At 39.9% G+C, this 72089-nt stretch overlaps 3 protein-coding genes across 5 annotated transcripts; 2 read left to right on the forward strand and 1 right to left on the reverse strand.

Moving 5' to 3' along the window:
- Nucleotides 1–17608: 17608 nt before the first annotated feature.
- LOC128607105 (NACHT, LRR and PYD domains-containing protein 3-like) lies at nt 17609–44003 on the reverse strand. Of its 3 annotated transcripts, XM_053623759.1 has the most exons (22): nt 43673–44003; nt 37596–37721; nt 36833–36943; nt 34642–34752; nt 33590–33700; nt 32552–32609; nt 31863–32061; nt 29832–31593; nt 29467–29640; nt 29086–29253; nt 28038–28208; nt 27246–27419; nt 26111–26284; nt 25757–25942; nt 25403–25576; nt 24000–24167; nt 23432–23605; nt 21076–21252; nt 20417–20587; nt 19136–19306; nt 18749–18910; nt 17609–18298 (listed from the first exon to the last, which is right to left on the reverse strand). In XM_053623759.1, exons 2-22 carry the CDS (start codon nt 37664–37666, stop codon nt 18217–18219), a joined length of 4749 nt encoding a protein of 1582 aa, XP_053479734.1. In that variant the 5' UTR covers nt 37667–37721; nt 43673–44003; the 3' UTR covers nt 17609–18216. The 3 variants fall into 3 exon arrangements, with proteins under 3 accessions (XP_053479734.1, XP_053479735.1, XP_053479737.1); XM_053623760.1 differs by lacking the exon at nt 19136–19306 and having other exon boundaries at nt 43673–44002; XM_053623762.1 differs by lacking the exons at nt 17609–18298; nt 18749–18910; nt 19136–19306; nt 20417–20587; nt 21076–21252 and adding an exon at nt 21381–22919.
- A 2040-nt stretch (nt 44004–46043) lies between these two features.
- LOC128607109 (NACHT, LRR and PYD domains-containing protein 3) lies at nt 46044–56403 on the forward strand. The gene is made up of 10 exons (XM_053623771.1): nt 46044–47764; nt 48655–48741; nt 49248–49352; nt 50262–50366; nt 50453–50510; nt 51558–51630; nt 51781–53575; nt 54908–55081; nt 55681–55851; nt 56242–56403. The coding sequence occupies exons 2-10, from the start codon at nt 48701–48703 to the stop codon at nt 56246–56248; spliced, it is 2529 nt and encodes an 842-aa protein (XP_053479746.1). The 5' UTR covers nt 46044–47764; nt 48655–48700; the 3' UTR covers nt 56249–56403.
- Nucleotides 56404–61890: 5487 nt separating this feature from the next.
- LOC128607115 (cAMP-regulated phosphoprotein 19) lies at nt 61891–67356 on the forward strand. Its single transcript, XM_053623774.1, has 3 exons — nt 61891–62041; nt 63470–63592; nt 65845–67356. Exons 1-3 carry the CDS (start codon nt 61988–61990, stop codon nt 66019–66021), a joined length of 354 nt encoding a protein of 117 aa, XP_053479749.1. The 5' UTR covers nt 61891–61987; the 3' UTR covers nt 66022–67356.
- Nucleotides 67357–72089: the final 4733 nt, after the last annotated feature.

The following is a 72089-nucleotide window of genomic DNA, read 5'->3' on the forward strand; positions in this document are numbered from 1 at the left end:
CAGTTACAGCATTGACTATATTGTGTAGCATGAGAAGGTCACACAATATAGATAAAGGTAATAAAGGTACAGTGAGGGAAAAAAGTATTTGATCCCCTGCTGATTTTGTACGTTTGCCCACTGACAAAGAAATGATCAGTCTATAATTTTAATGGTAGTTGTATTTGAACAGTGAGAGACAGAATAACAACAAAAAAATCCAGAAAAACGCATGTCAAAAATTTTATAAATTAATTTGCATTTTAATGAGGGAAAAAAGTATTTGACCCCCTCTCAATCAGAAAGATTTCTGGCTCCCAGGTGTCTTTTATACAGGTAACGAGCTGAGATTAGGAGCACACTCTTAAAGGGAGTGCTCCTAATATCAGTTTGTTACCTGTATAAAAGACACCTGTCCACAGAAGCAATCAATCAGTCATATTCCAAACTCTCCACCATGGCCAAGACCAAAGAGGTCTCCAAGGATGTCAGGGACAAGACTGTAGACCTACACAAGTCTGGAATGGGCTACAAGACCATTGCCAAGCAGCTTGGTGAGAAGGGGACAACAGTTGGTGCGATTATTCGCAAATGGAAGAAGCACAAAAGAACTGTCAATCTCCCTCGGCCTGGGGCTCCATGCAAGATCTCACCTCGTGGAGTTGCATTGATCATGAGAACAGTGAGGAATCAGCCCAGAACTACACGGGAGGATCTTGTCAATGATCTCAAGGCAGCTGGGACGATAGTCACCAAGAAAACAATTGGTAACACACTACGCCGTGAAGGACTGAAATCCTGCAGCGCGCGCAAGGTCCGCTGCTCAAGAAAACACATATACATGCCCGTCTGAAGTTTGCCAATGAACATCTGAATGATTCTGAGGACAACTGGGTGAAAGCGTTGAGGTCAGATGAGACCAAAATGGAGCTCTTTGGCATCAACTCAACTCGCCGTGTTTGGAGGAGGAGGAATGCTGCCTATGACCCCTGGAACACCATCCCCACCGTCAAACATGGAGGTGGAAACATTATGCTTTGGGGGTTTTTTTCTGCTAAGGGGGCAGGACAACTTCACCGCATCAAAGGGACGATGGACGTGGCCATGTACCGTCAAATCTTGGGTGAAAACCTCCTTCCCTCAGCCAGGGCATTGAAAATGGGTCATGGATGGATATTCCAGCATGACAATGACCCAAAACACACGGCCAAGGCAACAAAGGAGTGGCTCAAGAAGAAGCACATTAAGGTCCTGGAGTGACCTAGGCAGTCTCCAGACCTTAATCCCATAGAAAATCTGTTGAGAGAGCTGAAGGTTCGAGTTGCCAAACGTCAGCCTCGAAACCTTAATGATTTGGAGAAGATCTGCAAAGAGGAGTGGGACAAAATCCCTCCTGAGATGTGTGCAAGCCTGGTGGCCAACTACAAGAAACGTCTGACCTCTGTGATTGCCAACAAGGGTTTTTAAACCAAGTACTAAGTCATGTTTTGCAGAGGGGTCAAATACTTATTTCCCTCATTAAAATGCAAATCAATTTATAACATTTTTGATGTGCGTTTTTCTGGATTTTTTTTGTTGTTATTCTGTCTCTCACTGTTCAAATAAATCTACCATTAAAGTTATAGACTGATCATTTCTTTGTCAGTGGGTAAACATACAAAATCAGCAGGGGATCAAATACTTTTTTCCCTCACTGTATAAAGGTATAAGAAGGTCACACATGAAATAAAGCTTCCCCTGCCTGCCCCACGGGCTGTGAACATTAGACAAGCAACATCCACATTTTCAATGCCCTGGTCACTTCGTACCCTGAAAGTGTAAAAAGATTGGTGCATGAAACTGCCTGTTTGACTTTTTTTGTCTTGAATTAATGTCATTTGTTAAAATAGTAAGAAATATAGCTGCATCAAACAGCTTTTTATATTTAGAATTTGATTATCATAAATGTACCTTAGGGGAAAGCCAAAAGTTTCCACTGCTTCTTGAAAAAAAGCCAGCGTAGTTGAAGCAAGGTTGTTAGATGCAGCGCCCAGGTACATTATCTATGAAAGTACATGGAGACACATGATAAGCTCAATAGTTCTCTAAAAGATGGTGAATCTACTTGACAAAGGGTAACCCTTACCTTCTGTGAAAAGCCATCTACACCTCCAAAAATAACTATGTTGTAGCTGAAATGACACAGTTTTGTGAACACATCGCTTAAATTAAAGCTAACATGAATTCACTATCGACTTATTTTTTATTACTTACCGAATCAGCTTATGATTGGTGTCAATGTGCATAATTGACCGAGTAAGCCGAGCTGTGTCAAACGAGATATGACTCCCACGGTGTCGACCCGGTGCATTGAAGCTCTTACTCGGTCAAACTGCACCCGTTGTCCTTGTGTCTTAAGCGCTGCTCTCATCATTCTATAACCACAGTGAGGCATACTTTGCTTCAGAGCGGTTACAGAAGCATCCAACTCCTCATCCGTCAGTCTGCTCGAACTGAGAGATTACATTAAAATAGAGCTCGAACTGAGAGATTACATTCCGCCATTCGTCTGTATAAGGTTCGTCTACTTATCCCTAACAGGTTGGCAATAGTGGAAACAGACAAATTCAGATCCAGCAGGTTTGCGATGTGATCAGGTGAGACTTCGAGACGTGGGCGCCCCATTGGCCTTTGTTCCTGTTGAATGATCACCATGCGGGTCTCCCTCCTGGGCACATTTTGCATAATTACAGTAAGTAGTTCTACTATTCCTGCTAAAATGTTCGGTGGAATGTTCACTGCCTCAGAAATTGAACTAAAAAAAACGACTCCTGTGAGCAAATAAATTCCATGTAATCCATGTCTAAAGGAATATGTCCAACAGCATGGTTCAGGCGAGAGCGGAATCGCTCTAAAACATAGTCCAAGAGCAAGTGCTGTGGGGAAAACAAATGGGTTTAATATCCCAGTAACTACTACAGTCCTATCATTGTACAGTAACTATAATTAGCTAGGCAATTACTAAAACCCTATAGTTCAGCTTGGTAGGTTACTCCGCTAAATCGATTCACCTACGTAGGCTCCATGCAGATGACCAAAGCATAAACCAAGCATAGTGACTGACTAGCCAGCTAGTTTGCTAGTGGTAAAAGCTAACATAATTTCACCAAATTTGATATGAATAACAACTTTACTTGCAGAGAAAATAACTGAGAAACTGTATAAAAATATATACTGTCGTATTGATTAACAGTGTAACTGAACATACCGCTTGGTTCATCATCTCTTGTGGCTTGTCTGCACAATCCCACCACTACTCACACAACCACCAACGCTTTGAGCAGGTTCTGAGCAGCGTGTAATAATAGTATCGGCAATCCATTGCTCTTCCTGTGAGAACCGGATGTGAAGACTTCAATTTTAAGACCCAAACTTTAAGACCTGAATTTTTGCAGCCTGAATTTGTGAGGTTGAAAAATAATGTGTGGAAATATTACCTGACGAATAATGAAGATGCTATTTTTAACAACTGAATATTTTGGAACCGTATTTTAGGAAGGTGAATGTGTGTGCATTGAATTTTGAATGCTGGAATTTTGTTTTCAATCAAAAAATACAAACCCAATGAATAGCAGAGGAAACTAATTCAAGCACTGATACTGCTGTGTTTTTTTTTTCGATTTGTGTCAAATTGCTGGGCAGAAAAATTCAAGTATTGTTATTGCGATAAGTTTTTATTCAGTTTGTGTAATTCAACATGCCAGGACATTTGGCATGATTATACTTCCAGACTTTCCCGCCGTTTGCGTGCGCGCGCCCGGTGTTTATTCACCTCAGACTTTAGCATCGTTAGCATCTTCCACAGATCCTGATCTCCCCCGCTGCTGTAGCGATTTTAATCAGATTTAATATTGAGAAATAGTGATAAAGTCAGTAAATTCGAGCTGTAGTAAGAAAAAACAGTGATTATTGCTGCAGTTGAACAGGTAAGATACAGTTAAAGTACAGAGAAGTTAGCTAATGTAGGTTTTAACTCTCAGTTTATTTTCTGATCAAATCATTTCTCAGGTTTTTACCTCAATTGTGAAAAGAACTAAGAGTTTATAGTATTTTAATTCATTTTGAATGTATTGTGACAGTGAAGTTTGGAGTTTTTCCCTCAGCTGTAAATATAAATGAAGTAAATAAAAGGTATAATCTGTTAGAATGACTAATACACAGAGTTAAATCACTACATAATGTGTGTAATAAGGTACTTGATGTCAGTATGAGTATATTGAGTACAGTAAAGTTAGCCTGTAGCTGCTAGATGAATAAATGTCTAGCAAAAAAAAAAGCACTTACACCTCTACTCTGCACTTTGCTTCTTCTGGAATTCAATTAATAGATCTCGTATGGTAGCACTTATTGTATTGTTCTCTGCTTGATATCGCTTTGCTTGTATCTTTCTCATTTGCAAGTCACTTTGGATAAAAGCGTCTGCTAAGTGAATAAATGTAAATGTAAATGTAAATGTTAATGCTACTGTATTTAAGCTAGTTAAGATAACTGACTAAACCCTTATGTTCATGTATTTCCCCCTAATATGTATATTTACTACTTTATTCAGGTACAACATTACAATCTCTTTCAGTTCAATACAAATTTATTTCAGTACAAAATTCTATTTTAAAATGAGAAAAGCAAGTAATGCTTCTGAAACTTACCAAATAGCCGCTATTAAAAACAGATCAGTCATTAAATCAGCATATTGCTGGGGTTACATTACATTCTCACAATCCAGCTGTCACTATTTATTTTATTAAACACACACTGTTCACTCCTTCATCTGGTTACATAAACAAACCTCCATATTGAAGACATATTAACCCTTAAACGTATAAATGTTTGGCCAATAGTTATTAAATATTCAGATCTTTAGCGAGCCGGAGTATATATCTAACACGGATGGATCTCTAAACTGCCCCAATAGTATAAAACTGCCCTAATATTTTATTAACATTAACATTTTAACATATTAACACATTAACGTATTTTATTAACATTAATGATAAAATAAAGCACATTTCCTTATATTTTTACATTTTATTTGTCATCAAATGTCTTCAACAACAATAAGAAAACAAAAACACATTTAAATATAAAACATTTTCATTTACACAATGAATGAAACACATTCGTAATAAATGAAACTATCGCACATTAACATTTTTTTGGGGCACTCTTTGTAAATTGATTTCTAATTTGTGGAATTTTATTAGTAGGCTGGTTTTTTCTATGAGAACAATAGTCATAAATGACACTGACTCTCTGGTGGTCATTGCAGCATGGCTGGCCACACCCACAGCAACGCTCCACTGTTTTGGATCAAGTGATGATGGGCAAATCATTTATCTCATTTTATACAAAGGGCTTATTGCTCAAGGGCCCAGCAGTGGCAGCTTGGCAGTGCTGGCATTTTAACTCACAACCTTCCGATCAGTAGTCCAACGTCTTAACCTCTGAGCCACCACTGACCCCATGGTTGTAGTCTAGAATCATCACATTCTTCCCTCATTGACCTCTTTTTAGTCATGTATGCTGGATAAAAATACAACCACCTTGGGGTTTTTTTGGCACATGGGACACCATGGCTTGCTTTTGGCAAAAACCAAACAGGCTTGATCCCAGAGGTCTCCTGTTACAGGCAGGAAATGCAGGCAGAACTTCTGGCTTGTCTTAGCGTACTGTCCCCAGCAAGATAATTTGTTTGCAGAGCAAATCACCCGTGGGTTTTGCACTTGTAAACCAGTTTACAACTTGGCTCTACCAATTTCTTCACTACAAGCTCTGCCAATCCTGTACATCGCCGATCGCCTTCAGGACGAAACAGTTTCATGTCGTATTTATCCGTTTATTTGGGCATGTACTGCCAGAAACTGCAACGTCCTCTGAATGGGATGAGCTGCTCATCAACTGTCACATACGCACCAACATTGTAGTCTTTCCTGCAATTTTCAATGAAGGCTTTCCAGAGTGATCTGAATCACGTCTCACCTGACGTGTGTCACGATCATCAAATCTCATGAATACAATCTGTTCAAACATATTGATGCCGAATGCAGCTTTGAATATTGGCCTCCCCCTGTGACCGCTGGACCAGACAGATCTCAGCGACTCGTGCTCAGAGAGATAGACACCAATGCTGCCCGCAGGTCTCTGCCGAAAAATCTTGGACTTGTACTGCTGAATGTTGAATCACTCTAGAACTGCGGTTTAGAAAGTTTCTGATATTCTGTGGAAAACGATTGTCATCTGGTTTATTTGCAAAGCTGTCAAAAAAACAACCCACGCCGACCTCGTTTATGTAGATGGATAGCCAGTGTTCACCCCGGAGTCCTGAAGGATGCGTGTTGATTATCACCATGGATGGTCATTTTATTAAGGGGGCTTTTGGTAGGTGGTCACACGGGAGTACGCAGCAAAAATGGGTGTTACACGAGATCTTATCCATTATAGCCGTAAACTGGATGGTGTCCATTTTGCCTATTAATAGTGATCAACCAGGATCTGTCTGCGATTTGACACTACGACGATGCTGTCAAATATGGCATAAACGATTAAGTTGATCGTTCAGGGTAGAGGCTGTCTAAAACGTGCTTCTAGCCTAATGTTCCCAGACTTGATAAGCGACACGTGTTGACTGCAGTCTTCGTCCGGCGAGAGATTAAACGCATAAAGGGTATACCCATGCAGAAAATCCTCCCTATCAATAGCTAGAGGGTGATTGTTAAGATGCTTTCCAGAAGCCAGCACTAACTGGTAAAATTCGCGTACTGCAGAGCCACTTCCATATTCAGGCTGCAGAGGTTTAGCGGGGTGCTGTTGGCCGTCCAGATAAACTGCCAAAAATTCTAGATCATAGTTTTTAAAGGCGAACGGATTTTTATTATACGAGCCAGTAAACGCGTCATTATCTACCATAGCCAGAACAACGGATTTTGGTAGAGTTCCTAAGAACAAGTTTTCTTGATTACAAACACGTGAGCCTACAGGACTGAGAAGTTTTTCACACATACCCTGTCGATGGGGTATTTGGCTGGCGTCGAGAGCAATGCTTGTGCGTGCCCCAATTTCACACCTGGTGATACCGACACTTTTTTCACAAACAGTGAAGCTGACACGATGTTTAGTTTATAGGCCAATATTTACCACCAGCGGGGTCCGATACGTCCATGTGACCGGCGGTGTCTTTGTAAAAGAGCCCCGCTGAGAACAGCGTTTCAAGAGCGTCTTTACCATAATTGGCGAGGCACTCTATTATGCATCGATAAGGATATGTGTTGGAACTTGTGAAAATATTGTAGATCTTGCATAGTTAATAAGTCCCACGGGGGCCTAAAATACAGTTTGGCACACACCTTCCCGTAACTGAAGCGCACGTCTCGATTTTGATCGATTTTGACCGCAGTCATGGTTGGTTTTTTACATGAATGTGTGCCATCTACGAGGTTTCATCTGTTTTATGGGGTTCTGTACATCGACCAATTCTTTCTGGTCGATCCACGATGCGAATTTTGAGGGCCATCCGAGCCATCTAACCAAAACCATTGTTTTCCGACCTTGTTTCTTCTTGTCTAAAATTTTTTCCACTTTAAATGCTTTGTTTTTGTTCACAGATATTTTTTGTAATTCCTCTTCATAAAAAACACCATCGATGACATCACCGTCATAATCACACAACCTATAGACGGGACGTTCGCGTGATATGCATTCTGTTATAGTGAAAAACTCGTGCGTGTAGTTTTCTTTATAACCTTTTGTGAACGGACCTCTTACTTTAGAAATTCTAACAATGTCGCCAGCTTCATATTTAAATTTAGGGGCTACGCCGGGGCTGTCTTTAGAGCCATATAGGTTTTTATACACGGCAGATTCATTTTCTTTGGACACAATAGGTCTCATCTTAATGCTCCTGTGATAGCTGGCATTGTATCCATCCGTAATGTCTTGTAGAATATCGATATAGCGTTTGGAGTTTGTAGCAGTTAAATATCTCCACATCCGCCCTTTTAAGGTTCTATTAAACCGCTCGACGATGCACGCTTTTAAATCGGTGGCTGTTGCAAAATGTTGTATGTTGTACTTTTTTGTCATGCTTTGAAAATGTTTATTAAAAAATTCTTTCCCATTGTCTGTCTGTAGTTTACGGGGCACCCTGCCCTCATCCAGTATAGATTGGAATGCTTAAGACACCTCGACGCCAGATTTATTTTTTAAAACCCGAGTCCACGCATATTTACTAAACATGTCTATGCACGTCAACAGAAAATGAACGTTGCTGTTTTCCTTGGCGTATGCAGACATATCGACCAGATCTGCCTGAAACTGCATATCAATACCATAAACAAAAACACGATTTCTTTTGTATTTTAGCGGTGCAGTTCTGTGTAGCGTGTAAGCATCCTCGCCGGCAAGCCAATCCGAAACTTGTTTATCTGTTAAACGAACCCCTGTTTCTTTTTAAATGTTTTTTACCACCAAGACCCCGCATTTGAAGGTGTGTAATAGACTTTTTTCAGGTCTGCTGTCATGTCTCCTGACATGTCCACACTTTAACAATCACAAAAGAATAACACAGATGGTCTTAAACGTCTTGGTATTTATTTCAGTAAAAGATCATAAACGTTATCATACAACATCATTGAGGGAGTGTAGGAATTTTATACACATCACAATGTTTTTGTCAACCACATACGCTATAAATGCGTCGATTATTTCACAGACATCTGTCTGGTCATTTCTCGACAGCAGAATTTCACACACATCATACACATATGTACACATACATAAAATGCCTGCAATTCTAATACGTCTGCCACATTCAGTCACAAGATCTAGTATTTTTGTGATAGAAACCAAAATCGGTTCGCATGCGTTAATACACATATGTACCAAAGCAGTCCAATCACACACCGTACCTCGCACAAGACACATCTGATTCACGAGATTTGTTAGACGTCTCGGGTCAACATCGCATCCGTTTACAGCTACGGATACACCAACACAGTCTGTAAGGCATTTGTACAACAGACTGAACATCTCACACCTAATACGGCTTTTAAGCAGACTCTTTGCTAATCCTGTAGCGCTGCACACATTCCCCATCTCAAACGGTTGGTGTGACCCCCTTCCAGCTGTCCACGGCGTCGTAGACGATCTGCTCGCTGCTGACGTCCACAAGTTTCTCTCTGACCTCGTTAAGCCTTGCACGATGTACACCTCGTCCCGCAGCTCGTGTAGAACGGCATCCACCGATCCTTGAATTCTCTGAGGGTTAACCCTCAAACCAAACCGACTCGATGCTTGAGCGATGTAATGTTTAAGCCCAGGCTTGAGCAGATCACGCGATAGTTCCTCAAAGTATTTGTCAAAGAAATACGCGTCAGGTTCGAAGAGACAAGAGTGTCTAAGCTGACTCGGATGATCCACTTCGCACCCCAAACAGAGATCTTTCAGTTTTTTATTGATAACATGCTCCAGAAGGACCACGACTGTCGCTTTTATAATCTTGAACACGTCAGATCGAATACAGCCGTCTGTGTCATCAACACCGATGTAGGCAGAGGCGCCAGTTAAAGAGCCGCTGATTCCGTACGGAGTTGTGAGGAAACTTAGGTTGTGATATCCTAATTCCTTGCAGAAATTATCCAACCACTTGTCATATGTTTGCGGCGGGGATTCTAGCGTTGTCGTGTTGTCGTCAGGCAGAGCCGGCGCTGTCTCCGGGGTGTTGCTGTAGCAGGCGTATGTAGAATCTTGAGACATCTTCGTAATATGTGTTTCACTGTGACACAGGCCACCCCGTTTTTAATCATCACAGCATGAGGACGGTCTTAAGAGAGGATCTCTGGAGTTGGTAACGCCCTGCTCGGGGTTAAAAGACAGCTCCTTTACAACTTCATCACCCACACGAAGAATTTTTGACAAACTAATACATTGTTGTTGTTTTTTCTTGGAGCAAAAGTTAACTCCTCGATCTTTTCATCAGCACCTCCTATAGATGTGATGCAGAACCGTCTTCAAGAGATATTAGGAGTTCTCGGTGTAGCCATTGTAGCAGTTAGTTGCAGACTGTCTTCTGTGTTTAACCATAATGTCTTAACAAGCTATTTAAAAACCCATTAACGCCCCAACAGACACTCATTATCATAAACAATCTGTAGGATCACACCACGACCCCCCGGTCATAAAAAACTCTTGGTCAGGAAGAAACAAAGGGCCGTAAATTAAGCACTCCTAGAGAAACGCAGGCCTGACAAGGACGAGGCCATAAATTAGCCCTCTAGTTCTACCGCATACAAGTGTTTTCATCTACGATGAAAACACTTGTATGGGTGTGTTTAGAGAGAGAGAGAGAGAGAGAGAGGCGTGTCTGAAAACACGTATGTGTGGGCGGGGTTTAGCGAGAGTGAGGTGTCTCAGTTTAACTTCATTACTGCTTAACACAGCGACTGGAAGACATCTCTGGAAAAAACTTATCTCCTAGTTTAAACATCTTTTAGCCAGCACTTTAACATTTTTACCTCGTAAGGATCATTGTTTAGAAGTCATGTAATATGTGCTATTCTTTTTAAACAGCTCTTTTAACCATTATTACATCCTAAAGGTTTGTGTTTAGAATGTATGTAATACAAACGATTATTTTAAACAGATTCTTTTTTTTTTTTTTTAAAAAAAAGACGCTTTAACTCCTAAACTTTTTATTCAAAGGTAAACCGGGATCCCTAAAAACATAATAAACAATTGTTTTCATTTATTTCACAAAACAAATATTCTACTCATATCTGTACACATTCAAACATCATGCTTTTCTAACAGTGTGTTTACACAAACGAAATAACGCCACACAGTAACACAAACACATCCCATATTAAAACATTATTTCTTTTCAGACGTATTTCACCCCACCAAAAACCAAACTCATTAACATAAACACCTTTTGTTGGGAGGGGGGCTATTCCCCCACACACACCTCTCCACAACACACCCAGACACAAAGGAGCCAGATTGACCAGCTGATACACTCCATAGGGTTACCCCCCTCACCACCCCTACAGACCTGCCAGTCAGGGAAGCACAGAGGGTCATAAATTATCAAACACACTACTTTGATTGACAGTTTGACAGAAAGTGTATGATATAACTACTCGCGCGTGCACGAGCAGGTGAGCGAGCACCTGCTTTTCCCTTGTGGACAATCGTGACATTTCGACACGTGAATTTGTTTATGTTTCTGTTATGTCTCCTCCCCGTTCTGTCATTGGCTATTGTTTCACGTGCGTCTGAATTGCCCTCAGCCGTCAGCTATTACGACGCTGAGTATGTTTGTATAAATACCGCGCGCCTCCCAGCACACGGCGCGGAATATTGAATGAGATATAGTCACTTAGTTTAGAGTCCTTACGATAGATAACCATAGTCATAGTTCATGTCATGTTTCATGGTTCATGTTTAGGTTCATGTTTAGGTTCATGTTTAGGTTCGTTAGTTTTGTTCACGCTGGTTTCTCCGCTACCAGTCCCGTGCTATAGTTCATGTTTCTTGTTTTGTTTCTCGACCCTGTATTTCCGTGACCGCGACCTTGATTCCTGCCTCACCCCTTTATGCCTGTTTGCCGACCGCCTGAACTTTGCATGTTACTGGAGTACGTTTGTGGATCAGGTTTTGGATTTGTCTGCCTGTCTCTCTCTTAAATAAACCTGTTCATACTGCGATTGCATCCTACCTTATGTCCGTTACGTCACGATACGTGACACCATGAGAGGATTTACAGTGGGTATAAAAAGTCTACACACCCCAAAGTTGGGACAGTATGGAGAATGCTAAAACAAACAATGATGAGTGATTTGTAAATGTACTTTGACTTGTATTTAAACAAAAAAAAAAAACTTATAAAAAGAAGGTATTCAGTGTTTTACCTAATCAAATGCATAGTTTTTTAAGATAAAGGTTTATTTTGAAATTGACACATACAACACATTCCAATAAAGTTGGGACAGGGGCACTAGGACTAATAGTGATGTGACAAGTAGAATAAGAAGGTGATGTGAAACAGGTGAGGTAATCATCTAAACATAGTATATAAGGAGCCTCCAAAAAAGGTCTAGTCCTTCAAGAGCAAGGATGGGTCGAGGCTCACCGATCTGCCAACAGATGCATCAGTGAATAATCCGACACTTTGAGAACAACATTCCCCAAAGACACATCGGTACGATTTGGGGCATTAAATTCACAAAGTAAAACATCAAATAATGTGTTTATAAAGTGTTTTCAATATAGTACAGGCCGAACTGAATTTTCAAATGACTCCTTGTTTTTTTGTGTGTGTGTTGGGTTTTTTTTTTGCATTTTCCATACTGTCCCAACTTTTTCGGAATTGGGGTTGTACTTTTGAACATGAGATTGAATGTGATTAGTTCATTCTGAACACAGCCACACCCCCAATTATAAAAGTGAGAAATCCTGCACTGATTTGGCTTCAGCTCTCGGTACAAATCCATCACACATCAGAGAGCTGGATCTGAGTGAGTGTGAACTAGGAGACTCAGGAGTGGAGAAGCTCTGTGATCTACTGAAGAAACACGAGTGTAAACTGGAGACACTGCAGTGAGTAACTCAGTGATGAAACACACTGAATTGAGATCACAATCTTTACAGTTATGCTTCCTGATGCAAAATATAAAAACTGACAAGATCTTCATCTCTATATTACTTTAACAGCTGTGTTTGTGTTTACATTCACTAGGAGTTCATTAATCTACACCATTACCTCCCTCTCTGCAGGTTAAAGAAGTGCAGTATAACAGATAGAGGCTGTGCTTCTCTGACTGCAGCTCTGAGGTCAAACTCCTCACATCTGAAAGAGCTGGATCTGAGAGAGAATCAACTAAATGATTCCGACACAAAGCAGCTCTCTGAGATACTGAAGAGTTCAGGAGGAAAGCTGATGTAAGTAAACGCACACAGTACTGAATGTGTATTTTCTGTAGAAGAATGTCATGTAAGAGTAATGTAATTAGACAAATCAACCGCATGTAACAATAACAATCTTACTGTCGGAAGCACAGAGGATAAACTTTCATAATTCAGAATCCGAACTAAACCAAAACAACAACTCATCACTGCATGCTAATAACTAGCTCTGATTTAATAGAAGTGCACTTTGATCTGATCTGTTACTGTTCTACACAGAAATACCACTGCAGTTTTCTTTTCATTTTAGCTGGACTAACAGGATACACCAGTCCATCATGCTCTTAACTAACTCACTCTCATTCAGAAAGGGATCAATTTGAAAGGGCTTGAAACAGGACATAGCTATGGCAGTGTGACGCGCCTTTAATTCTCATCCTCATTGATTTCATATTTTATATTTTCTACATCCTTCTAAATCCCAAAGATTTTCTAACAGCACCAAAGCAACAAAAAAAGCACTTACACCTCCAAACCATATAAAAAAGGTACGTGTCTGAATTATAGTGAAGTCTGAATTATGAGTGTTACTGTCATGTAATAGATTTGGAGATGGATGCACATGCAGTTAAGAGCTTTATTGAAGAGAGGCAGGAAGACAAATCTAAATCGTAAGGCCAAACCGTGGTCAAAAACAAGTGGCGGGTTCAGGTGAACGGCAAACGGGCATAAACTGGGCTAAAATGAGAATCCGAAAACACGAGGACAAAACAAGATCAAAACCATGAAACGTAGAACACAATGAACAAGGCTTGGAATCGCACTGGCAGCAAAACACAGAAACGGTACTTCAGGTGTAATAAAAAAGCCTCTACTCTCATCCAAAAACAAACTCGAGCGTCTTCAGTTTGCCAGACACTACTGGAACTTCAAATGGGATCGGGTTCTACGGTCAGATGAAACTAAAATAGAGCTTTTTCTAATAAACACCAGAGGTGGTTTTGGAGCACACAGAGAGGTAGCCATATGGAAAAGTACCTCATGTCCACGGTTAAATATGGAGGTGGATCTTTAATGTTTTGGGGCTGTTTTTCCAAAAGAGGACCCAAACGCACAAGTTGTTTTCATCACAGAGGTTCCAGGTTGGGAAGCTGCGTGTCCTTACAGATGTCGAATTTGTCTCGAGAACCTTGGCCTTCAGCTGCTGAGACCATGGTTGCAAGAAAGAGCGCAGGTATCAAGACTTCCGAGAGCATCCCAGAGTGCACTGAAACTCTGTGGTTTTGTGAAACACAACCCCCATGAAGAAGAACAAACAGGTGGTACAGAAGGTGCCACATTTACCCATCATCACTTGATCCAAAACAGTGGAGCGTTGCTGTGGGTGTGGCCAGCCATGCTGCAATGACCACCAGAGAGTCAGTGTCATTTATGACTATTGTTCTCATAGAAAAAACCAGCCTACTAATAAAATTCCACAAATTAGAAATCAATTTACAAAGAGTGCCCAAAAAAATGTTAATGTGCGATAGTTTCATTTATTACGAATGTGTTTCATTCATTGTGTAAATGAAAATGTTTTATATTTAAATGTGTTTTTGTTTTCGTATTGTTGTTGAAGACATTTGATGACAAATAAAATGTAAAAATATAAGGAAATTATTAATGTTAATAAAATACGTTAATCTGTTAATATGTTAAAATGTTAATGTTAATAAAATATTAGGGCAGTTTTATACTATTGGGGCAGTTTAGAGATCCATCCGTGTTAGATATATACTCCGGCTCGCTAAAGATCTGAATATTTAATAACTATTGGCCAAACATTTATGCATTTAAGGGTTAATATGTATTCAATATGGAGGTTTGTTTATGTAACCAGATGAAGGAGTGAACAGTGTGTGTTTAATAAAATAAATAGTGACAGCTGGATTGTGAGAATGTAATGTAACCCCAGCAATATGCTGATTTAATGACTGATCTGTTTTTAATAGCGGCTATTTGGTAAGTTTCAGAAGCATTACTTGCTTTTCTCATTTTAAAATAGAATTTTGTACTGAAATTAGGGCTGCAACGAAGGATTATTTTGATAATCGATTAATTGGACGAATAATTTTTCGATTAATCAATTAATCAGATAAAACGCTAACCTTTTTTTCCAATGAGATTTTGTTTATTGTAATGAAATAAACCCCCAAATCAGGGTGTTTCTGTGTGTACTTTTAAAAAATGCAAAAGGCACATACAGTTTTACTAATATAATCTTTCATTTTTACATTTAAACCTTAAATAAAACATTTGTCTACAGTTTGTCCAGTTTTAAGCAGCAAAACGTTAAATAATATCCAAAATAAAAATAATCCTTTTTTTTTTTTTTTTTTTTTTTAAATATATAGGACAGCATCTGTTACAGTGGCTGCTTGTTGAGGAGCGCATGGGGGATTTCTCCTCTGAACAAATTCACTCGTGGAGAGATGTTTCTTTCTGAAATAAAAAAAACAACAGCAGCAACTGAGTGTGCAAGAAGCAATTTATATGTAAATGAATATTTTCATTGTTTATAATGATAATTGCTGAAGACAAGTTGACATCCATGATTAATATAAGAAATCTAAATAATATATAATTAATACATGTTTTAAACTTTTTTGTTAAATTTCTTTTACAGACATGCTGTACTTCAGATGTGACAAAATAAACCAAAAATATCTCAAATATATAATTCATTCATTAATGTATATAACATAGTAGAGCTGCAGCAGATGGCATTTGAAACACAGATCAAAGGTAACTGTAGCAGACACACAGAGAAACGCAGCAAGCTCACAGGCTTGTTTAAAAGGACAGGAACAATTATACACTCACGCATAAGCATTCGATGGAAACCACTACAGTGACTACAAAATCTTTTACTGCTGCTGTTATCAGCTGCCTTTAGATTTACTGCTTGACTTTGTTCACACCGTTTTAATGGAACCTGTTTCTGTGGTAGCGCGATTTTAATCCATCAATATGCTGCACAACCTGACGCTCCAGACAAAATACATCTAGTGTGACTGTCCCGAAGTTATAAACAAAGCTGTTTACACAACAGCATGGGATTAAACTAGACTACACCATTTCACATCTTCATATAATGTGGATCTTCTCAGGTTTGTTCTTATGTGCTGATGTTCCACCTTCGTGTTTCTGTTTCACGTGCTCGTGCATCACTGTGGTCCTCCCGTGCCGCACGAGCTCAGCTTTGAAGAACATGCACGTTACCGGCTTCTTTGCTGCATTTAATGTAAAATGCTCCCAGGCCTCAGAGGACTTGGGGCGCACACTTTTTTTCTGTATTCTCTGACATTTCACACGTGTTTCCGCCCGTGTTTTCATGAAAGCGATGTCATATGTAAACGCCCCCCTGTGACGTCAGCAGACCAACTGATCGATAGAGACATTCGTTACCGACGATTTTCATAATCGATTATTATCCATTTTATGTATTAGCTGTTGCAGCTCTAACTGAAATAAATTTGTGTTGAACTGAAAGAGATTGTAATTGTTAGACCACGGCCAGCAGATGGCACTGTGGCTCAGCGCCTGACGAGTCACGTGACATTATTTTGTGAAGGGACTTTAATTTGCCCCAGGTGTCCATGTTTTGGGGTGATTAGGTTTTCTATTTACACGCCTTGGTTAGTGAGCACTTCGCTCAGTATTATAGTTTGTATTGTTAGTTTTCATGCCTTGAATGATCTCGTTATATGCCACGATTCCGGTTTCTCGTTTTCTTTGGTTGTGAGTCACGTGGTTAATAAAGACTTTGATCTGCACCTGCATCCGCCTCCAGTCCCGATCCGTTACAGTAATGTTGTACCTGAATAAAGTAGTAAATATCCATATTAGGGGGAAAACATATGAACATAAGGGTTTAGTCAGTTATCTTAACTAGCTTAAATACAGTAGCATTAACATTTATTCATCTAGCAGCTCCAGGCTAACTTTACTGTACTCAATATACTCATACTGACATCAAGTACCTTATTACACACATTATGTAGTGATTTAACTCTGTGTATTAGTCATTCTAACAGATTATACCTTTTATTTACTTCATTTATACTTACAGCTGAGGGGAAAACTCCAAACTTCACTGTCACAATACATTCAAAACCAATTAAAATACTACAAACTCTTAGTTCTTAGGAGGGAGATTTTTTTTTTATTAAAAAATAAAAGCTCAATCTGAATCAATTTGTTTCAATGTCTTTATTGCAGGAAATGTGCAAAGGGCATGTTTCACGTGTTCCACATACTGCACGTGTCATTTTAACAAGTTTACACACATTAAATGTGATTATGAACGTGACCACTTCTTACTTTTAAATGCGTTACACTGTATACACACATCATTAACATACAGACATATTCATGTGTTAAATCTCTAACAATAACTGTATAGTTCACTGTTTTGAGGAGGAAAATAAAGATCTGAATGTACACTCATCTCTCCTTTTTGTATGTTGTGTACTGTATAGAAAGTGTGATCTAGTACTATTTGTTTTTGGAGGTGGGAGTGCTTGTGTAGCCCCTGTTTTGTTGCCTCTGTGTATTACTGGTGTTACTGACTTGCCTCCTATTCTGTTCTGTGATGTTATATAAACTGCCTGAAGGCTGACGTTCTGGGCTTGTGAAGTCAGTGATTGTCCCACTGCTGCCCTGGTTCTGCTGAGTGTAATCATCATCCACACTGCTTCCTACATTACTGTACACACTGCTTCCTACATTACTGTACACGCTGCTTCCTACATTACTGTACACACTGCTTCCTACATTACTGTACACACTGCTTCCTACATTACTGTACTCTGGATGTGAGTAGTTATATCATACACTTTCTGTCAAACTGTCAATCAAAGTAAAGTCACAAATGTGAGTGAAATGGTCGCACTGTAGAGCCCTGAGTTTATCTGCAAAGGTTTTTCCTGTTCGGCGTGATAACAACTACAACCTCTGTAGTGCTATTTAGCCACCTGTTAATGTCATGATTTCCCCTCGCGCAAGCGAAGCTCGCAGCTTCTGGAAACTCGTTTCTGGATTTTGGAATTACAAAATGACGTCATCCGTGCGCTGCTCTATGGTGACTGGCTGTAAGTTTAGGAAATGCTTCATTTGATCTGCAGTGGCGTTTTCTATCAGCGGAGGATGAACTTTAATCGTCAATATCGCAGTCGATCATGTTCATGTAATCGTGGGCCGTCAAAATCGTAATCGAGATCAATATTCGATTAACTGTGCAGCCCTAATCCACGCTGCTTCTTACATTACTGTACACGCTGCTTCCTCTCTGGTGCGTCTAGTACTACTGTGAAGAACCGTTTCACTCATGGATTTATTATATCTGTAAAATCAAAACAGAACAATAGTTTCAGCACTGTACCCTGTATCATTTCTCTTAGCCAGAAGCTATAGTATATCTGTATTTTATTATTAAAATCATATATCTCAATAGTTTAACTACATAAACACAAGAAATATGGCATAAAAGTAGAATAAACATGAAGGATGAGATTAGAAGTGCAGTGGTATTTCTGTGTAGAACAGAATCAGATCAGGTCAAAGTGCACTTCTATTAAATCAGATCCTCAGAAAGCTATTAGCATGCAGTGACGAGTTACTGTTGGGTTTAATTCTGATCCTAAATACTGAAGGTATATTCTGTGTGCTTCTGTCAGTACGATTACCAACATGCTGCTGATTTCCATTTACATTACTCTTACACAACACTCTTACACTTGCATTATATTCTACAGAAACTACACATTCTGTACTGTGTGTTAAGTTTACTGACCGTATCTGTCCTCCTGAACGCTTCAGTAACTCCTCGAGTTGTGTGACTGAATTCCCCAGTTTATTACCTCTCAGATCCAGATCTTTCAGATGTGAGGAGTTTAACTTCAGAGCTGCAGTCAGAGCAGCACAGCCTCTATCTGTTATTCTGCACTGATATAACCTGCAGAGAGAAAAGTTTTTAGTTTCTTTACCTCACAGGATTAAATAATGATGATGTAGGCATGTATGTAACAATGAGATGCAGAAATATAATAGTAAAGTACTTGTCTACATTGTTATTGTGTATTATAAAGATCTGTGTACGGTCTGTGAAAGACAACTCTAAAGTGTAATCCTGCATCATTATAAAGCTTCATTCAGTGTGTTTCATCACTGAGTTACTCACCGCAGTTTCTCCAGTTTACACTCGTGTTTCTTCAGTAGATCACAGAGCTTCTCCACTCCTGAGTCTCCTAGTTCACACAGACTCAGATCCAGCTCTCTGATGTGTGATGGATTTGTACAGAGAGCTGAAAACAAATCAGTGCAGGATTTCTCATTTACACTCCTCCGTAATCTGCAGAAAAGGAAACAGTGTTTATTCCAACATTAGAGAAAGAAAGGATATAGAAATGACTGAAGTAAGAACACGAACACATTTCTAAATCTCTGGTTTCTGTTCTTCTATCTTATATTCTTTCTTCTGGTTTTTACCAGACTCATAGGGCTGGGTGATAACTAAAATAATAATTATAACCATTAGGGGTTTAACAATATACAACATTTAAATACGATACGATTTCAATACAGAAAAAAGCACTGCCTGAATATGTGCCTTAGGCTTCCATTTTTAATTGATGAAAATATTTGAGATTATAAAAGGACAATAATTAAAATTTAATGACTGTGTTTATGTTCTAACTCTTAGAAGCGTAAAACAAAACATTAAATATAATGTAAGAAAATTAAACATATGAAAAAGAGTTTAACCTAATTTAAATTTACAAGATGTTTTCCTTCCCAAAAACAGTGATTAGTGTCTGTCAGGGATTAGTGCTGATTACGTGTCAGTCACTGCAGATCAGACATTATCACTTTAGTAGTGCAGAGTAGTGCTGTCACGATCCTGGAGTTTCCAACTTCGATACAATACCTTAAAAAATATCGATATTCCATACCACGGGGAAAATTCCCACAACATTAAGGGCATAAAATGTTAGATTTTGATTAAAAGATAAATATAACAGGGCTATAACATGACAACGAGGTATATTTTCACATTAATGAAAACTTCCTGAGGTAGTGCACTTGTTCATAAATGTAAATGTATCATATGAAAATGAATAAATAATTTAAAAAGGTAAACAAACTAATAAATAAATAAAGAATAAATAAATAAATAAATAAAAAATAAATAAATAAATAAATGAAATACACTTCCCAGTAGTGAAAGCACCTCAGTGCTATAACTACTGTATCTCTCTCACTACTTGTTCCTAATCCCACATCCTCCTCATCACCAGAGTTCAAATACATCTTTATTTAATCTTTATTACTGATAATAAATCTAATCTAGAGAGCAATTAGACACGTTAGTTAGACATTACTAGCTAGGACTGGTAAGAGCTTTGTTCTGGTTAGTGCTTTTTATTATAAAGCTGTTTCATCACATCACTGAGTTACTCACCGCAGTGTCTCCAGTTTACACTCGTGTTTCTTCAGTAGATCACAGAGCTTCTCCACTCCTGAGTCTCCTAGTTCACACCACCTCAGATCCAGCTCTCTGATGTGTGATGGATTTGTACAGAGAGCTGAAAACAAATCAGTGCAGGATTTCTCATTTACACTGTTCCATAATCTGCAGAAAAGGAAACAGTGTTTATTCCAACATTAGAGAAAGAAAGGATATAGAAATGACTGAAGTAAGAACACGAACACATTTCTAAATCTCTGGTTTCTGTTCTTCTATCTTATATTCTTTCTTCTGGTTTTTACCAGACTCATAGGGCTGGGTGATAACTAAAATAATAATTATAACCATTAGGGGTTTAACAATATACAACATTTACACTGTTCAATAGACTACAGAGGGAGAAAAGAAACGATAATTAGTGCCTTATTAAAAAATTAAATATACATGTATAATGTAATACTTTCTGAACCCACTGTATATACCTAATACACTGTAGTTTTATAATAATATTTATAATCATTTAAATATATTAATACATATTCAGAAAGTCTCTCTAAATGAATTATAAATGACTGAAGAATATTAAACTCCTAAAAGATTATTAGTGTTATAATAAATGTGGACTATTTAAAATGTACAGGTTAATTACTCACTTTAGTTTCTGCAGGTTACATTTAGGATTCTTCAGGAAATCACACAGATTTCTCACTCCAGACTCTCCTGCTTCATTCCAGTTTAGATCCAACTCTCTCAGGTGTGAAGGATTTAAAACCAGAGCAGAAGTCAAATGTGACCAGTCATCTTCTCTAATACTGCCTGCTTTATACAACCTGGAGAGAGAGAGAGAGAGAGAGAGAGAGAGAGAGGGAGAGGGAGAGTGAGACAGATGGAGAGAGAGAGAGAGAGAGAGAGAGAGAGAGAGGGAGAGGGAGAGTGAGACAGATGGAGAGAGAGAGAGAGAGAGAGAGAGAGTGAGAGAGGCAGAGAGAGGGAGAGAAAGAGAGAGAGAGAGATCCTGATCTCTGGTTACTGTCTGTGTAGTGTTTCAGCGGTTCTCCTGTTTTCTCCCACCATCCAAAAATACACAGAAAGGTGGATTAGCTACACTAAATTGCCCCCTAGGTGCTCACCCTGACCAGGATAAAGCACTTGAATGAAGGAATGAGTACACACACTCACAGCCTCACCAAAACTGGGCAGAAGATTGAAAAAAAACACCAGGTGATGGTTTCCCAATCCTCATCTGTCCAGTTTGGGTGAGTCTGTGTCCACTGTAGCCTCAGATGTGGTCTTCTGCTGTTGTAGCCCATCCTCAAGGTTGGATGTGTTGTGTGTTCTGAGATGCTTTTCTGCTCAGCATGTTTGTAGAGAGTGGCTATTTGTTATTTGGTTATACTGGTTACCTTCCTGTCAGTTTGAACCAGTCTGGTCCTTCTCCTCTGACCTCTCTCATCAACACGGCGTTTCCACCCACATACCTGACGCTCACTGGATGTTTTTTGTTTTCTGCACCATTCTGTATAAACCCTAGAGACTGTTGTGTGTGTGTGTGTGTGTGTGTGTGTGTGTGTGTGATCTCCCAGCACTTTCAGAAATACTCAAACCAATGCAACAGTCAAAGTCACAGAGATCACATGTTCCTCCGTTCTGATCTTTGATGTGAACATTAACTGAAGCTCATGATCTGTATCAGTATGATTTCATGCATTGTGCAGCTGCCACATGATTGGCTGGTTGGAAAATTACATGAACGATCAAGTATATAGGCGTTCCTAATAAAGTGGTCAGTGAGTGTATATAAAATAAGGCATGTTTTATATTATTAGTACCTTACTGCAGTCTGTACGAGTTCCACCTGAATTATGGACACGGTCATTTATTTCAAGGCCAGTCCGTGTGGAACATTAGTCTGTACTCATTTTTGTGGCTCTATAGCCGTGTATACTTCCGCTATTTTCTTGCCACAGGCTTTTCTTGACCTGGTAACAGGTGTATTTAATTAAAAATCTTGTACAGTAGCACTACTTGTATTGTTCTCCGCTTGATATATCGCTTTGCTTGTATTTCCTCATTTGTACGTCTCTGTAAAAGCGTCTGCTAAATGAATAAATGTAAATGTAAATAAATGTATTTGTGACATGAGACAGAATTAAAATTAATATATAAACACATATAAATATATAAACACAGCAGGGGCGCACGGTGGCTTAGTGGTTAGCACGTTCGCCCGGCGGGGGATTCCCGCTGGGGCCCTGTGTGTGCGGAGTTTGCATGTTCTCCCCGTGCTGCGGGGGTTTCCTCCGGGTACTCCGGTTTCCTCCCCCAGTCCAAAGACATGCATGGTAGGCTGATTGGCGTGTCCAAAGTGTCCGTAGTGTATGAATGGGTGTGTGAGCGTGTATATGATTGTGCCCTGCAATGGACTGGCACCCTGTCCAGGGTGTACCCCGCCTTGTGCCCCATGCTCCCTGGGATAGACTCCAGGTTCCCCGTGACCCTGAAGAAGGAGTAAGTGGTAGAAGATGGATGGATGGATGGATAAATACAGCAACATCGAATGTACATCGAATCCCATCCAAATAGGGCTATACTCACATCCTACCCTACTCCAAGGCCCCGCCCACACATACAGTATATAGATGTTTTAGAAAATGTATTTTTTCTCTGCACATTGGTCTCCCGTCAACAAAAAAAGGTTCTTCCAAGAAACGTATTTGAAAATGGAGAAAGAAAAACTATGTTAACTCTCATCTTCAGTGAGTAGTTTATGGAGCGAGTGAAAGTGAAGTGTGATCATGTGATCCTGCTGAGAGTGCACAGACAGAACGACACTCGCACATGGACGCTTCAATTCACAGCAGCTCACACTCTCTTAATAATCATATTGCTAATAATGTTTCACACGCTGAGGTTGGCCATTGTGCTCTCTGTTAATGACACACTCCACACACCAGCTAATTACAATAATGCATGGAAATACAGATCTATATGTTTATAGTTGTTCCTTACGTGAGTTTCTGCAGTCTGTAATGTGGATCCTGCAGCAGAGCCGAGAGATGCTTCACTTTGACGTCTTCAGGTGTGTTGTTGTTCAGATCCAGCTCCATGTGCAGTAAGGGGTTTCTTCTGAAAATGTTAGTAAGACACTTGTAGGCTTCCTCTGCATCAGCACTTTTCAACAACCTGTAGAGAAAAATGATATCAGCAGGTTAATAACTGTGTAATGAGAGCAATAAGGAACTGATTGTTATGTGCTTTAGCTGTGCTTCAGTTTGTGTTTTCAGTGTGTATCCTTATCCAGCTATATCTGTTACACAATCAGTGCACACTAATCCTCATTTCTTAATAAAATATTCATTATCAGTCTTTACTCTTACTGTTTATAACTGTTCAAGCACAAAACTCTATCCAGCGCTGTTTCCTGGATAATCAGCAAACCCACTTAACATTACAGTGTGATATAGTGACATCAAATCATTCAAATTAAACCATTCAGCAGAATTAATCATTTTCTAATGCTAAATGCTAAAGTGATAGAAATATAGCTGTTTATGGTTATCTAGATCTTTTTTCTCACCTCAGTGTCTTCAGTGTACAGTGTGGATCCTGTAGTACATCAGTGAGCAGCTTCACTCCTGATGCTCCAGGGTCGTTCCCTCTGAGATCCAGCTCTATCAGGTGTGATGATTTCAGAGCTTCAGCCAGAGCAGCGTATCCTTCCTCTGTTATTCTGCAGTCTGAAAGTCTAAGAGGATAAAAGTACAAATAATTATCTTGATTTTTTTATGTACAAAAGCTCTCTCATTCTGGGCAAAAAATAAATGTGAGTAAATAAAAACAAATGATAATTTTGCTCATTTTTGATGATTAAAATAATTTTCTACACTAGAAAACTGTTCTGATAATTTTCTGATTTAGATTTTTTCCAATGTCTGGAGAAAACATGATGAAAACATTATGATAAAACCATAACAGCACATCATTATAATTCATTTTGTGTCTGAAATCTGAGACTTTTGTTCACTGCCAATCCCAAATACACCCATGTAGTGTGACTCCCAAATACACCCATGTAGTGTGACTCCCAAATACACCCATGTAGTGTGACTCCCAAATACACCCATGTAGTGTGACTCCCAAATACACCCATGTAGTGTGACTCCCAAATACACCCATGTAGTGTGACTCCCAAATACACCCACGTAGTGTGACTCCCAAATACACCCACGTAGTGTGACTCCCAAATACACCCACGTAGTGTGACTCCCAAATACACCCATGTAGTGTGACTCCCAAATACACCCACGTAGTGTGACTCCCAAATACACCCACGTAGTGTGACTCCCAAATACACCCACGTAGTGTGACTCCCAAATACACCCACGTAGTGTGACTCCCAAATACACCCACGTAGTGTGACTCCCAAATACACCCATGTAGTGTGACTCCCAAATACACCCATGTAGTGTGACTCCCAAATACACCCATGTAGTGTGACTCCCAAATACACCCATGTAGTGTGACTCCGGCGCTCCAGTGTCTGTGTACGAACAGATGAAGAGGATTTCTGTGAAGTCACAGATCTGTCTCAGGACATGTAAATAAATTTATGGGTAATTATTTAGTTTAGTTTAGTTTATCAGTTATACATTATTTTTTTAGTAATAGATAATTACTTAAACAATAAGTATCAGTTACATGTCTTCACTTTCAGGAAGAAGGAAACAAGGGAATCCCTGACAAACACTGTGTATGTGCGGGACTTGCAGAGTGCCCCTGTGTGCACAGGAACAGAATAAAAATACACACCTGCACACACTAAACTAACACAAACTCCTCTACACTCGCATCACAAAAAAATGAACATAACTAAAACAAACAAACAACAACAATAAAAGATGTACATAATTTAGATAACTGTAGGAGTGTTACATGTAATTACGTGTCTGGATAACGGATGAAGTGTGTATTAGACGTTACCTCACAGTCTCCAGTTTACAGTCTTTATTCTTCAGTACTGCAGAGAGCAGCTTCACTCCTGAATCCTGAATCCTGTTCTTACTCAGATTCAGCTCCCTCAGGGTGGAGGATTCTGATCTGAGAGCTGTGAGCAGAGCTGAACATCCTTTCTCTGTCAGATTACACTCACTGAGCCTGAAAGCACAATTAATCACACTTAACTGTGGGTTTTTCTTTAGCAGTTCTGTAGCAGAGGGAGGTCTTTTCTCCTCAAACTACTCATCACTACTGAAAAAGACATGGACACTAGATGAATGATTGATAACCTAAAGACAAACCATTCAGCACAGATTTATACATCATTCAATTCCTTACTGAAGTTTTTCAGGTCTGCAGTGTGGATCCTCCAGTAGATCCTTCAGTAAAGCAGAGAGTTGCTCTACTCCTGAGTCTCCTTCTATTTTCCCACTCAGATCCAGATCCGTCTGCAGTATCGGGTTTATACCCAGAACTTCACTCAGATGATCATAAGCTTTCTGTGCATCAGGACTTTTCAGCAACCTGTAGAGAGAGAAAGAACAGAGAAATGCTAACACTAATTATATTTACACCAATGCAGTGGTACTTTTCAGTAATTGTTTGGTCCATGGTGGAAAACTAAACAGTAAAACTTTACTAATTACTCAGAATTAAGGCTGTATTTTACATGTACTGGGGGAAAGCGCTCACCTCAGTGTCAGTTTACATTCTGTATCATTCATCAAACTCCTAATCTCCGTCATTCCCGATGCTCCAGGGTCGTTCCCTCTGAGGTCCAGGTTTATCAGGTGTGATGAGCGGTTTGACTTCAGAGCTTTAGCCAGAGCAGTGTATCCTTTCTCTGTTATATTACAGTCTGAAAGTCTGGAGAAGGAGAATAAAGTTCATCATTCTCGGGTGGGTTTTGGGAAATGTTCATAATGCTTTGTTAACTTGTTCATGAGAATGTTCTTTCATTTAATTTCCAGAAACCCTTCATTACTAATGAAGCACATAAACTTGTTTGTAAATGACATACACCTAACAAGTTTTATTCACGTAGAATTTATCTGGAGCTTGCACGCAGTTCTACCTCAAAAATACAACGGTCAGTAATTTCAGTTCAAATAAATACTCACCGATCCATTTTCCTGAACAGATGTTATTCAGGCAGTTAATTAATGATCCAGGCACATTAATTAGTTCACTGGCCAAATTACGACTTTACCAATTAATCCACATTTCCATCACTCAAATAAAAAGATATATTTTTATTTCTGTCCTAATGCTGTGTGATTGAATATAAACCCACTGTCCATCTCAGTGACGGTCAGCAGTGGTGTGCCCAGGGTTTAGTCTTATTATTTGGTGCACAACAAATGACCACAATAATATATACAATAACTTCATATTTTCTCCAAATACAATATCGTGTTGCAGGTGTTTGGTAAAATATTGAAAATATCTTTAACATTGCCCTCTATGAAACAACTTGCTTTGCAAGATTAACTTTTAATATTAGTAAACATTTTCCTCATAGTTTCCCTCTAACTGTTTTTCTTTTAAAATAATATCATTTCTTCAATCACTTCCAATACAATGTCATTTCTTTTGTAATTTTGGCCTAAATCTCTGATAATGAAGGCTGTTGGGGACACTCGCAAGACAGGTTCACATGTAACATACGTTCTGTGTTAATCTGTTCATTACTGAATACGATTCAGTGTTATTGGGAAACACACCCCTGAATGAGTTCCTGACTAATCTATTCCTACATGCTACAAATATACTTATAGTGAAGTAAAAATGTCAGTCATCTAGTAATGTATACTATTAAATGACTCACACAAGCTTCTGGAGTTTGCAGGATGAACTCTTTAGTAGAGTAGAGATCTTCTCCACTCCTGGATTTCCCAGTGTGTTCTCACTCAGGTCCAGCTCTGTCAGGTGTGAAGGGTTTGCAGTAAGAGCTGATATCAGATCAGTACAGCCTCTCTCTGTAATACCGCTCTTACTCAGCCTGCACATAGAGAACACCGCTGAGATAAACGTCTTCAAATAGAGTACAGATAACCCACCATCATGAACATGGAAAATGGAAAACACTGCTATGTCCAGGGTTGTACACACAGTGCAGTGGACTGTTTATCATCACTGTGTCAATGTGCATTAAACTTCCATCAGAGCCTCAGCAAATCACATCAAATCCAGAACCTTCAGTGCAGCAGAACTGATTCCAGCAGGAGTTTATACACCATGGTAAGAGAACTTTATAGATTTAAATATGAACACAGAGAAAAATATTCATTCCTTCATCTTTAATATGAGATTTATCCTGATCAGGGTGGTGGTGGATGCAGAGTCTATCCCAGGAACACTGGGCATGAGGTGGGAATACACCCTGTACTCCAGTCCATCACAAACATTCACACACTCATTCACACTGAGGGAGAATTTAGCACAGGGAGGTGGGAGGAAACTGGAGAACCTCGAGGAACCCACAGGGAGAGCATGTGAAACCTCACACAGACAGTCCCGAGTTCAGGATCAAACCAGGAACCCTGGAGCTGCGAGGCTTCAACACTACACCACTACCACCACAGAGAAAAAGATTAGGTGCAGAAATCAGACCACACACCTGAGTCTCTCAGGTCTGCAGTGTGGATCCTTCAGTAGAGCAGAGAGCTGCTTCACTCCTGAGTCTCCAGATATTTTCCCACTCAGATCCAGTTCTCTCTGCAGTAAAGGGTTTGGACCCAGAACTTCAGTTAAAGAAGCACAGGCTTCCTCTGCCTCACTTTTCAACAGACTGCAGAGAAAACACACAATACAGTTACACCTACAGGTGTAGGTCGGGGGGTCAGGCTCAAACTGTGCCCGGGCCACATCAGTATTTTTGTGAGACCCTGAAGGACCGTAACTGAAGTCTTTATATATTCTTTTACTTATTTAACATGTTCTGTCAATTACCACAAATAACCTAGACTGTAAAATCATTAGAATAGGATTATTAGGAAAAAATAGAATATGTTATTTGTAAGGAAAAGAAAGGGCTGTTAAAGTGTGCACACTATTAGGTATTAACTTTTATACTGATTGTATAAAATGTTTCTATAAATGCATTCCTTTCTTTATCACATTTTATTGGATAGCAGCTGCTGTGATAAGAAAATGTATTTTACAGTAATGTTACCAATTTAACTGTTCAGATTAGAAAAACAATCATGGTTTTATTTTGTATATTTCTTCATCTCTCAGAAGTGAATTTCAGGTCACATCACTGCCACACAACACACGACTGGTTGTTAGACGCGAGTGTGAATGATATAAAGAGCAGCACACAGGTGTTGATTGTAATCTGTGTTTCAGCTCTGTGACAGGAGTCAGTGCACGCTGTACAATGGCAGTCGCTACACTACAGGTCTGCTGTGAATTCTGAATAGTGTCACAGTGTTGAGCAGTAGTGTGTTACAGGCCGTTTCAGTATTTTATTAGTTTATATGGATCAAATGAAACGAGGCTGCAGGCCAGATTCAGATCCTATTTACCACACACGTACTTGCGTAACATCTAAATTATAAACATATTTAATATTTAATGGTAACACAATCATGAACACATTTTCATGAATATTTTCTTCACAATAATAATGATAATAACGTGTTTGTTATGTATAATTTGCTCACCTCAGTGTCTCCAGTGTACAGTGTGGATCCTGTAGTACATCAGTGAGCAGCTTCACTCCTGATGCTCCAGGGTCGTTCCCTCTGAGATCCAGCTCTATCAGGTGTGATGATTTCAGAGCTTCAGCCAGAGCAGCGTATCCTTCCTCTGTTATACTGCAGTCTGAAAGTCTACACAAAGGACAAAATAAATCCTTGCTTATTATTCCACTTCTGCAGATACATTTTTATAGTTCATGCACTTAGCACCGACCCCCATCATATTCTGTTTTTCCTGCTGTGAGTTTCTTGTTAGTAATGTTGGCAGCTCTGCAACAAGTAAAGCTAGAGATGTTGTATAATGTACAAACATTCTCTCTCTCTCAACAGGAGAGATGAACTGACCTCAGTTTCTCCAGCTTACAGTTTGGACTCTTCAGTCCAGCACAAAGCAGCTTCACTCCTGAGTCCTCCAGAGGATTACTGCTCAGATCCACCTCAGTCAGCTTGGAGGATTCTGAGCTGAGAACTGTGTGTAAAGCCGAGCAGCTTCTCTCCGTCAGGTTACACTCGCTGAGCCTGAAAGGAGAAAATGTCACATCAGAAAATGTATCAGATGTTGGTATCGGTACCAGTATCAGTAACAACGCTGCCCTATTTAGGATGAATAAATTATAAAGAGTAGTTAGGCGTATTGCTGTGAAATCCACTCAGAACAGCTCCTCTCATTCCTAAACACTGAGTCTAATAGAGAAACAGCTTTTACTTACAGAACTCTTGTGGCTTCCCGGACGACTGGTAGCAGTCTCTTAAAGCATTCATCTGACTTTATGAACTTCTTTAGCTCAAACACTTCCAGATCCTCCTCTGATGTCAGCAACACAAAGACCAGAGCAGACCACTGAGCAGGTGAGAGTTCAGCTTCAGAGAGACGTCCTGAGCTCATGTAGCTTTGGATCTCTTTCACTAGTGAATCATCATGTAACTCGTTCAGACAGTAGAACAGATTGACGGATCTCTCTGGAGATGGATTGTGTTCAAACTTGAACTTGATGTACTCAACTATGTCCTTTTGACAGTCAGAGCTGTTTCCTTTGTGTGTCAGCAGACCTCGAATGAGCTCCTGATTAGACTCCACTGAGAGGCCCAGAAGGAAGCGGAGGAAAAGGTCCAAGTGTCCGTTGTCACTCCATAAGGCCTGATCCACTGCACTCTTGAGGAAGTCAGACATTTCTGATATGTTGAAAAGACCAGAAAGATCAGTGGTTTGTTCTTTTGTTGGGTTTTTGTCAAGGAAGCAGAGAAATGCATATAATGCAGCCAAAAACTCCTGGACACTCAGATGCACAAAGCTGAACATCTTCCCCAGGTGGAGTCCAGACTCTGCTCTGAAGATTTGGGTACACACTCCTGAGTACACTGCCACTTCTCTGACATCAATGCCACACTCTCTCAGGTCTTCCTCGTAGAACATCAGGTTTCCTTTCTCCAGCTGTTGGAAAGCCAGTTTTCCCAGTGTCAGGATACTCTCTCTGGTCTGGGGAAGATCAAGGTCACAGTTCTGATGGTACTTTTGGTCCTTGTGTTTGATTTGAAAGATCAGGAAGTATGTGAACATTTGAGTCAGAGTCTTGGGGATCTCTCCAATCTTTGCTTCACCCAACATTCTCTCTAGAACAGTGGCTGAGATCCAGCAGAAGACTGGGATGTGGCACATGATGTAGAGGCTTCTGGAAGACTTCATGTGTGAGATGATTTTATTGGACAGGCTCTGATCACTGATCCTCTTCCTGAAGTACTCCTCTTTCTGAGGATCACTGAACCCTCGTACCTCTGTTACCTGGGCTACACACTCAGGAGGGATCTGATTGGCTGCTGCTGGTCGAGTGGTTATCCAGAGGTGAGCAGAGGGAAGCAGATTCCCCTTGATGAGGTTTGTCAGCAGCACATCCACTGAGACTGACTCTGTCACATCACACAACATCTCATTCTTCTGGAAATTTAGAGGAAGTCGACACTCATCCAGACCATCAAAGATGAACAGGACTTTGTAGGCATCACTGTCTATTACTTCCAAGTCCTTAATGTCAGGGAAAAACTGATGAAGAAGGCTCATCAGACTGAAGGTCCCCTGCTTCACCAAATTCAGCTCTCTAAAGGGAAGTGGAAACATGAAGGTGACGTCCTGATTCGCTTTCCCTTCAGCCCAGTCCAGAATGATCTTCTGCACAGAGACTGTTTTTCCAATTCCAGCTACTCCTTTAGTCAGCACACTTCTGATGGACTTGTCTTTAAAGAGCTCATTACATTTGATGGGTGTCTCCTCTGCTGCTGGTCTCCTGGACGCTGTCTCAATCTGTCTCACCTCATGTTCTTTATTGACGTCTCCACTCCCACCCTCTGTGACGTAGAGCTCTGTGTAGATCTGATTCAGAAGTGTTAATGTCCCATGCTGTGAGATTCCTTCATTAATTCTTTTACATTTATCTAGAAGTCTGGATTTGAGCTTTCGCTGATACACAGAGGCCAGCTCTAACAAACAGGAAAAAAGTGATGGTCATTATTGTAATGTATGGATACTATCCACAGTGTGAAGATCAATATTAGTCACAAACTGGAATTCATTCCTAATAAATACATAAATATGATGTAAAAGAACCAAAACATTAGGATTATCTCTGGGTCATTTATTTGATTAAAAAACTGTATTCATTAGGATAAAAATCAGTATGAAAATATAGACCAGTGGCCCAGTGTGTAATTTAAAGTGATAGAATATCGTAATAATCTAAAGCTCTTACTGATCTGCAGTGTGTGAGCGAGATCTTTCTGCTTCATGTTCTTCAGGATGTGCAGTGTGATCTTCAGCACACCCTCTCTGAAACAGTGCAGATCCTCCTCCTCCTCCTCCTCAGAGCATGCTGGGAAATCAGCACTCAGTAGCTTCTTGAACCTGTTCAGCTCATTCTTCAACAGAGTGATGACTTTGTTCTCCAGCTCCTGATTTAAACAACACAATAACATCAAATTACTAAATAAATCAATAAAATGCTACATAATCTGTTATATGATTTTATACCGCACTGCTGGTGAATTCTGGATTCTGATTGGTCAGAAGGTGTTAACTGGATTCATTTTCTCATTCTAATATGTTTCTATAGTAACAGCTGATTTACAGGGACTTGTACGGAGAACGCTCCACATAAATAGATTTTAAAATATGAGTAATTGTTAATATAGTAAAGATTTCTGTAAGGAGATGTTTATTTAACATTTATGGAAGGAGTCTCCAGTGTCAGCACTTTGTACGTCAGAGGTAAAGCTGTAACTTTAAAACAGACTGAAATGCACTTTTGTCTGATTACACATAATGCTGCTGTAACTGTAAACTGTTTACTATAAACTTCACTATAAATTACTTTAATCTACTTTTTAATTTCTAAAGAAGTGTATATTAATTACACACACACACACACACACACACACACACCTTGAATATGGACTCCATCCGATTTCTGCAGTTGAGTTTTGGTTTCTGTTTTTGGTTTCTGTGGATAAATAAACATTGTAAATTATTATTATTTTTTTAAACCTCAGACACATCCTACAGCTCTGATCCACACAGCTGTGATATCTGAACCCCTGAAACTCCACACACACACACACACACACACACACACACACACACACACACACACACACACTCGGCTCTTATCATGGGAGAACTGGCTTCGGGCACAGGAAAGCCAGCAATGGCACTATAATGTGTGTTTCCAGTTGGGACAATTTGCACCAGGAGATAAAGCACTTGTTTACCTTCTCACCTCTAGCTCCTAATTACTTATGATTACTGACAAGCAGCAAGAGTCCTTCAAGGTCACATGTTGGGTTGGGGAAGTCGGCTATGAGAGGGGATACATATGGTAGATTCACCACCACAATTTCCTCAGACAGTGGTGGTTCCTGTTGCTCTGGCAATGATGGTGGCAGAGAGAGATGAGCTGTCGCTCAGTGCAAAAACAGTGGATCTCACTCAGAACCCATTTGGACACCATCTCTAATCCTCGTACGGAGCAATTTGGACACTAGGTTAGGTTTGGGTGTTGCACTGATCTAATGGAACACAACACTGAGACTCCTCTGACCTCTAACCACACCCCCTTTGTGTGTGTGTCCAGCCGTACTGCTTACAGGAACACAAAAGAAAAGTGGTTCAGAATGAGTTGTGAAAATGCTAGCTATTAGCATTAAATAAATCTGTCCTACAGTGGCTGGAACAGCCCAAGCCTGAGTGTTCAGTCACGCCTTGTACTGACGAGCTTCTGGAACGCCTGGGTACAGCTCGTTTTTATTCTATCCTGGAGTTTACCAAGGGCTATTGGCAGATTCCCTTATTGACAAACTTTTCCTTTTCTACCCAGAAACCACAGGGGTGCTAACTTTTGCACTCACGTGTAGGCATAGCACATACAGTATATTAAACCTACATGACACAAGACTAGAATAAGTGAGAAGAACAGAGGAATACCTTTCCACAGAGGATGTTCCATCTGTAAAGTTGAGAGGAAGCGGCAGTGAGCGGTCACTCTTATAGGACACACAGCTGGATACAGGCGAGAGACGCCTTTCCTTAGTTTCACTAGAACGAAGAAAAAGTTGTTTTAGATATTTTATCTATAAATATAGTGATTTATATCTTAGGATGACATTATGTAAATACAGCTACAGAATTTCATACTCCTTTACATATCCTCATTTGAAAGGAGCCATGTCCAGAGCGCAGTCAGTCATTACACTGCACATCTGGAGCAGAGCAGAATAAACACCTTGCTTGAAGGACTCTCAGGGGCTTGGTATCTTGGCAGTATGGGATTTATATTTTCAACCTTCTGATCAGTAGTCTAGAGTCTTGAGCACTGAGACACCACTGTCCTAACTATGCTAATGTACACTTACTGTTAGAAAGGCTTAATACCCTAACAGTGTGCTGGGCTTTAATGACTAAGTGCTTATTAGAACCGCTGGCTCCTTTAGGCCAAGACACCGCCATTATGAGCTTCTTTAGAGAGGAGAACACATGGGGCTCTCCTGGATGTGGTGCAACTAGCAAACAGACATATTTTTGGGAGAGGTGCTGTCCAAAGTAAATTTACTAAAATGTAGTAAAAGTTTCACAGTCAGTTATGTTGTGTAACTATATCATTAGAGAGAAATTCATCAAATCCATGTTCCAAATCAGATGCCAGAGTGATATAACTGGTCCATTGCTCCTTTATTTAAAGTCTCCAGAGTGCCTAATGGGGTACAGTAGTGTGCCATCAATGTCCCAGTGACTGAACATCATGACGTGATCGAGGTATTTAGTGGCCACGTGGCCTGTTAAACTCTTGGTGCATTTCAAGGTAGATAATTATGTGCTGGAGTGCATTATAATGCATTAAAAGTACATGCTCGACTACTTCTAAAACTTCCTTCATTTAACACCATCTCATATCTCATGTTATGAATAGGAAGAACATGAATAAATATGAATAGGAACAAATGAGAGGCTGTGATTTTAATGGGCAGGATAAGGAATACCTTTCCACAGAGGATGTTCCACCTTTAAAGTTGAGAGGAAGTGGCAGTGAGCGGTCACTCTTAAAGGACAAGCAGCTGGATACAGGAGAATTTGACCTTTCCACAGTTCCCCTAAAGAGTAGAGGAAAAATTGCTTTAACGAGTCTATCTACAAAACACTGTGATGCAGATCTCAGGATGCTTCCTGACGCCCTCAGATTGTATAATTATTAATCAGCTGCTAAAGCAATAATGCTGCTATACAGTGGCAAGAAAAAGTATGTGAACCCTTTGGAGTTTCAAGGTTTTCTGAATAAATTTGTCATAAAATGTGATCTGATCTTCATCTAAGTCAGGGGTATTGACAAATATAATGTGTCTAAAATAATAACACAAAAAAAATTTCTGATCTTTCATGTCTTTATTGAACACACTCATTCAACATTCAAAATGGCAGTGGAAAAAGTACGTGAACCCTTAGAATTAATAACTGGTTGACCCCCCGGCAGCAATAACCTCAACCAGGTGCTTCCTGTAGCTGTGGATCAGACCTGCACATCGTTCAGGAGGAATTTTAGCCCATTCTTCCGGCAGAACTGCTTTAGCTCGGTCATATTCTTTGGATGTCTCATGTGTATGGCTCTCTTCAAGTCATTCCATAGCATCTCTATTGGGTTGAGGTCTGGGCTCTGACTCCGCCCCTCCAGAAGCTGGATTTTGTTTTTCTGAACCCATTCTGTTGTGGACTTGCTCCGGTGTTTTGGGTCGTTGTCCTGTTGCATCACCCAACTTCTACACAGTTTCAGCTGACGCACAGACTTTCTCACATTATCCTGAAGAATTGTCTGATATACTTGGGAGTTCATCTTCCCCTCAGTGATTGCAAGCTGGCCAGGCCCTGATGCAGCAGAGCAGGCCCAAATCATGACGTTTCCTCCACCGTACTTTACGGTCGGGATGATGTTTTCATGATGATATGCCGTGCCCTTTCTACACCAGATGTAGTGCTGTGGGGTTTTTCCAAATAGTTCAATCTTAGTTTCATCAGTCCACAAAACATTTTGCCCATACCGCTGTGGAGTGTCAATGTGCTCTTGTGCAAACTTCAGGCGTGCAGCAATGTTCTTTTCAGTAAGCAGTGGCTTCCTTCGTGGTGTCCTGCCGTAGATACCCTGCTTGTTCAGTGTTTTACGTATTGTAGACTCATGAACAGAGATGTTCGCCAGTTCCAACGATGCCTTCAAATCTTTGGCCGTTATTCGGGGTTGTTTCTTTACCTCATTGATCAGTCTTCGTTGTGCTCTTGGTGCCATTTTGACTGGGCGCCCACTTCTTGGTAGAGCAACAGTCCCAAAGTGTCTCCATTTGTAGAATGTTTGCCTAACTGTAGACTGGTGAATTTCTAAAGTCTTTGAAATCACTTTGTCACCCTTGCCAGCTTTATGTGAATCAACATTTCTTGATCGTAGATCCTCTGAAAGCTCTTTTTGGCGAGGCACGGCTCACATAAGCGTGTGCTTCTTGTGCAGAGCAAACTCCAAAAGTTTGAGGGGTTTTTATCAGACAAAGTAGCTGTAGTCCACACCTCCAAACTCATTTTCATAACGAGACTCCAGGTGTGCTAAAACCTGACTCCAATGAGCTTTTTTGAGGTCATTAACTCAAGGGTTCACATACTTTTTCCACAGGCACTATGAGGTTTTTTTGGTTGTTCTCAATAAAGACATGAGGGATCAGAATTTTGTTGTGTTATTATTTTGGACACATTATATTTGTCAATACCCCTGACTGAGATGAAGTTCAGATGACATTTTATGACAAATTTATTCAGAAAACCATGAAATTCCGAAAGGTTCACATACTTTTTCTTGCCACTGTATATAACTTTTGCCCACTGACATCCTGAGTGCAGTTCTGTAAATCACCTAACAAGAGAATTACTATTATGTTACTATTATTATTATTATTATTATTATTATTACTATTATTACTAGGGAATAATTATGAATAGTGATACTACTAGAACAAATTTTCATAGCAGTTCATAGGAGCTGTGAATTTGATACCAGTAAATTATAGATTTACTAATTAATATTAAATCAAGTAAATTCAGCACTAAATAACATTATATTGAAGCCAACATCAATTCCCCTCTCTGGAGTCATTTCTAAAGATGTTCAGAGAACTGAATGAGAAGAAGAAAGAGGAATACCTTTCCACAGAGGATGTTCCATCTGTAAAGTTGAGAGGAAGCGGCAGTGAGCGGTCACTGTTATAGGACACGCAGCTGGATACAGGAGAAACTGACCTTTTCTTAATTCCACTAAAGAACAGACAGAAAGGTATTTAAGCAGTTAATGTAGTAAATTGTAGGGACCTCGGGATGCTAAACCCCTTCAAACTGTATAAAGACACATCCAAACCTGGCACTTCCCCTCACTGCCACCAGAGGTCTCTGTTTCACCTTTCTCCTCTTTTAAATTGTCATTAATTATTACATTACTCTGACTTTACCACGCAACTCTACTGGTCTTAGTTCTGTTGGTTCTGTTCACAGAGATTTCCAGACCTGTTCTTTCAGTTTAACAGTTTTTTGTTTTTTTAACACACCCCTATACTTCCTACTAGCATACATTTGATCATAACATGTAAAACCCTCGCATTTAACCGTTACCAGTATGTTGCTAGTTCACTACTAGTTTTCAGATTTGGTCCCATTTGTTGACCATTTATTAAGCGTCTCACAGTACTCATTCTTCATTTTTTTCTTAAACATTTTTTAAACACTGCTTTAAAAAAAAATAATAACATTAAATTCTGTACAATATTTCAGTCAGACCCTCCTCGATGCAGAACTTTTAATAAATCCTTTATAAATTTAGGTTAGTGTATGTAGATTTCCTTTTTTTTTTTAAATTTAGAACAATCAAAGGTATCAGTAGATTATATCACATTTTTGCATTCTACATGTTTACCTTTGGATCTTGTGCTGCTCCTCTTGATGACTCATTTCAGATGTTCTGAGTTCCTCACACTCCCCCGACATTATTTCAGAAAGTCTAATGACTGCTGTCTCTTAGTATTAGTTTAGCTGAGTCCTGCTGAGATAACAACAGGGGAATATAAAATTGGCATAAATAAATTATTAATATATATACACTGTATAACCCCAATTTTATTTAATTATTACACACACACACACACACACACACACACACAGTATCTCACAAAAGTGAGTACACCCCTCACATTTTTGTAAATATTTGATTATATCTTTTCATGTGACAACACTGAAGAAATGACACTTTGCTACAATGTAAAGTAGTGAGTGTACAGCTTGTGTAACAGTGTAAATTTGCTGTCCCCTCAAAATAACTCAACACACAGACATTAATGTCTAAACTGCTGGCAACAAAAGTGACTACACCCCTAAGGGAAAATGTCAATGCCATGGTCGACCAAAGAAGTTGAGTGCACGTGCTCAGCATCATATCCAGAGGTTGACTTTGGGAAATAGACGTATGAGTGCTGCCAGCATTGCTGCAAAGGTTGAAGGGGTCGGGGGTCAGCCTGTCAGTGCTCAGACCATACACCGCACACTGCATCAAATTGGTCTGCGTGGCTGTCGTCCCAGAAGGAAGCCTCTTCTAAAGATGATGCACAAGAAAGACCACAAACAGTTTGCTAGAGACAAGAAGACCAAGGACATGGATTACTGGAACCATGTCCTGTGGTCTGATGAGACCAAGATAAACTTATTTGGTTCAGATGGTGTCAAGCGTGTGTGGCGGCAACCAGGTGAGGAGTACAAAGACAAGTTGCCTACAGTCAAGCATAGTGGTGGGAGTGTCATGGTCTGGGGCTGCATGAGTGCTGCCGGCACTGGGGAGCTACAGTTCATTGAGGGAACCATGAGTGCCAACATGTACTGTGACATAGTGAGGTAGAGCATGGCCGCAGGGCAGTATTCCAGCATGATAACGACCCCAAACACACCTCCAAGACGACCACTGCCTTGCTAAAGAAGCTGAGGGTGAAGGTGATGGACTGGCCAAACATGTCTCCAGACCTAAACCCTATTGAGCATCTGTGGGGTATCCTCAAACGGAAGGTGGAGGAGCACAAGGTCTCCAACATCCACCAGCTCCGTGATGTCTTCATGGAGGAGTGGAAGAGGACTCCAGTGGCAACCTGTGAAGCTCTGGTGAACTCCATGCCCAAGAGGGTTAAGGCAGTGCTGGAAAATAATGGTGGCCACACAAAATATTGACACTTTGGGCCCAATTTGGACATTTTCTCTTAGGGGTGTACTCACTTTTGGTGCCAGCAGTTTAGACATTAATGGCTGTGTGTTGAGTTATTTTGAGGGGACAGCACGTTTACACTGTTACACCAGCTGTACACTCACTACTTCACATTGTAGCAAAGTGTCATTTCTTCAGTGTTGTCACATGAAAAGATATAATCAAATATTTACAAAAATGTGAGGGGTGTACTCACTTTTGTGAGATACTGTACCTTTCAGCATTGATGGTGCTTTTCCAGATGTGCAAGATGCCCATTCCATAGGCACTAATGCACCCCATACCATCAGAGATGCAGGCCTTTGAACTGAGCACTGATAAAAAGCCGGATGGTCCCTCTCTTTAGTTTAGAGGACGCGGCCTCCATGGTTTCCAAAAAGAATTTCAAATTTCGATTCGTCTGACCACAGAACAGTTTTCCACTCTGCCTCGGTCCATTTTAAATGAGCTTTGGCCCAGAGAAGACGGCAGCATTTCTGGATCATGTTCACATATGGCTTCTTCTTTGCATGATAGAGCTGTAACCAGCGTTTGTGAATGGCACGGTGAACTGTGTTCACAGACAATGAGTTCTGGAGGTGTTTCAGAGCCCATGCAGTGATTTCCATTACAGAAACATGCCTATTTTTAATGCATTGCCACCTGAGGGCCCGAAGATCATGGGCATGCAATGTCAATTTTCACCCTTGTCCCTTGTGCACAGAGATTTCTCCAGATTCACTGAATCTTTTGATGATATTATGTACATGTCAATAGAAATGAAAGGATTCTCTGGGCTTAAAAAGCATTGATTTATGAAGACAATGAAGTTGTTGCTGATTGCGTTGGTTAGCAATAATCATAATTTCCACATGCTGATCTTTTTTTCCACCCACCGCTGGAAGGCTATTGATCTGAATTTGAAACCAGGCCAGTCATGATCACCTTTTTGGCAAAATTTACATTTTCACTTTTAAGTAAAAAACAACTCATAAACCTGTATTAAACTTCTTAAGGAAATTAAGGCACAGTTCTCCTATTGCTTATACGTGTCATATAACAGATTTCAAATGGAACGTTTCAAATGCAGTTCCCACAAACTGCTCCACAAGAGAGCAAGAACAGAGCTTCAACCGGAGACCCACGAGTCAGTCCAACCGTCGAGCTCCAGCCAGAAGTCAATCTCATCTCCAGAGCTCCAGCATGAGACCTACGAGGTGGTCTGACCTGCTGAACTTCTGTCGGACGTCAACATGGCAACCTCAGCTCCAGAACTCCCGTCCACGAGGTGGCCTCCCAAGTCAAGTTCCTGTCCGAGGTCGACGAGGCAGCCTCCCAAGAGAGTGACCTCCACTGAGGACGTCGTTCTGCCTCCGTGCAGCACGGAGGACATCGCTCCACACACAAGAAAGGCAGACGAGACTGCCTACCAAGTCAAGCCCCCCTCTAAAGCTGACGACACAACTTCCCAAGCCTGGGTCTTGCCTAATGACCCTGCCAAACCAGCCCCAGTCTCATATCTGCTCTTCGAGGAACCTGCTACTTGTTGGACCTGAGGGGCTGTGTGAACATTTTGCCCAGAGGGCAAGGACCTCCCGGGGAGGGAGTGTTTTTTGGCACTTGGCACACTTGAGGGGGTGGCGACTCCATTTACCAGAATGCACCATGAACTACAAACATGGCCAATGACTACAACTCCCAAAGATACACACTGTCATATCACCTTCTCTTGAGAACTAATCCACACCTGTTGCCAATTACAATCTCAATCACACCACACTACTTAAGACACTCTTACACACAAAGCCAATCAGTACGTTTACAACAATAATCCGATATTAATCCGATCAATGAAAGATTTCAGTACAATGTAAGGAAAGAAACAAAATAAGCAGACCATTTACCACTTGGTTACAAGTAGATGAAATACACGTATTTTGGTGACTATATAGTAGGTGTAATACACATATTTTGGTGACTATATAGTAGATGAAAAACATGCATTTTGGTGACTATATAGTAGATGAAAAACATGCATTTTGGTTACTATGTAGTAGGTGTAACACGCATTTTAGTTACTATATAGTAGATGAAATACACGTATTTTGGTTATTATATAGTAGATGAAATACACGCATTTTGGTTACTATATAGTAGATGAAATACACGTATTTTAGTTACTATATAGTAGATGAAATACACGTATTTTGGTTACTATATAGTAGATGAAATACACGTATTTTGGTGACTATATAGTAGATGAAATACACGTATTTTGGTGACTATATAGTAGATGAAATACACGTATTTTGGTGACTATATAGTAGATGAAATACACGTATTTTGGTGACTATATAGTAGATGAAATACACGTATTTTGGTGACTATATAGTAGATGAAATACACGCATTTTGGTGACTATATAGTAGATGAAATACACGTATTTTGGTGACTATATAGTAGATGAAAAACACGTATTTTGGTTACTATATAGTAGATGAAATACACGTATTTTGGTGACTATATAGTAGATGAAATACACGTATTTTGGTGACTATATAGCAGATGAAATACACGTATTTTGGTGACTATATAGCAGATGAAATACACGTATTTTGGTGACTATATAGCAGATGAAATACACGTATTTTGGTGACTATATAGCAGATGAAATACACGTATTTTGGTTACTATATAGCAGATGAAAAACACGCATTTTGGTTACTATATAGTAGATGAAAAACACGCATTTTGGTGACTATATAGTAGATGAAATACACGTATTTTGGTGACTATATAGTAGATGAAATACACGTATTTTGGTGACTATATAGTAGATGAAATACACGTATTTTGGTGACTATATAGTAGATGAAATACACGTATTTTGGTGACTATATAGTAGATGAAATACACGTATTTTGGTGACTATATAGTAGATGAAATACACGTATTTTGGTGACTATATAGTAGATGAAATACACGTATTTTGGTGACTATATAGTAGATGAAATACACGTATTTTGGTGACTATATAGTAGATGAAATACACGTATTTTGGTGACTATATAGTAGATGAAATACACGTATTTTGGTGACTATATAGTAGATGAAATACACGTATTTTGGTGACTATATAGCAGATGAAATACACGTATTTTGGTTACTATATAGCAGATGAAAAACACGCATTTTGGTGACTATATAGCAGATGAAATACACGCATTTTGGTGACTATATAGCAGATGAAATACACGCATTTTGGTGACTATATAGCAGATGAAATACACGCATTTTGGTGACTATATAGTAGATGAAATACACGCATTTTGGTGACTATATAGTAGATGAAATACACGTATTTTGGTGACTATATAGTAGATGAAATACACGTATTTTGGTGACTATATAGTAGATGAAATACACGTATTTTGGTGACTATATAGTAGATGAAATACACGTATTTTGGTGACTATATAGTAGATGAAATACACGTATTTTGGTGACTATATAGTAGATGAAATACACGTATTTTGGTGACTATATAGTAGATGAAATACACGTATTTTGGTGACTATATAGTAGATGAAATACACGTATTTTGGTGACTATATAGTAGATGAAATACACGTATTTTGGTGACTATATAGTAGATGAAATACACGTATTTTGGTGACTATATAGTAGATGAAATACACGTATTTTGGTGACTATATAGTAGATGAAATACACGTATTTTGGTGACTATATAGTAGATGAAATACACGTATTTTGGTGACTATATAGCAGATGAAATACACGTATTTTGGTTATTATATAGTAGATGAAAAACACGCATTTTGGTTACTATATAGTAGGTGTAATACACGTATTTTGGTTATATATAGTAGGTGTAATACACGTATTTTGGTTATATATAGTGGGTAAGCAGGCGGTTTTGTACGCAGCGCACGGCTTGACTGTATTTGTTAAATCTCCGGCTCTCAGCTCCTCACTGAACAGAGCAGACACAGAGAGAGGAGACAGTGCAGCGGGAAAGCAAGACCTCGCGCTTGCAGGATAGTACCGGCCATGTTTAGAAAGTCGCTAAGGTTTTTCCAAAAAGTAGCTAAATTTGTCGCTAGGTGCTTTTTTTTTTTTGTTGCAAAAAAAGTTGCTAAAGGGGTCTGAAGTCGCTAAGTTGGGAACACTGGGCTGCACTGAGGGCGAGATAAAAGGCCGCTAAGCTCCGCCCCTCCCCAGGAAAAAGAAAATACAGGAGAGGGAACACGGGGGTTTTCTATTTATGCACATTCTATTTGAAAAGCAATAAAATACACCGAGAACCTAAATGATGATCTGTCTGTGTTTATCTTTCTTGAAAACAATCTGCGCCCCGAGTTGAGAACCGCTGATTCAGAAGCCTTCAACTTTTCAGTCTAAAATGGCGCCGAGTGCTATATCTAAACAGGAAGTGGCGTCGTGTTTATTTCTGCTTATTGTGTGTGTTAGAGATAAAGAAGAGAGAGTGGAAATATGTCAGGAATTGTTATAATGAATATGAATATTATTCCCTCTTTAATAAATAACAGCTGTAAACTTTACACACTGTGTGTAAGAAACACAGCAGGACACACAGGTCTGTTAACTTCCCTCAGGTTAAGTTACTGCGTCACACCGCGTTATTCAATAAAGATTAAAGTCAGCTGTGGAAGTGAACACAGAAATGTTCTTTATTTAGTAAATAATGCTAAAACTGACATATTACAGCTTTATATTCATGTACTCACTGCGATTCTGTTCCAAAGAGCTTCGTGTTTTTCTCGGTACTTGCTTTCACTTTGACTTTTGAGTCATTTCCGGTGGAGAAAAGGCGGAGTTTCAACTACAACTTCTTACAGTGTAACATCTCTCTCTCTCTCTCTCTCTCTCTCTACAGTGTAACATCTATCTCTCTCTCGCTCGCTCTCTTTTTACAGTGTAACATCTATCTCTCTATCTTTCTCTCTCTCTCTCTTTTTGCAGTGTAAAATCTCTCTCTCACACACCCACACAAACATACACACACACACACACTCCACTTTATATAAACAGAGATGTAACAGGAGCAGGAACTACACACACACACATGCTCAAACACATAAATCATAAAGAGCTGGGTAGAATATGAAAAAAGAGACATTTGTAAGTCCACTGTCCACAAGTACTGTTGGATTGCAGCGACTGTTCTCGAGGGAATGTTCAGTGAAGCAGAAACTGGAGAGGTCCCCAAGACCCTGACTCAAATGTTCACACATTTCCTGATCTTACAGATCAAACGTAGATCCCTAAAGTACAAAAAACCTGAAATGGATCCTGGAGAGATTAAAGACGTTGTACTAAAACTGGGAAAGCTGGCATTCCAGCAGCTAGAGAAAGGAAACCTGATCTTCTACGAGGAGGACATCATTGAGTGTGGAATTGATGTCCAAGAGGCCACGGTGTACTCAGGAGTTTGTACTCAGATCTTTATCGAGGAAGTCATTTCACATCTGGGGAAGGTGTACAGCTTTGTGCATCTGAGTGTTCAGGAGCATCTTGCTGCTGTGTATGCATTTCTCTCATGTATCAACGGAAACCTCTCAAAACAACAAACCCCTAGAATCTTCGACCTCTCCAGCAAGGCAACACTGTTAGACCTTCTAAAGGCAGCAGTAGACAAGGCCTTACAGAATAAGAACGGACATCTGGACCTTTTCCTCCGCTTCCTTACGGGTCTCTCACTGGAGTCCAATTCAGTTCTCTTACAAGACCAACTGACCGAGACAGGACGCAGCTCTCTGAGCAAACATGCTGCTGTCACAAACAAGGAAATAACCACATACATCAAGGAGAAGATTAAGAAGAATCCATCGAAATCCAAATCCATCAATCTGTTCCATTGTCTGAATGAACTGAATGACCAGTCTCTGGTACAGGAAGTCCAAACCTTTTTGAGTAAAACAGCAGATCATCGCCTCCGTGGAGTCAGACTTTCTCCAGTTCAGTGGTCAGCTGTGGTTTTCTTCTTGTTGAACTCAGAAGAGGAGCTGGAAGAGTTCGACCTACAGAAATATGCAGCATCAGATGAGTGTTTAAAGAACCTGTGCCCAGTTGTCACAGCATCCAGAAAAGCTCTGTAAGTTTCTCCTGGCTTTTTATATGATTTTAGTTCATGCATGAATCTGTTCGCACCAGTGACATTGAACCTACTACTTATAACTTATAACTCACTAAAGCCATTCAAACATAGTTCGTGTAAATGGTTCGTCTTTCAGTTTTAGTAGACTGGGCAATGCTTATTGTGTTATAAAACGTAAAATCCCATCATGTTTTTAAAAGCAAATGTTGGCTGAGCAACAGTGTTTTAACAAGATAAGGCGTGATATCATTAGCATATTTATAGAATTTGGGTTTCTTACCAAGGTTAAGGTGCATGCATGTTTTATGACAAATACCATCAAGCAATATATGTCTAATAGAATATTACAATTATTTTAAATTCTAATTTTAGGTGAATTTAAATCTAAATACTTGTGACATGTGTTGCTCAATTGTTTTTTGCCCCAGGTTGTGTGAGTGTAATCTCACAGAGAAAAGCGGTGAGATTCTGGCAAAAGTTCTCAGCTCACAATATTCATGTCTGAGAGAGCTGGACCTGAGTGATAACGTGATGAGTGTGACGTGAGAGCTCTTACAGAAAAAAAATTCACTTGAACTAATGTCTGATGCCTTTCACATGTATTTTCTCATATTTCATGTTATTTTATATCTGTGATTAGATTAGATCTAGCTTCAGGTGTAAGTGGGGTGCAGCTGCCACACAATGTCAAAACCCCCATGTTATGAAAGCCATTGTTGTTTATAACATGATGTCTCACACAAAGTCCCATTCTAGGAAAAAGCCTGCTGCTGGGCTGAAGCCCCAGTTTGGCAAGAGGTTCCATGTTGGTCAAACACGTCTAAGTAGTCAATGATCTGTAATTGGCAAAGTTCTCCTGTCGGATAAAGCCTTATGCTGGGCCTCTAGCTGGGTAGCCATGTTGAGCAGAAGGCCATGGCTAGGCAGTTGGTCAAATGCTAGAGCTCAAATTTGATCAGAAGCTCGTGGTTGGACAGATGCCTGTGGATGGGCAGAAACCTGTGGATGGGCAGAAGTTCCCGATTGGTCAGATGCCCAATGAAGGTTAGTGGATTTAAAAACGAATATTCTGAGCTGTCTGATGGAGTCCTGACGTGTTTCTGGAGACGAATGAATTTAATCTGGAGGATACAGAAAGTAAACAGACCTGATTTCTTTAGTCCTGCGCAGTAAATGATAGAAAAGGTGTAGGAATAAAACAGAGGAAATAGTTTCCACCACAATCTAATTCAGAGTTTAATCTGCTTGCTTTCAGAATAAGAGTGAACAATCAGAAATGGATCATTATTAGATATATAAGCACTAAACTCTGGTATAAAATCATAAACCAGTATCATATAACTATATTACATTTTATCATACGCTACTGTATATAGCGCACTTATAAAGCACCTGTGAAGGTGAATCTCATCTTTCTCATTATTATACACATCTATTATCTCATATCTAGATCTGATTAATATTTACTCATCTAATACATACATCTACAATTCATAACACAAGACAGCAGTCTGTAAGAATAGACTTAATGATTTGGACATTTTCATAAACATTCTTGAGATTACATAAGATATTGAATATTATGTGCAGATATACATTCCTGTGTTGTATAACCGTACGTTACTCAGTGTGTGATGTGATGTAGTTTGCGTTCTGCTGATATAAGATGTGTAAGTGTGTGTTTATATAGCTTACCAGCTTTGATCTGTGTTTAGCGCAATGTGTAGGACTTCACACTGTTTTTCCTGCCCTAACACACACTCCTGAACGTCTCTGCTGTGCTCAGTAACACTGCACTGTCCCCCGCTCCTTCAGGATGAAGTTGGATGTGCAGTATGCTGTAAGTAACATGTGGGTTTAGATGAAACGGTTTTAAAACAAGCTCTGAATTACGCCATTTCCAATATCAGTGCTGTATGTTATGTGTGTGTATATATTTTTTACTGATATGGAAGCATGATTTGATGAATCATTGAGTGTACAACCACATCCGTGTGTGTGTGTGTGTGTGTGTGTGTGTACACCAATCCTTCTATTCATGTGTCTTGTTTCTGGTTGTGACCCTAGCGTATTATCTTTTTGGGGGATTTTTTGTCTCTGACCCACTGCCTGTTCTCTGTTGAGAATTTTTTATTTTTTATTTTTTTGTCTAGTGATTAGGATTTGTTTGCTATTGCCAGCTGTTTAAAATAAACACACACTCTGAAATGTCCGGAACATTTCACACAGTATCATGAAGCATTAAAGTAAAATACCTCTTTTTTTTGTCTAATAACTAATAAACTCTTCTCCTAAAACATGTTTTTAACTGTTTTTTTTATGTGTTTGAGAAAGGAGAATAAATGTTAGACCCACAGGTGTTTTAAATGTGTATGGTAAAACAGTCACGTGATCTCAACATTTAAAAATAAATAAATAACAGTTTGTTGGATAACATACCCAACCACATAGCATTATGAAGACCAAGGAGTGATCAAAACGATGTGGGAGAAAGTTGTGTAAGGGAAAGTGTGTAAGTGAGGGATTGGTTGTAATATGCCTAGCTGAATGCAGGGAGCAGTGCAGGGATCAGTCAGAGAACCAGTGGAGGGATTAGTCAGAGAACCCACAGGTCAGAGAACCAGTGCAGGGATTAGTCAATCCTGTCAGTTACCAGTTCTGTGCTGTGGTTTTAAACTGAAACCGGATGTAGGATTCGCTCCTGTGGGGATCACAACACAGAGTAAGTATCTTACATTTCAGAGAACATGTTACGGATGGAGTTTACTATCTATATTCCATTAAACTGTATTTCTAACCGGATAAACCGCACAAACTGCCCTTTAACACCGAGTTGGAGCGAATTATAAAGTCGGTATTGTGTTGTGTAGTCTTCTGTGTGTGTGTGTGTGTGTGTGTGTGTGTGTGTGTGTAATGGGTTTTCCCCCAAAAAACTTTAAATAATTTATACTTATGTTGTTGCTCATGGATATTTATTTATTTGAGATAAAACTGATAAGAAATGACTCCTGTTTAATTAACTCGGACTATTATTATTCCGTGTATAAATAATATAATATAATGTTTCCGTGAGCAGGGGATTTCCAGGTAAGGCGGTATGACGTCGTGGTTTAACCCTGTAGTGTCTGTAGTGTGGTGATTATACTGTAGAAACCACAGTAAGTGTTTCTGGGGGGATTTTAACACCTGTGTACTTCACAATCAGAAAGCTTTATTCAATAAGTATCACAAGTGTACCAGTATTTGTGTTTGTGTTGATGGTGAAAAATAGTCATTGTATATGGCGAATGAGGAAGTGTATGAAATAAAAGCATCACATGATCTGTAGCCTGTACTCTTATTAATGACTGAGCTGAAAGTTAAAACTCCGGTTTTCTGTCACTACATTATCCGGCCTGTAGATGGCAGCATGACTGCAGCAAGGCTGTAAAGAACTCTCCTGCCAGGATTTACTATAGAATTTGAGCAAACTGGTCACGTATACAATTTGTTTACATCATAGACAAAGGGAAGGGGTTTCCCAGTGGTTAAGACTCGGGTGACTGAAGACTGTAAGTTCACACTTTGTACCTTGTTATCATTTATCAAGTGTGATTGTGTATGTGATTGTAGGTCTGCATTTATTCTTGAAGAGCATACACACCACAGAACCCTGAAAATGAGTTCCTCTGATGATGCTGATGATGATAAAGATGAGAGGTGAGACGTTTATAATAGTTAACTCTGTTACTATTTAACTCTGACATTTAACTCGGTTATTGGAGACAGCATGTTTCGTTATAAATATAAAAGTTATAAAAATATAAAAGTACCATGAAAGTAAGAACACTATTAATAGAAACAAACCTCCAAGCTAACATTAGCCCAATGCTATGACTTTATTGTAAAACTGAAAATATAAAAAGTTAGACACTGCTGTCTCGCTGTACTACTAAATGGAAACAGTGCTACTAGAGACACGCTGTTTCAAAACAGAAATACATCATAGCCCTGAGTGCAAGTAGCCCATCGTTTAAACACAGGAAATCTGACCCTAGATCAGTTTTAATGAGCATCTCGCTCATATAATTCCAGTTTGTTGCAGGGAATCGGGGAATTCTCATACTCATCCTGCAGTGAAAGCACTATTCAGTGACTTCTTTAATGCAGTAGACCTCTACTCAGTAGAGAATGGAAATACACGTGTATACATTGTTTTTATGCAGATATCAGAAAGAAAGATCTGACTCACCTGCACCCAGCGCTGTGTCTATGAAGAGTGACCATTCAATGGGAGCACCAATAGTGTTTAAACAGGAGGAGAAAGAAAGGTAAGGAATGTCCTGTGAACAATTTTAGATTCTAACACCCTATTTTAACAATAAGATTTCTTTTAAGAAGAATTTGACTTGTTTGACTTAAAAAAGAGCTACAAAAAAGAATCATGGAAAAGTACTCCACATAAATAAAAATAAGAAAATGGTAAGCAGTGCCTCAAGAATTGTGTGTGTGTGTGTGTGTGTGTGTGTGTGTGTGTGTGTGATTGGCTACAGAGTCATGACTTGAGTCCAAAAGTTATGTCAGTATTTATGTGGGGAAAGTTCCTCATATTCAGAGTCAGGTTATTCACCTGCTTGAGGAGCTTTTCTGGGCTCCTTATTAAGATTATCACCTGCATGTAGCTCATGGCTCTGACGTAGCCAGATGTTTATTGAATATGAACATAAGAGATGGGTTTTCAATAGCGTCTAGACTGCCATCTTTTGAACAAAAACACTCGCTTTTAAACCTGAAAACAAAGATAGAAAATGTGGACTAATGAATGAAACAGCATTTTATTTATTTATTTATTTATTTTTGCTGTCAAATGTAATATGTTGTAAAATAACATTATGAGACCATTAAAAAATATAAAGTAAAAAAAGAATAATATGATGATTTGTGAATGAGAAAATGACAAACATGGAAATAAATCTAATTAGTCTAGTGCGTTTCCAGTATGTTGCTGCATGAATAGTCAAATAAATAATATAAAGCCATTGTTTTCTTTCTTTTTTTTTATTTGATGTGCTAAAACATGGTGACAGTTTGAATGGAAATCTGACTGAGCACTCATCTGCTACATATACAGCTCATATTAAGTGTTGTTTATAGTTTTATACATAAAAACATTGGTGGATTTTAAATGTCCAAAGAAAGAGAACCATTGATATTAACTGAAAACTGGTTTATGTATTTAGTGTTATTGATCAAAAGAGCTCAGAGTCACCTGAACCCAGCTCTGTGTCTATGAAGAGTGGCCGGTCAATGGGTGCACCAATAGTGTTTAAGCCAGAGAAAGAAAGGTAAGGAATGTGTCATTAATAGCATTATTTTAATTTCAGTTTTAATTTATATACAAATAATTAGTTGAATATTGTTTTTATTAAAGAGAGAAACATGGCATATCAAATCCGTCCATGGTGCAGGATGCTGATTCCCAGGTCCAGGTACGTATTTGTGTGATTGAGTAAGTTTGAGTCCTAAAGTATGGTGGGATTTCCTCATTCAGTTTAATCATTTGTTTATGTATATAGTGGATACTTCTCCTTGTAACCACCTGAGAACTTTTTCTCCAATGATTGTATCACTGGAGGCAGCCAAGCATCATGGAAATTGGAAGACTTTCACATTGCCATGAATCTGGAGAAAGCGAAGATTGTCCAGGGTGATATGACAATCCTGGTGACTCTTTCTGGGGGACAACCTGTTCCAATATTTTTGTGTTTCTGTTCTGAAGCTTCATTCCCAAGCCTTCATTCCCAATTTTTGTACCCCCAAAAATATTTGAGGAGTTGCTTTCATGTAAGATGTAAGTCCTACTGTTAGTGGATTGTTACACATCTTCTAATACCATTGAGACATAAATAAACCTGCATTGACCAAGAGTTCTGGAGGGATCCATGTAGCTGGTATGGTGGTGGTTATACCACTTGGTGTCTGAGAGAGTATGGCTGGCTTTAGTCTCAGAGGTTCCACATGTTCTCGAAAACGTTACCCTATATATGATTGCAGAGATCCTGCTGTAGATCCTGAGGGTGTTAAGATACTGAGACATATTGAGGCTGTGATGCTGAGGTCTACCAGACTTCCTACTCTTTCTTCTCCCATGCCCAGTTCTTCTCAATATTACCTTGTTATCACAATGAGGAGGCCACCTGCTCTTCAATCTGCGGTCTTAGAAAAAGAGTTTAGTGGGGGTTCTTTGAACAGTAAAGAACCCCATGGTTTAGAGACACACTTTGTTATAGGGTTCGAACCTTTAAAGATTCCATCAGAGGGATGATCTGAAAAACCTCTTAAGTGTTCTAAGTTTAACCTGTTTTTTTTTTTTTTTTAAGTATTTTAATATGCACTATTAATTTTAATTACCAGAAAGGTTTCAGTGAGTTCCTATAGGATTACACCCCAAATGTTTCCTGATATGTCTGTATTAATGTCACTAATTAATTAATTAATTGGTTAATTTGGTTCATTGATTAAGTATTCCTCTTTAGCGTGTGAGCCCAGACTGTCCAGCGGGCAATGTTAGAGTGATGGAGGACAACGAGCATCAGAGCAGCACCAGAGGTGAGGTACAGAACATCATGCATGTGCAGAAAAAAACAGAACATGTCACAGTTGTAATTTTCTGTTATGATGTAGAGAAGATTCTACATTATTTTTACTCTAAAATTCTTCATTTTGGTAATTCTTTTGTATTGTTTTCTTTGTCTTCAGAACTGGGCTCATGGAAGCAAATATTCAAATCCAAACTGCAGAATAAATTTCAGATGATTAATGAGGGAATTCCACTGTATCGAAATTTAAGACCTCTGAATGAGATTTACACAGACCTCTACATCACATCAGGAGGTGGGAGTGGACACCTCAACGATGAACATGAGGTCAGACGTATTGAAATGACATACAGGAGACTAATAACAGAGGAGTCCATCAATTGGAATGACATATTTAAACCCTTACCTGGAGATGAGAAACCCATCAGAACTGTGCTAACAGAAGGCATTGCTGGAATTGGGAAAACAGTGTCTGTGCAGAAGTTTGTTCTGGACTGGGCTGAAGGAAAAGCAAATCAGGATTTGGATTTCATTTTTCCATTTAACTTTAGGGAGTTGAATTTTAAGAAGAAAGAAAATCTCAGTTTGTTGGAGCTTCTCCACTGTTTCTTCCCAGAAACCAAAGAACTTAAACTAGACTATAATCACAACAGAATTATGTTCATCTTTGATGGACTGGATGAGTCTCGTTTTTCTCTCGATTTCCTAAGCAGCAAAAGGTTGACAGATCTAACAGAGTCAGCTTCAGTAGACGTACTCTTAACAAACCTTATTAACAGGAATCTTCTTCCATCTGCATTCCTCTGGATAACATCTCGGCCGGCAGCCTCCGGTCAGATTCCTCCTGATTATATTGACAGAGTAACAGAGGTACGAGGTTTCAATGACCCTCAGAAAGACGAGTACTTCAGAAAAAGAATCAGTGATCAAACCCTGGCTGATAAAATCATCACACACCTGAAGTCATCACGAAGTCTTTACATTATGTGCCACATGCCAGTCTTCTGTTGGATTGCAGCGACTGTTCTCGAGGGAATGTTCAGCGAAGCAGAAACTGGAGAGGTCCCCAAGACCTTGACTCAAATGTTCACACATTTCCTGATCTTACAGATCAAACATATATCCATAAAGTACAAAACACCTGAAATGGATCCTAGACAGATTGCAAATGTTTTACTAAAACTGGGAAAGCTGGCATTCCAGCAGCTGGAGAAAGGAAACCTGATCTTCTACGAGGAGGACATCACTGAGTGTGGAATTGATGTCCAAGAGGCCACGGTGTACTCAGGAGTTTGTACTCAGATCTTTATCGAGGAAGTCATTTCACATCTGGGGAAGGTGTACAGCTTTGTGCATCTGAGTGTTCAGGAGCATCTTGCTGCTGTGTATGCATTTCTCTCATGTATCAACGGAAACCTCTCAAAACAACAAACCCCTAGAATCTTCGACCTCTCCAGCAAGGCAACACTGTTAGACCTTCTAAAGGCAGCAGTAGACAAGGCCTTACAGAATAAGAACGGACATCTGGACCTTTTCCTCCGCTTCCTTACGGGTCTCTCACTGGAGTCCAATTCAGTTCTCTTACAAGACCAACTGACCGAGACAGGACGCAGCTCTCTGAGCAAACATGCTGCTGTCACAAACAGGGAAATAACCACATACATCAAGGAGAAGATTAAGAAGAATCCATCAGTATGCAAATCCATCAATCTGTTCCATTGTCTGAATGAACTGAATGACCAGTCTCTGGTACAGGAAGTCCAAACCTTTTTGAATAAAACAGCAGATTATTGTCTCCAAGGAGTCAGACTTTCTACAGTTCAGTGGTCAGCTCTGGCTTTTTTCTTGCTGAACTCAGAAGAGGAGCTGGAAGAGTTCAACCTACAGAAATATGCAGCATCAGATGAGTGTTTAAAGAACCTGTGCCCAGTTGTCACAGCATCCAGAAAAGCTCTGTAAGTTTCTCCTGGCTTTTTATATGATTTTAGTTCATGCATGAATCTGTTCGCATGAGTAACACTCAGTGCGTTTACATGGACAGCAATAATCCACTATTGAGCGGCTGTGGATCAGGTGGTAGAGCGGGTTGTCCACTAATCGTAGGGTTGGCGGTTCAATTCCCGGCCCACATTACACCACATGCCGAAGTGTCCTTGGGCAAGACACTGAATCCCAAGTTGCTCCCGATGGGAAGTTAATGCCTTGCATGGCAGCTCTGCTACCATTGGTGTGTGAGTGTGAGACACCGTGTAAAGCGCTTTGGATAAAAGCGCTATATAAGTGCGCCATTTACCATTTAACCCGATTAAGATGATACTCTGATTAAGAACCTACCATGTAAACATCAATTTTCAGTTACCATAATCTGATTAAAGTCATACTCGAAGTAAACACAAATGGAATTAAGACGTGTGGAGTATTCCTGTTTTAGTCGTATTACAGACATGTACACACCTTAATCACACTATTAACGTCGTGTGAGAGTTTTCACCGCATTGTGCGACAGAACACGATCACACACGGCAGTGCTCAACTGTTTTATGGCAAAAAAGAGAGCACAGCTGCGTCCCAAACCATATACTTTCCTACTATAGGCCTGTAGCAGGCGAAATACATGTATATCATCTACTATACAGTAGGTAAGTACGTGGTTTGGGACGCAGCCCATGGCTTCAAACAGTCGTCTATTTGCACGTATAGCGTTCGTAAAAATTTAAAATAAAAACACCCCAAACTGTATACGGTACCATAACGAAGACGAACTGTATGTTGATACGTGAAATTCTGGAGGGACGTCGGATGGCGTGGTGCGGTGACGTAATGACGCGGGCTGTTAATCTAATTATGTTCTATAACATATAAAACAGGTACATGACAGGAGTATTCTAAAAGCGACTCATGTAAACACCGTAATCACATTATTATCTTACTCAGAGTAACGTCAATAAAGAGATTACCGCTGTCCATGTAAACGTAGTCAACCTACTACTTATAACTTATAACTCAGTAAGGTCATTCAAACATTCTTCGTGTAAATGGTTCGTCTTTCAGTTTTAGTAGACTGGGCAATGCTTATTGTTTTATAAAATGTACAATCCCAGCAGTGTTTTAACAGGATAAGGAGTGATATCATTTGCATATTTATAGAATTTGGGTTTCTTACCAAGATGACAATTACCATCAGGCAATATATGGTCTTAACAATATTAAAATGTTTTAAAATCTAATTTTAGGTGAAGTTAAATCTAAATACTTGTGACATGTGTTGCTCATTTTTTTTGCCCCAGGCTGTGTGAGTGTAATCTCACAGAGAAAAGCGGTGACGTTCTGGAGAAAGTTCTCAGCTCACACTGTTCATGTCTGAGAGAGCTGGACCTGAGTTATAATAAACTGCAGGATTCAGGAGTCAAACGGCTTTCTGCTGGGCTGAAGAGTCCACACTGTAAACTGGAGATCCTAAAGTAAGATCTTGGTTTTCTTATTGTGTAAATCAAATCAAGCAAGAAGTGACGAAAAGACTGGTGACATGTAACACGTGATTCTCGGGCAACTGGCTGATTGGCATTGACACCCTGTCCATGGTGCCCCTGCCTTGTGCCCCGAGTTCCCCGGGATAGCTCCAGGCTCCGTTGTGATGCTGTGGTATAGAAAATAGATAGAACTATGAGGAATGTGACCTCTACTGGGCAGGGAAATGTATTATACAAACCTAGGTCGTAATATTTCTCTCTCAGACTTATCTCAGGTAATTACAAACTCACAGAGAAAACCTTGTGTAGATTCACTAGATTACTACTACTAGTGAAAGTACTACCTTGTCTAGTTTGATCACAGACAGTGAACAAAAAATAGAAAGTTGAATATCGTATTGGTTTATTTTAGATGATGGGTCTACACGAGTATGTTTGTATATGAATTATTTTCCTGAATAGTTTTTGCTGTGGGGCCAGTGATTTAAAATTTAAAACAGAATCACACAGTGGTTTTAGACCTAAAAAATACTGATAAATATTACAACTAAGACATGACTTTATGACTTTGTGGACTTTTTCTCCTGCAGGTTGCGTAACTGTAACATTACAGAAGAAGGCTGCGTGGCTCTTACTGAGGCTCTGAGGTCAAATTCACGGCTGAGAGAGCTCGATCTGAGAGATAATGATTTAGGAGACCAGGGAGTGAAGCTGCTCTCTGATATAAAGGAGGATGAAAAGTTCACACTGGAGAAGTTGGAGTGAGTTACTGATGTATTAACTGCTACAAAACATTTCCCAAACAACATCTTAATGGGTTAGGGTTAGGAAGCCTGTGGATGGGCAGAAGCCTGTGGATGGGCAGAAGTTCCCGATTGGTCAGATGCCTGAGGAAGGGCAGAAGTCTGAGTTTGCCTCCTCCTGGCTAAAGCCCTAGCTTTGGAGAAGCCCCAGGTTGGGCAGAAACCTGAGGTTGACATATTAATGATTTTTCAATTTAGTTGAAATTGAACCTACAATTATTGTCAGAGCTGCTGTTAAAGAAAACTAATCAACACCTTCTGACCAATCACAATCCAGGATTTAGCAGTGCTGTGTGTATAAATTAATATAACGTGTATGGATGTCTAATAATTCTCTCTATCTTACAGGTTCTGAGATCTTCAGACCTGACCTGGTGTAAGGATGAAATCTCGTGGAGATAACAGCTAACAGAACACACACACACACTTTCCTAGATCCATCATCATTCCTGACACACTAAACCTAGCTACTGATCGTGTTGGTTGTAGAAGATTTGTGTGTTTATTGCTAGTTCGAGAGTTTGAGTTTTCACTTCATGAAGGAATTTGGATGTGAAGTAATGAATGGAAATTGTGATTAATTGCCTGCGTTTGATGTTAAAAGCGTGCCGATCGTGAGTGTGACGTGAGAGCTCTTACAGAAAAAAAACTCACTTGAACTAATGTCTGATGCCTTTCACATGTATTTTCTCATATTTCATGTTATTTTATATCTGTGATTAGATTAGATCTAGCTTCAGGTGTAAGTGGGGTGCAGCTGCCACACAATGTCAAAACCCCCATGTTATGAAAGCCACAGGTTTTTATAACATGATGTCCCACACAAAGTCCCGTTCTAGGAAAAAGCCTGCTGCTGGGCTGAAGCCCCAGTTTGGCCAGAGGTTCCATGTTGGTCGAACGCGTCTAAGTAGACAATGATCTGTAATTGGCAAAGTTTTTCTGTCGGATAAAGCCTTATGCTGGGCCTCTAGTTGGGTAGCCATGTTGAGCAGAAGGCCATGGCTAGGCAGGTTGGTCAAATGCCAGAGCTCCTATTTGATCAGAAGCTCATGGATGGGCAGAAGTCTGAGCTCAGGCAGAAGTTCCTGACTGGTCAGAAACCTGTGGAAGGGCAGAAACCTGAGGATGGGCAGACGTCTGCGGTCAGGCAGAAGTTCCTGATTGGTCAGAAGCCTGTGGATGGGAAGAAGCCTGTGGATGGGCAGAATTCTGAGATCAGGCAGAAGTCCCTGATTGGTCAGAAGCTTGAGGAAGGGCAGAAGCCTGTGGATGGGCAGAAATTTGAGGTCAGGCAGAAGTTCCTGATTGGTCAGAAGTCTGAGGTCGGGCAGAAGTTCCCGATTGGTCAGATGCCCAATGAAGGGCAGAGATCTTGAGTATGCCTCCTGCTGGCTAAAGCCCTAGCTGTGGAGAAGCCCCCGGTTGGGCAAAGCCACATGCTGGACAGAAACCTGAGGTTGATGTTGGGCAGATGCGATTGGTTGCTCAGATTCCTGAAGCTGGGCAAAATCCTATGGGCAGAAGTTTGAGTTTGGGAAGAAGCCTGATGTTGGGCAGACGCCACCTGCTGCCTAAAGCCCCATGCTGGGCAGTTCCCAATAATGGGTAAAGACTCCACTTCAGGTGTTTATATTGTTTTATGTGAAAGAGATAAAAAGAAAACCCCATGAAATATGTGAAATGAGCTCACATGTAAAACTCTAACAGCAACTTTCTGTACGTGTTAGGGGTTTTTAGGGTGTTTTTCAAATCACATTTGTAATGAAAGATCTTGTAGGTGTTAGTTAGTAGAGTCCTGTGTGATAGGAGAGTCCATGTGAGGAGACAGGAAGTGCAGATTGTCGTACACAGAGTAACAGACGGAAACGTGCTGTAGGTACTGATGAGTCGATCAAAGCTCGAACAGCAGGTTTATGGAAATGAAATGCAGTAGCAGGTTAGTGGATTTAAAAACGAATATTTTGAGCTGTCTGATGGAGTCCTGACGTGTTTCTGGAGACGAATGAATTTAATCTGGAGGATCCAGAAAGTAAATAGACCTGATTTCTTTAGTCCTGCGCAGTAAATGATAGAAAAGGTGTAGGAATAAAAGAGACGAAATAGTTTCCACCAAAATATAATTCAGAGTTTAATCTGCTTGCTTTCAGAATAAGATGAACAATCAGAAATGGATCATTATTAGATATATAAGCACCAAACTCTGGTATAAAATCATAAACCAGTATCATATAACTATATTACATTTTATCATACGCTACTGTATATAGCGCACTTATAAAACACCTGTGAAGGTGAATCTCATCTTTCTCATTATTATACACATCTATTATCTCATATCTAGATCTGATTAATATTTACTCATCTAATACATACATCTACAATTCATAACACAAGACAGCGGTCTGTAAGAATAGACTTAACATCTCATAACCATGTATAATAAAATGATGCACGCACTCATTCCTAACATAAGATATTGACTATTATGTACAGATATACATTCCTGTGTTGTATAACTGTACGTTACTCAGTGTGTGATGTGATGTAGTTTGTGTTCTGCTGATATAAGATGTGTAAGTGTGTGTTTATATAGCTTACCAGTTTTTACTTTATCATCTTAAGTTCACTTTAGTCAAATTTTCACTACTATACCGCTGTTTATTTATGCATGAAGGGGCCTTTTGACAAAAAACACACACACACACACAAAAAAAAACGGAAGTACGTAGACACAGGGTAACGAACTCCGCAACGATGATCTCAGTTCTTTGTGCAAGAGTCCATTCTCGTTTATCAGGGAGCGGTTGTGGATAGATGATCACTGATAGCACCTTTTGCTAAAGTTAGCGATGTGTATTAGTAGTTCACACTAAATCGTGGTTAGAATGATGAGTGTTGCTGTTTGTTCAGTCAGAGCTCAGTGCTTCCGGGTGATGATGAGGAGCGAAGAGTGGCACGATCTCACGGCTAAGCTCTGACAGATTCGCTTCGTTCGCTATTTCTACTCACTGTGGTTGCAGTTTATTTCTTCCCCAAACTCTGCTTGTGCTGATCTTCCAAGCTGTTTCTTTCCTTCCGCTGCAGTTCGCAAGATTTCTTCGACACGGCTCATAAACAGCGTTCGACTCGGCCGTTGTTGTTGTTGTTGTTGTTGTACCAGAAGTGAAGTTCGTTACCCTACAAACTCTATTTCCACCAGCAAAAACCTGCGAGTGTGAAAAAGGCCCAGTATTTCTGTTTTACACTCTTTACCAAACGTATTACATCTGTCCTGCCTCTGATCTATGACATGGTATTTTCAGTGATAATAAATAAAATAAAACACCATCAGACCATCGCTATTTATTTGATCATATTTACTGGAGATGAATAAACGAATGAATTATTTATTTATTTATTTATTTATTTATTAAGTAGATGATTTTGAGTACCTTTCAAATGAGCGAGAAACGAGAGACGTGTTTTAATTGGGAACGTTTTAATTGCTTTTGGTTGTTAAATTTGCGAAACTCTGACAGTGTAGAGCAAAACTCTAGAAAAGTCTCCAAAACAAGTGTGACAGATTCTTTATCGAGCCATGGTTTTATCTACACAGGTATTTGGGGGACTTAAGAATATTATTATTATTATTATTATTATTATTATTATTATTCCACTGAGGTGCTGCTGATTAGTAACTAAAGTGCACTTGATATATTCGCACGTCATTAACAGCGTGAACGATTTCCACGTGTACGTAAGAAATTATGGTTATGGAGCTACATGACTGATCTCATTATTTCATTTCATCTAAAGCTCAACAACATAAAATAAGTTCAGGTCTAAGTACACTTTTCATGAAACTCTGTGTAGTAAGTTTGGCTTCTTTGAGAGGAAAGTTCATGAATAAAAACACTAATAAATAAATACAGTCACCTCAGAAACTATTTGGTTCTGCTGTTCATTCGTTCAGGCAGTGCGTTTGTAGGCAGCGGTAGCTCGGTGGTTAAGACGTTGGACTATTTATTAGAAGGTTGTGAGTTCAAATCCCAGCACTGCCAAAGCTGGGCCCTTGAGCAAGGCCCTTAACCTTCAGGTGCTCAGCTGTAAAAATGAGATAAATGTAAGTTGCTCTGGATAAGGATGTCTATCAAATACCATAAATAATCTTGCTGTACACCAAAGACATTTGGGTTTGAGATCAAAAGATATGATGTGAGTATTTAGGATTTCAGCTTTTATTTCTAACCCTGGTATTTACATCTAGATGTGTTAAACAACATAAAACGTAGAACCTTTTGTATCAGACCACTCCCATTTTTAGTTGAGCAAAAGTAAAGGAACAGATAAACCCAAATGTTTTCAGTCTTTAGCAAAAAAACTAATGAATTGGCCTTGCTGTTCCAATAGTTTTGGAGGGGACTGTATAACATTCATTATGTTTAGGATGTGATCATAAAGTGGCCTGAAGTGGTCCGGCCGATTCAATGAATCAAATCTCTCAAACCATTTCACTATTCAATAAAAGAAAGGTTTTGCTATACATGCAGATTCATTTCTGAAGCATAAAGCAGTGAGAAAACATGAAGACTTGATCAAACTCAAATCAAAGCTTTCAGAACTGAACTGAAATAACAATCAGCAATGAAGGAAGAACTCTCAGAGGGAGAGAACTGGACAGAGATAAAGAGGAAGAGAGGGACTGGTGAAATGCGGCCTACTCGAGTTGGCCATGTTTAAGTCCATGGAAAGTCAATTAGAGAAACTGGACAAAGAACAGTCAGATCTGAGGTGTTTCACAGGAGCGTTAATAATCAGCAGGTAGTTGAACGTAAATGTGACATATATCACCATCATCAGCCAATCAGAAACGCCATCCGATATAAACAGGAAGTACAACTCATGGCTCTTCTGAGAGATTTGGCTCCATACCTTCAGTTTCAAATTCCTGAGAACGTAATAACTGTCCTCTAATCAGTATTTGGAGCGATGTGTAGGACTACACACTGTTTTTCCTGCTCTAACACAGACTCCTAACACTGGATAGTCCCGAGCTCATTCAGGATGAAGTTTGATGTGCAGGATGTTAAGTAATATGTGGGTTTAGATTAAACATGCTCTGAAAATTAATTCCCCACAATTAGTCATTTCCTTTGTCAGTCTGCATGATTTTAAATCATTATGAGTGTACAGCCACAGTATTATTATTTTGTGTGTGTGTGTGTGTGTGTCATAGACCGTATATGTAAGCGTACGCATGTGTGCCTTGACTCACAGGACTGTACTGAAATCTTAGAGTCGATTCTGAGTCACATGTATTTTTTCAAAGATGGATTCGATTCCAAGAGTCGACTCCACACTATTTTGATTCAAAACCTATAGAACCAGTTATATAGATATATGTTTTACATAATTTATTTATTTATTTAAATAAAATGTGTAAAATAAACAGTGAGGAATTAGGACATGTGTTCCTCACGGAGCCGAGATGTCAGTGAACTTAAGATTCAGTGAATCTTATTAAGTAACTTCTATATATATATATATATATATATATATATATATATATATATATATATAGATAGATATAAAGAAGAATAGACTCAGAAGCGTGGTGCTGTTTTATATTATTTATTTACCAAGCACCGATCTTACAGGTTAGGTGAAAAAAATGCTTCATCTGTCTCTGTAAACTGGGATAATTTCATGCGATTCATATTTTGATCACGAAAAAATGATTTAACATTACTAAAAGAAACTACTACTACTACTAATAATAATAATTTTCTTTATCAATAATTAAATTGTTAAAAACGCACCAGGGGCATTAATAGCAAAAAATACATAGATATACAAATATACTGTCTTAACTAAATAAATAACAACAAACATTAACAGCCTTTTTGATTCTGTGTCCAATACGTTTCACTGTGTGGAATCGACTCTGTATCTTTAGAGTCGGCTCCTATGTTTCATTGCCTGGAATCGGCTCTTTTTTTTTTGAATCTGGTGGATCATCTCAATGGGCGGAAAGTAACGTTAGCTAATGTCACTGCAGGGCTCCGTGGCGTTATTTTCATTTGTGTTGTAATTAAATCAAAATTAAAACACCATCATGTCAGACGAAATCGAAAACTCAAAGACTCTGGAGACGACCGAGGAGCAAAAAGTAAGTTTTTTGTGCGGGAAAGAAATTTATTAAGGGAAATCTTTAGTTTTATCTCTGTCCGTTAGCTAGCCAGGGTAGCTTGACCAATCATTGATCACTCCAGCGGTATATTCGCATTTTAAAATTAAAATTAAACAACCCACATGGGCAGATTTGTTATTTTTTAAACTGTATATGCGTGAATATTGGCATCCAAACCCTGAAAAAGATATTAGTTTGACCATTATTTACCGCGAACGCTAGCTAGTCGTGCTTCTAGGCTAGGTAAATGTCAGCTAAACCTGTAGCCAGGCCCAATCCAAAATGGCGCCGTACTCCCTATAGAAGTGCACTATGTAGTGTGTGAAGTAGCGGCTTCCGCACCCTATCTAGTGACCTTTATGTGCATTAGAGAGTACATTTGTGATCCAACCAGTCTTTAGCGAACGTTTCCTTTAGCAAATAAATTGATTACTTTAGTTAACTATGTTCATTTTCTGTCATTAGTGCTGTTGATAGCTTTGACCGGAAATATATTATAGATGCTATATAGTTAGACATTAAAAATAAAATAAAGATAATTGATAAGCAGCCGCGTTAGATGTCAGGCTAAGCTAGCTAGCTAGCTAGCTGGGATTTAGCTGATTTGAAAACGCTAACTCGTTTCTGTGCTATAAACAGCACTTAGTGATTTGTTTGTGCCTGTCGTCGTGTTGTAAATATTACAAAGTGGTATTTATGTAATAAATAATGTTACTAATCTAACCAGCTTCTAATTTGTGATTAAACCCGATTAGCCAGATTAGCAAGGGCTAGGCCGGTGAGCTCATGTTCTCCTGATAGCAGAAGTAGTAATAATAATAATAATAATAATAATAATAATAATTTTCCAGTCGTTTCTCAGTCATTCATCGCCCCTCGCCTGGTTGATCTTTATTATCTGCTGTTATAATGTTTTGTGCTGATTGCTGAGGAGTATAACCATCTCAGTGTGGTGCTGTGTGGGGAAATGAATCAGTGACAGGGTGTGTGGTCTTCCACAGGGCTTCACTCCTCACACTGCAGCACCTTCCCACCAATCACAGCCTTTATCTACAGAGGAACAAGTCGTGCCTTTTATCCGTTTATAGTTACAGTTAATGTCTGTGAGAAGAGTTAGTTCTTGTTCTTACTTGCTTTACGTTGTTCCCTCGCTCAGCGTGTCATGTTGCCATAGAAACCGTAAAGAAGTGTAAACTCCTCTATCCTGAAAATGTCCGAAAACTTAGTTACAGCTCTACCTCTGACACGAAGGACTCCTTCCAAACCTGACAGATAAACATATGTGTTCTGCTTTCAGAGATTTCAGTAGTGTACAGCTGTGTGAAACAGACACAGTTGAGACTGTGTGTTTAGTGTGAGTGTGTGTGATGGTGGTGTTGGTCTCTGATGAGGTGTGTTGTGTAACAGGAAGTGGACAGTGAGGTGATTTGTCCAGAAAGAGCAGAAGAAGCCAAACTGAAGGCCAGATATCCAAACCTGCCGGCTAAAGCAGGAGGCTCCGACCTGCTCCGCAAACGACTGCAGAAAGGGGTGAGGATCTGTCTGTCTCTGTCTCTACTTCTCTCTCACTCTCTCGCCGTCTCTCTCTCTCTCTCTCTCTCTCTCTCTCTCTCTCTCTCTCTCTCGCTTTTATTGGCAACTTTTAATCTGACAGACTTTTTAAAGTCAAAGTAGGAAATAACCTCTCTGACTTACACAGACACGAGCTAGGACTGACTCGAGGTAGTGTTTTATCAGTGACTCTTCAGTATGGGATTAAACAACATGGCAGAAGTAATCAGGGGCCAGTGATCCACTGCAGCCTGTATGTGCATAACTTCTGTATTTTCCAGAACTCTATACAACACTGATGCGGTCACGTCTGGACTATGGATAAAGCGTCATCTAGAAAATATTTGTTCTACTGGGACAGACACACTTCTGTAACATCCCTCCCTGGAATATTGAACATAATCCAAACATAATCACGGATCTAACAAGAAATAAAATAATCTCAAGCGATTACCACCAAAAACTTTTACGTATCCGAGAAAGTTTTCCGTCATACATTCCGAGATACACAGACGGATCAGAATGTGGAGATCATGCGCCAGCTGGTTTTGTGGTCGACCATCCATCAGGAAAGTGGAACCATGGTTCAGTTTTTACTGCAGAACCCGGTGCTATTATTATTTTGTCTCTGGATTATATTAAAACTTCCTAATAATAACAGACTCAAAGTCATGGCTTCAAGCTCTGGCATCCCTTCAAAACGAACACCCAGCTGTGTGGAGCAATTTTTAATGGTCCGCAGTCTTTGGAGGCACGGAATCTTACTGTAATTGTGTAGTTGGGTATCAGGACGCTGTGGAATTCCCGAGAATGAGCAGACAGATGCTGCTGCTAAGGAGGCCTCATCTCCAGATCTCTGTTCAGACCTCCTTCACACCTCAAACCCATTATAAACTCGTGTGTCTTCCAAAAATGGCGAACCGGATCAAACTGGGATCGACGTAGTAGAGATAAGCTTCAGGAACCCGGCCGTGTTGTTGGTAGAAAGCGTTGTTCCGCTTGGATAATCTCTGGGACCGGATAAACCGAATAAACCGCTCCACACTCGCTCACACATATCTGTTCACGCATGAAGATCCTCCGTCACGCCAAAGAACAACACCTCTGAGGCATATTTTAATGGACTGAGATGCTTTCAACTCCTCCACGACCTTTTTTTATTATTCGGATGATTCATATGAATAAGATTTTTAGATCAACTTTTTTTTAAAAACTTTAGTAAATTCTTCATATTTTCAACCTGTTTATCGCCATTAAAATAGCCATGGTAGCTGGCGTGGTGTTTAAATTACAACTAACACACTCGCTCTGTCTCTCTCTCTCTCTCTCTCTCTCTCTCTCTCTCTGTTTATTTTTCTCTCTCTGTTTGATTGGGTGTGTGTTTGAGCTGTACCTATAAAGTCACTGTAAAACAGGAAAGTATTAAATCAGATGATGTTCCACTGCAGGGAAAGGTCATTGGCATTTTGGTGAAAGATGACAGGAAATCATGAGACCTGGAAAAAGAGAGGGAGGGAGGGAGGGGGTGTGGTTTAAAATTCAGGTTGTTTTTAATAATAGAGTTTTCTTAGTTGTTTGTGTGTGTGTTATTTCTGTTTTCCACTGTTCTTTGTGTGTGTTCCTGTTACAGTGTTAAAATCTTACTGTAGAGCATCCTGACATTGTGTGTGTGTGTGTGTGTGTGTGTGTGTGTGTCACCCTGCGGCAAACATGAAGATGTTTGTTATGGTCTTTCCTCCGAGGCCAGACATTTCTCAGACATGTTATTTATTATTACACCGCACTGCTTCTGGATTCCGATTGGTTGGATGAATTTTCCATAACGGCAGCTCTGACAGTTGTGTAACTATAAACGGATAAAAAGTACTGTCCTGTTTCACCTTCAACGATTTCCACATCACATCAGAATACCGACGCGAACGTCCCAGCACGGCCACCATCGCACTGCTCCGAGTTATCGCTTAAAAATACAGTCAGCATACGAATCTGGAATGATTCCGTTTTATAGGTGTTTTCAAAGTCTCTGAAAGCCCCGCCCCTTCCTCCATCTCACGTTAGTAATGTTTTGTGTCCTCGCTTTCCGTCACGTAAACGAAGACTGTTTTGAGTTCGTTGACGTGAAGTAAAATGTCGGTGTGTTGGACTTCACTAGACATGACAGACTATATGGCCAAAAGTATGTGCACCCCTGACCTGCCATCTTTAACGCTCATCTTTCTCCTTCTCTCCAGCAAAAGTACTTCGACTCGGGCGACTACAACATGGCGAAGGCGAAGACCAAGAACAAGCAGCTCCCCTCTGCGCAGACGGAGAAGGCAGAGAAGGAAATCACCGGCGATCACATTCCCACGCCTCAGGATCTGCCGCAGAGGAAAACCTCGCTGGTGGCCAGCAAGCTGGCGGGCTGATCTCCACCGTCTCCACCAACAGCTCGCTCCTCCCTCATGTTTTCCTCATTAACACACCATCCCTTGTTTATTTTTTTGTTTTTTCTGTTCATATTTTACGCTCCCTTTTTACCTCCAATGTATAATATACACTGAACATAGAGACATGCAGGTGCCAGCGTTGGATTATGGGTAGTGAGGGATATGTTTGAAAACAAACAAACGTCTGTATGAAGATTTCTATATGTGCTGTAGGAGTAGTAATCGGAACGTGTACATATTTGCCTGTGAGAGACGTGGCGATGGGTTTTTAGAAAGGTTTTATGTTCTAATCGCACCATTCCTGAAGGTTACACATTAGTGCAGTAGAGTGCTTGAATGATTCACGATTGAATACGACTTACGATAACGTACTTGAGCTGTTTCCCTGTTAACGTTTGAGCTTTACACACTCGATCGGACCACACTGCTGACGCTAGTCACGTTAGACACACGTGAAAGAAAGGCCTTAATCATGTTGCGGTTGTAAAGCAGCAATCGTGAACCTGAAGGCCAACGTGATGCAAACCGGCGCTCCATGAGCTTCTCACCAAGGGTCTTCTCGCCGGATATTTTGAAGCAAAACACTACAACATCCGGGGTGTGTGTGTATGTATGTGTGTGTGTGTGTGTGTGTGTGTGTGTGTGTGTGTGTGTGTGTGTGTGTGTCCACCGCAGTCACTTATGTGCCATTTGATTTGTAAATAAAATAGTTTTGCAAACCTGTGCCTTTTCCCCCATCCTTTATGTTACTATTGTGTGTGTTAATAATCACATTATACCACAACACTCGAATTCTGGATTCGGATCGGTCAGGAAGTGTCGATTCATTGTCCGCAACGTAGTACAGCCTCAAATCTCCGGTCGTTGTTGATCTGTAAGGAGTCTCCAGTGTCAGCGCTTTGTAACCGTCAGAGAGGGGTAAAGCTGGAACTTTAAGTTCAGGACACTTTGTAGTTTCTTGATAAAATAAAAATGTTTAATGTGGTTTTCTTTAATAAACATAAAAAAAAAGTCAGTGTGGTGTAAGAGGAATAAAACACCTCAGGACATGCTATGACATATAAGAAAATGATCTTCAAGTCAGTCATGACAGAGTTTATTTACTTAATGCACATGTACATCTATAGCTGAGCAACAGAAACACATTTATGATGTAGAGTAAAGGCTACAGAAGGGTGAAATCCATCTTGTTGCGCTCTTAGTGCTGGGATATGTTAAATGAACCTCATGTGTATGCTGTTTATTATATATAAACAATGTTTTTGCAAACATTAAAGCAAGCTAAACAACGCTAGCTTCAGAAATCAGAGTACCTCGGCGTGCGGCGGCTTTACTGCGCATGCTCAGACCAAAGAGTTCACTTTTGGCTAACTTAGCAGTTCTAAAGTGGTTATTTTATGGCGGAGGTGTCGAACATAAAGACATAACACAAACACAAAAACGACAAAGGATCGATTCCAGTTCACTAAATGGTTTTAGGATCCGTGTTTAAAATAATAATAATAATAATAAAAAATCATCCCGTGAACCGCAATTGAACTGAAAGTGCTCTGTTGTTCCACTAGAGGGCAGAATAGAGTAATTTAAAAAAACGTAATTTTGTTAGTTTACCTAAGTTAAAACAAGTTTTTTTGTTGTTGGTTTTTTTTATTATTGTAAATCATTTTGCAAACTATACAGATTTCCCACACTTGAATATAATGAAATATTTTGTGTGGATTCATGAAATAAAGTCCCAATTCAAAGGGAAGGGGGTAAATATTTATGCAAGCCAATTTGTACATAAGATGCACTCATAGTGCATAATCACCATGTGTGTCTGTGTGTTTATTATTTCTTTGTCTGTTCAGAATATATTGTGACCTAATATATAGTTTTCTGCTCGGCTTATTTTTCTAATTGTTTTTTTTTTTCTCTATCTCTGGAAAAAAAAAATAAGAACAGTAGGATTTATTATTATTATTATTTATTTATGTATTTATTTATTTTAAAACACTTTTCCAAACCCGAGGACAGTGTACATAAGGGCAGACAACACAAACTATCTCCTAGAGCAAATACAAAACTAACAGCATCTCCAAGGCTAAACACCAGAGAACACGAGTCTCACATCCCATAATGAACACCAAATACCATTACTAACCACCACATAACTACCAGAAACCAACAGACACATCTATCTATCTATCCATCTATCTATCTGTCTATCTATCTAACTACTTATATATCTACCTACCTACCTACCTGTCTGTCTGTCTGTCTGTCTGTCTACAGTTATCTATCTGTCTATCTACAGCTGTGTGTCTGCCCGTCTATGGAAAGTCAGTGTACACTGAAACATATATAAACATCAATCTAAACAGCAAGTGAACAGTCAGCTCTTGAAGTTGACGTGTTGGAAGCAGGAAAAATGGGCAAGCGTAAGGATCTGAGTGACTTTGACACGGTCCAGATTGTGATGGCGAGACACCTGGGTCAGAGTGTCTCCAAAACGGCAGGTCTTGTGGGGTGTTTCTGGTATGCAGTGGTTAGTGCCTACCAAAAGTGGTCACAAGAAGGACAACCTTCTTTGGACATCATGTGGAGGCCGGGTGTGCATGTGTCACTTTCCTGGGGAAGAGATGGCACCAGGATGCACTATGGGAAGAAGGCGAGCTGGTGGAGGAAGTGTGATGCTCTGCGGAATGTTCTGCTGGGAAACCTCAGGTCCTGGAATTCATGTGGATTTGACACGTAGCACCTACCTAAACACTGTCGCAGGCCAAGTACGCATCTTCATGGCAACGGTGTTCCCTAATGTCAGTGTCCTCTTTCAGCAGGATAACGCTCCCTCACACACTGCAAACACTGTTCAGAAACGGTTTGAGGAAGAGTTCAAGGTGTTGACTCGACCTCCAAATTCTCAAGATCTCAATCCGATCGAGCGTCTGTGGGATGTTCTGGACAAACAAGTCCGATCCACGGAAGCTCCACCTCACAACTTACAGGACTTATATTATCTGCTGCTAACGTCTTGGTGCCAGACAGTGCAGATGTGATAGGAATTAAGTAAACGTTTATTTGTTTAAATTTAGTACGGTGCTGCCTCTGCTTACAGTACGGGATGATGACTGCTAATATCTCTCTCTCTCTCTCTCGCTCTCTCTCCCTCTCTCTCTCTCTCTCTCTCTATCCCTACACACACATGCACACACACCACCTGACTATCCCTGAATATCTCCAGGGGAAAATAAACGCAGTCAGTGCAGTAAAGAGTGGACAGTTCATCGAGAGTCAATGGCGCGTCAAGAGAAGAACGAAACGAGAACATCAATAAAGGTAACTTCTAGCTGTTCTGAAGCTGTATCCAAACAGCAGTCTCTCTCTCTCTCTCTCACACACACACACACGGTGGTGCTTGAAAATTTGCGAACCCTTTAGAATGCTCTATATATCTGCATAAATATATTCACCTAAAACATCATCAGATTTTCACACAAGTCCTAAAAGTTAAACAAAGAGAACCCAGTTAAACAAATGAGAGGAAATATTATACTTGGTCATTTATTTATTGAGGAAAATGATCCAATATGACATTTCTGTGAGCGGCAACAGTATGTGTGTGTATTTGACCAGCAGGGGGCGGTGCTGCTTCATTTCCCTGCACCACGCGGCTGCGCTAAATCATTTGCTCATGTACCCAGCATGCACAGAGAGAGAGAGAGAGAGAGAGAGAGAGAGAGCGCAACTGTTTCATGCCCGAACACAAATCAGCGCATTAAAGTCAGACTCACACCCCGGCGTTTGGACTGAGAGGAAGAGGAGCAGAAAAGAAAGCGGGGAGGAAGAAGAGGAGCTGATGTTCACCTAACTGAGATTTACACATAGAGAGAGAGAGAGAGAGAGAGAGAGAGCAGTCATGGCTGCGTCCGAGCTCTATACAAAGGTAATTCATTCTGCGGGGTTTTATTTATTTATTTAGTTGTTTGTTTATTTTTGCGGGGATGCGTTTGATGTTCTGGAGCTGTAAATGAAACCGGATGTGGATGTGATGATTGTGATGATTGTGATGTGATTGTGGTGGTGTTTGAGAAGGTCAGAGTGGCTTGTGTGATTTTATTTAAAGCCTGATGTTTGTAACGGTGTCGTTTTTAGGGCAAAAATAACAGGACAAAAAAAAAAACACGCGTAATGTTAGTAATGTCGGGGGGAAAAATCAATGCGGCTTTTGTATTGTTTTTCTCTCATCAAGTGGATGAAGGATGTGTGTGTGTGTGTGTGTGTGTGATTATAAAGGCCTAAACTGAAGATGAGATGACGTATGTATGTGTGTGATGCTGATGCTGAGATTCTCATCATCATCATCATCATCATCATCACCATCATCATCATCAAGCCTCCTCCATGTCCTCTCTGTCTGTGTGTGTGTGTGTGTGTGTGTGTGTGTGTGTGTGGGTTTGTTTGGAACAAACACAAACCCATTGTAATGATTTTTAATGTGTTGTTGTGTTATGTTAAGTCTGATGATAGCATGAAGGTGATGATGAGGGTAACACTGATGATGATGATGAGGATGATGATGATGATGATGATGCAGGGAGTGATGGAGGGAGAGAAAGGAGGAGGTCTGTACCCATCCCCCATGTTCACATCTGCTGTGTTGTGAATGCGCTCAAGCTTTAGATGCCCCTTTGAGAGAGTACAGCCCTGTGTGTGTGTGTGTGTGTGTGTGTGTGTGTGTGTGTGTTAGTTTAGGTGTATCTTGTATAAGATTTGTGTACATGTGGCTTTGTTTCTGTAGTGACGTTGTACCGGAAATATTCGACCTCATGGTTATTTTCCGTAACGAGCAGACTGTGTGTCGGTTTTTTTCTTTTCTGTCAGAGTTGGTCATGTGACTCAGTCGGTTTTTAACATGGCAAAATCCCTAGTAAAAACCTCACTAATGTAAAATCGACAGTTTTACCACAGCACTGCTGCATTCTGGATTCTGATTGGTCAGAGCGTGTACATTAATGCGCTCGTTTCTATAGTAACAGTGAATTCACATAAACGGATTAAAAGCGTGTGTAATCGTTGATTTGGTGATGTTTTATGTAAGCAGATGTTTATGTAACGTTTATGGAAGGAGTCTCCAGTGCCAGCGCTGTCACGTCAAGATTTCCGACATCTTCAGGAGGGAGGAGTTTTTACGCTTCTTCGTGGTTTCTATGGTAACATGACACGCTGCGATTTATTTTCTTTTAGCGACCATTTATAGCTGCTTTAATGTCAACTTAAATGTAACTATAAATGGATAAAAAGTATGACGCGGTGTTCTTTAATAGATAAATACTCTGTAACTGTTGAGGAATAAAACACGCAGGGACGTGCTGTTAGAGGAAAATAATCAGCTTCAGGGTGTAAGAGTACCTCGCACCACCCCCTCGCTCATCCTCCGTCTTTATATACGGCTCCTCTAGATCGTTAGATCGCGTCTTCTCCACTGTGGTGAAACACTGTCTTCAGGGGTGTGTCCCAAACCACTGCGCTGTTCACTATATAGGCCACGTAAACACCATCATCGCTCCGCCGTGGACGCGTCCCAGACCACACGGCTTTTTCAGTATGTAGGTCACAGTGCATTCTGGGTAGTTCTGTACCGTTACGGGTTGTGGGAGTTCACTGCGTGTTCTTTACTGTGCTTCTGTGCTGTACGTCGCTGCTAAATAGGGCACTAGCTACGAAGTCCACTATGTTGTGGGTGGAAGTGTGGATGTGTGAAGTGTACAGAATGTTAGTGATGAGCTCCTAAATGTTGGTTAGAAACTGCTCCGGCCTGCCAGAATAACACCGACTGAAAATAAAATAACCACAAATTCCTTTTTAAAACATTTTTTTTAAATGGCAAACGTTGTAGTAAGTAAGTACACTTCAGTAAGTGTGTGTGTGTGTGTGTGTGTGTGTGTGTGTGTGTGTGTGAGTGAGAGAGTAACACTGTGATTTGGGGCGGAGCAGGAAGGTTCTCTTGATGTCATTTGCTCTCAGGTCATCCACTCATGCTCTGTGTGTATAAGGTTTAAGAAGAA

The sequence above is a fragment of the Ictalurus furcatus genome, chromosome 4 (genome assembly GCF_023375685.1).
Source record: "Ictalurus furcatus strain D&B chromosome 4, Billie_1.0, whole genome shotgun sequence".
NCBI lineage: Eukaryota > Metazoa > Chordata > Actinopteri > Siluriformes > Ictaluridae > Ictalurus > Ictalurus furcatus.

Excerpts from the sequence above, each read along its gene's own strand:
- LOC128607109 (XM_053623771.1), top strand. The coding sequence starts at position 48,701 with ATGAGTTCCTCTGATGATGCTGATGATGATAAAGATGAGAG. Across the intron at positions 48,742-49,247 it reads GATGATGATAAAGATGAGAG|ATATCAGAAAGAAAGATCTG; the intron begins GTGAGACGTTTA and ends GTTTTTATGCAG. Across the intron at positions 50,511-51,557 it reads ATGCTGATTCCCAGGTCCAG|CGTGTGAGCCCAGACTGTCC; the intron begins GTACGTATTTGT and ends ATTCCTCTTTAG.
- LOC128607105 (XM_053623759.1), bottom strand. The coding sequence starts at position 37,666 with ATGTCGGGGGAGTGTGAGGAACTCAGAACATCTGAAATGAGTCATCAA. Across the intron at positions 28,209-29,085 it reads TGTACACTGGAGACACTGAG|TCTGTTGAAAAGTGAGGCAG; the intron begins GTGAGCAAATTA and ends TTTTCTCTGCAG. Across the intron at positions 20,588-21,075 it reads TGTAACCTGCAGAAACTAAA|ATTATGGAACAGTGTAAATG; the intron begins GTGAGTAATTAA and ends CCTTTTCTGCAG.
- LOC128607115 (XM_053623774.1), top strand. The coding sequence starts at position 61,988 with ATGTCAGACGAAATCGAAAACTCAAAGACTCTGGAGACGACCGAGGAG. Across the intron at positions 62,042-63,469 it reads AGACGACCGAGGAGCAAAAA|GAAGTGGACAGTGAGGTGAT; the intron begins GTAAGTTTTTTG and ends GTTGTGTAACAG. Across the intron at positions 63,593-65,844 it reads GCAAACGACTGCAGAAAGGG|CAAAAGTACTTCGACTCGGG; the intron begins GTGAGGATCTGT and ends CCTTCTCTCCAG.